The following is a 72,089-nucleotide window of genomic DNA, read 5'->3' as shown; positions in this document are numbered from 1 at the left end:
CTCACTGCTCGTAATATGTGCTAATGCTAATGCTAATGCTAGGACCTGTGTGTGTATTAGGATGGGTAAGATGCAAAGACAGAATTTCCCTACAAAGATTTTATTATTATTATTATTATTATTATTATTATTATTATTATTATTATTATTATTATTTTATTTTTATTTTTTTTTTACCTTTATTTAGCCAGATAAAATCCCATTGAGATTGAGATCTTTTTTACAAGGGCAACCAAGAGGTCAAGCAGCACACACCATACCATAATGAAAAACAGGTTCAAAGATCAGTGATAACAATAAATTAAACATTAAAAAAAAAGTTAAAAAAAAAAAAAAAGACAAAATGTAGCAGTAATACAAAATAATAACGGTTTGACAACATTTTTAAACTGCAACGTAGTTTAGGTCACAAAGCAATTTTTTTTAAAGTGCAAGATCTGGTTGAGGTCGGCAAACGACTTAAAAACCCAGGCTCTGGCCAAAGGATTCTCGTCTTTTCAGTCAAATAGAACAAAAAGCTCGTGGTAAGATGAGTTCTGGTATTTTCAGTTCCAAATGAAAAGTGTTCCTGGCAGAGGGAAGATGCAAAGATAATAATGCAAGTTCACCTTTAACCTTTAATTCATGTCTGATGGAATCCTAACAGCAGTTGGTAATTACAGCTGTCAATCACATATTTAAACCCCTCCTACCTGTCAGAAAACACTTAGGATTAATTCAAATCAGCATCATATGGTAGATTTACAGCCTGAACACACACACAGGGAGTTGAACCGAAGTCTCCTGTCCTCTCAGACTCCTTAAACTACAATATTCTTTAAGGTCATTATAGAATTTTTGCCCCGTATCACTAAAAAACTATGCAGCACTGCGGCTTTGACCTCTGACCCCTGTCAGTTTTCAATGCCTGAGGAGGTATTGACTTCTATAGGATGCATGTACATCAAAAATAACACTATAGGAGTAACGTCGGTGTTGGTAATGGGTGTTAGAGGCAACAGAATGTGATGTCAGGGATATATCAGGAAACATTCATCGGCTGCAAAATGGAGTTGCACGTACATGTCCCCAACACAACACAAGTCACTTTTCCATTGACCCTAAAATTGCACGAATATAACTTGCACATAAAAATTTACCTAATGGAAAAATGACAATTTTGCCAAAACTCTTGGTTTTCGGTGAAAAGTTGGTGGTGGTTTTTCGGGCGTAGCATAATATGTATGTCACGCACAATGGCAATGGACAGACCTTTTTCCACAAGTAGAGTCAGATGAATAAAAAAAAAAAAACAAAAAAAAAAAGATGTTGACAGACTTTACAACAAGCGAAGAAGAAGAGTTTTAAAAGGAACATGGGAAACCCGATCATTTTTTAAAATTCAGTACGAGATAGAGGGGTAATATATGATAATAATGACTAAATCTGTGAGTCAACACGCTATTTATGTTTGTCGTCATGTTTATGGAATGACTCCTCATGTCATTTCGCGATAATAAACAAATTATCGCATTTGTGATTTAATGGAAAAACTGACATTACGCACTTCTGTTTTTTGACATTTAGTAAATTTTGGTAATAAGTTTTGCGCATATGTCCAATCAGGGTGTGATTTGTCAAAAAAACAGAGGTGGGGGGGGGGGGGGGGGGGGGCAGTTATATACACATACCCATAACTAATGTCTGGGGTGCCACTCGCAATTTGTGGGCCCCATGAAAGCTAAACGTGTAGGCCCTTCATAAAATACAGTATCTTATCTTATGGGGGGGGCATAAATAATGTATAATAATGATAATGTTTAATAATGTACAATAATAATAATGGAACTAATGCTGGCGTGAAACGAAAGTGAAACTTTACATACTTTGAACATCTAACTCCCAGCTTCTATTCCTCTATTATACAACGAATCTTAAACTACATTTTCACAACTTCTATCCTGTATCCACTGGACCCCCTCCACTGTCCCCCCCACAAATGCTGGGCCCCATGAATTTTTCACGTTTACCCCCCCCCCCCCCCCCCCATTTACGGCAAATGGCAAATTCTGAGACTGCCGACAGTTTGGTTCAGGTGAACGTTAGTGCCAGTGATGTAGGATATAAGCGGAAGAAAACTGACACAACCTGCCTGTTGTTTACATTGGTTGGTTGCCCCCCCCGAAGGATGAAATTCATTGAGCAGAAGTAGGGATGTAAAAACCAGAGAGGGGGTTGATCCCCCCCCCCAACAAATTGCACCCTGTGTCCAATGGAAAAGCCACTACTGACTCCTACAAACTTCACATCCACATCATTCATACTTGAAGCGTGTTCTGATTCTCATCTGTTTACATTCCAGCTGTAACTCTGCTATACTCCACCTTCCCTGTACTCTCAAAAACAGAGGTACGAGATCAGAACATTTCTGTACCTATAAGTATATTTTTTCAGAACGTTCTCTCAAAAGTACAGTATTGGTCTGTAGGAGGCCAGAACTGCACCTTCAGACGATGAAAAAGGCTCCAGAGTTCTGTCCAGTCCAAATGTGTACTCTAAGGAACCCTGCAGCAGTAAAACCTGTGTGTAGACCATGAGAATAGGCTATAGACTAGAACTGAACAGTAGGACCAATTAGAGTTCAAACATTAGGCTGAGAACATTATTATATATCATACTGTAATTACTCTATATTATATTTAACCCTTTCGTGCATGAATTATGAGAACCTTAACCAAGATTTTTTTTCCTGAATGTTTTTATTCCTCTTTAGGCATGAAAAAAACAATGTGATTGAATTTTTTTTTTTTTTTTTTTTTTTTTTATGAACCTATTTTTCATGGAGTTACAAAAATGTCCACTCAGCTGGACACCATGTTTTTAATTTTTGAAGCAAAAAAACCTGCATTTACTGTCATACTGTGTGAAAACTATGAAATAAATGTGTTTTTTTTTAATGTTGCTAATCTGATGTTTTCTCACATTTTAACAGACTATAATAGAAGTTATTACTCACTCAAATAATATGCAAAAAACAACAAAACACAACAACTTTAAAAAAAAAAAAAAACCCCAAACTGTTAATTACAGTCTAATAACAACTAGCAATTGATTTACACTCAAATATGTTTCTGCGGATCAGGGTTATCAAGAACAGGAATGTTACAGTAACGTTATGAATTGCAGTGTATTATGGCATGGTGCATAAGTATCCACTGTGTTGGTTGATATGCAAGTAAAACAACAAAATCTATGAATATACGAGAGAACAGCTGGAGAAGAACTGTCCGCTGGAGTGACCACTGTGCATGAAAGGGTTAATAATAATGTGTGTTTTAATTTAATAGCCCAATTAGCTCAGTGATAATAGCCTAATCATTTATTTCTCTTATTAGAACCTCTGATTATTGACATAATCTGTGTTTGATCCAGTTTTCCTTCACACCTCCATCTTTTGATGTCGTAGTTTGCCTATGCCGTTTTTTTTTTTTTTTTCTCAATTAGTCCACCGGTTCAAACTTTAAACATCATGGCATTATCAACTATACGAGAGTTTTCTTTCTATGTAAAGTACTTAAGGTACAAAAATGGACCATTTCTAAAGGGTACAGAAATGTCTCTGAAAAAAGTACACCCCCAGAGACAAGCATTTGGACCCTTTTAAGTACAAGCTGGTACCTGTGTTTATGAGAGTGTAGCTGTGGTTCCATGCCAAGGTTCTAATAGTTTTGGATTTTTCATTCTAGTTTAGTTTTATTTAGTTTTGACTTTTATTTCTCTAATTCAGTTCGCTTTAATACGTTTTTAGAGCAGGTTTGCTAGGTTTTATTAGTTTTCATTTTCTTGTAAATTCTTAGTTTTAGTTTAGTTGTAGTTTAGTTTTAGTTTAGTCGTCTCTTTTCTCTTCTTCTCTGTCGTCGTATTCAAATCAATCCCAGACAGGACTCTGCTGCTTTAGTCTCCATGTTTCCAGGTAGAGTGGGGACCAGAAGACGACTGGAAACCACAAGTGTCGTATGGTGCCGCTAGCTAAAATTGCGAGAGCAAAATAAATCATTTTCGAATCAGTCTGACATTAACCCTTTCATGCACACTGGTCACTACGGTGGACAGCTATTCTACAGCTGTTCTCTTGCATATTCATGGATTTTTTTTTTTTTTTTTTTTTTACACATATCTTAAGGTTTTAAGACACTACATATCTCTTCTGACATGAGTTGGTAACATTGTGTAGATCTGTCCTGAGCATAAACCCCCAGAATCATAAGCCCTCCCCATAGTTTTCACACAATTTATCAGTAAATACATGTTTCTGTGCATCAAAAATTAAACACATGGTATCCAGTTGAGTGGACATTTTTGCAACTTCATGAAAAAATAGGTTCATAAGATTTTTTTTTTTTTTTTTCATTATTGTTTTTTATGTATTATTTTTTAATTTTTTAAAATTATTTTTATTTTATTTATTCATTTTTATTTATTTTTCAGAAGAAAATTGTCAATCCCATTGTTTTTTTCATGCCTAAAGAGGAATAAAAACACTCAGGATAAAAATTTTGATTAAGGTTCTCTTAATTCATGCATGAAAGGGTTAACAAAGACAAAAATGAAGGGAACTTTATTAATTTTTTTATACGTTTTGTAAACACACAATACAGTTTCAGTTAGTTACCGTTTTTTCTTTTAATTATAGTTTTTATTTATTTCAGTTCACGAAAATGTTTTTACAATTCTAGTTTTCGTCATTTCGTAATAACCTGGTTCCATGTGGTCGGTTCCACTTTGCCCCCCCCCCCCCCCCCCAGCTGATGAAGTGCAAACAAGAAGCCAAATAAAAGGCCTGTTCGCCGTCTGCAGACACACACATACATGCACAAACACATGCAGAAGCACACGAGATAACAACACGGCCTCCGCGGGGGCGTGGGTGAGGATGGTGGGGGGGTGGGGGGGGCTGAGGGAGTTGAGGATCGAGGAGGGGTGGGGGGGTGTGGGGGGGAGTATAGCACCGGCCCACACAAAGGCAGCCCTGAAATAGCCCCCGTGCACAATGAGACCTGCCACTCTGTCTATGAGATAATGTCTAATTGAAAACACTGCAGCCATTGTGCTCCTGTCACCGGCTCTATTGTCCAGATAGCCCTCTCCCCCCCACCTCTCTTTTTCCATTGACGCGGCGCGATTGTTCCTCGCCATTGTGGCAACCCTACTCTCTCTCTCTCTTTCTCTGTCTCTCTATCTCCCCCCTCTCTCTGTATTGTTATAATTTCATTACTTATTTGTTTTTTGTTCCGCTTCTCCTTTCACTCCCCTGCAGACCTTTTGTTCACCATATTTAGGCACTTCATTGGGATCTGCTGCCAGTGTGTGTGTGTGTGTGTGTGTGTGTGTATCTTACTGAATGTCTGTGTATGAGCAGGTGTCGGTTTCACGATGAGATAAAAACAGGAAGCCAGATAAAATAGTTCTCGGAGATGAAATGCAGCCTCTGCAGGCATCACAGAGGGCCAGATTGGTTTGATCCGCAGCAGCTCTTGATTCCTGTAATATGAAACACGGCCCTGGTGTTTTGTTGTCCTCAGAGACGAGCGGTTATGAGGACAACGGCCATTGTCCTGAGTGAATTACAGGCTGTGCAGAAACAGGCTTTTGTTGACATTGCTGCCGCCTTCTCCTGTCCAGAAGCTACGGACAACCTATCACCTAATGACACACATATTTGGTTCATATGGCGGCTTGTAAAATCTGCGGTCTGTCGAGGCCAGTCGACTTAAAGTGACGCCCAGTAATGCACCTAAGACCTACGGGAGCTGATGCATGACAGTGACAGACCTGTTGCTGTGTGTTGAATGACATCGTCAGTATGAAGGTTCTCAACTTCTGAAGGTTCACTATCTTTAAATATTCCCTTCAGGGCACCAAGGTTGTACAATACAGAGAGTTCTTAAATAAACTACCTGGACCAGACGAACCTGATCTAAAGCTTATGGAGGACCAAGAGGATCTGTTTGTTAGCGACATCATATACCTTTAATCCATAAAGACCCAAAACGTCCACCATCGACCAAAAGCATCTACTGACGTAAACTGTTTAACACCTGTTGATCCTTTAATCCTATCAATACATGTAAATAATTGGTGTGAAATGCAGTTTGTCGTCTTTTCATGGTCATCAGATCTGACCCATTTGGACGTTCAGAGGCTCCGTAGTTACCATGGAAACACCGTCATCTTCTACAACACAGGTGTCAAGCTCCGGTCCTCAAGGGCCGGTATCCTGCATGTTTTAGATGTTTCCCTCTTCCAGCACATGTGATGGTCGTTATCAGGCTTCTGCAGAGTTGGATGATAGGCTTATCATTTGAATCAGGTGTGTTGGAAGAGGGAAACATCTAAAACATGCAGGATACCGGCCCTTGAGGATCTGAGTTTGACACCCCTGTTCTGCAACATTGATTCAGCAGTAAAACCCATGGAGTTGGATCAGTGACAGTGGATGGACACACTAGTATTCACATTCAGTTGTTGATATCTTTGTTGAAAAAGGTCACTTTTTTTAAATTTTTTTTATCAGTTTTCTCTGTTTCTGATGTAATAACCCTCAGCTTTAACCTGAGCTTTTATAAACATCTACATGATCAGTGAATTAAATATAGGAAAATATCTGATTTGCACTGGAAATAAGCAAAATACTTTTCTGTTTTGATGCAATAACCTTTGAATTTACTCTTTCATGAACATCTAAATTAAGTATAGTAAATTAAATAGAGGAAACTACATGATTTACAGTGGAAAATGCAAAATACTGAGCATAATATTATAATAAATGGAGATAAATCACTTAAAAAAGGTTAAATATAGAGGAAAAATTCATTTGGGAAGTGTCACCAAAGTAGCTCTGGCTCTTTGTGGGTTATTAATCCTATATTTATGTAGATCAGATCCTATTAAAGGTTGATGGTTGCTTTGAAACCCACACCTCTGCTTGGTCTTTACTTATAGCTCATCAATAATTTATTCCCAACCACCTTTAACTCATAAAGACCAAAACCATCCACTGATCTAAAATGTTTAATAACTTTTGAACCACTGATTCTATTTATAATTCAGGTAAAATACAGTTCTTCATCTTTTCATGGTCATCAGATATGACCCATTTGGACGTTCAGAGGCTCCGTAGTTACCATGGAAACACCATCATCTTCTACAGCATTGATTCAATAACAAAACCCATGGAGTTGGATCAATGACAGTGGTTGTAGACGCTTGTTTTATGTTCAGTTAATGCTATATTTTGTTGTAAAAAGTCACTTTTTCTTCAGTTTTCTCTGTTATGATATAATAACCTCTGAATTTACTCTGAGCTTTAATGAACATCTACATGATCAGTGAATTAAATATAGGGGAAAAATATATATGATTTACACTGAAAAAATGCAAAATACAGAGGATAATATTATTGTAAATAGTGATAAATCACATAAGTTTGACACAAATGTAGAACTGGTCACAAGTACGGTCTTGGTAAGGACGGTCTCAGAGAACAGACTCCTGAAGAACACAAGTCTATCTGGATTTGGAATGGCGGCGTACCGGTGAACTTTCCTCCCTGTCTCTGCTGTATTTACACCATACTGGGGGGGGGGGCATGGCTCAGATGGTAGAGTGGGTCGTCCAATAACCGAAGGGTTGGCGGTTCGAATCCCGCTCTGTCCATGTGCTGTTGTGTCCTTGGGCAAGACACTCCACCCTCCTTGCCTCCAGTGCTGCTACTCACACTGGTGTATGAATCTTTGGTGGTGGTCGTAGGCACGAATTGTCAGTCTGCCCCCCCAGGACAGCTGTGGATACAGATGTAGTTTACCTCCACCAGAGGGAGAATGTGAGAGCGAATTAAATCTAATCCATTATCAATATTCACCTGCTCCAGAACGTATTTCCCTCAAATCACCACAGTGTCATTCGATTTGATTTCAGTACTTTTTGTATATGTTTCAAAACTGTCATACATGTCGTCGGTTCAGCCGGGCACAGCCGCCCGGCTCCCGACCGAGCCGGAAGTCCCAGGGCCAGCCGGTGGGCTCACCACTGCTCGGCTCCCGGTCGAGCCAGCGGGCTAACGACTGCCTGGATCCCACCACCAAGCCGAGCCGGCACGAACTGCATCCTGGGAGCAATTTCCCAGCCAAGTCTACAGGAGTCACCAACCAGTGCATCCTTGGTTTAAAGTCGTCCATACACTGTGTGATTTTAGACAGGATTTCTCACTGGTGCGACTATTTGTGGGCTGGGTCCAGATGTGCCTCTGATGGTGTGTGATGTTTGGTGCAGTGTACACTGGGTAAAGAGAAGACATGAACACCTCACCACCACCTCACCACCAGCAATCGTGTGTTCACAAGGAAAACGCAGCTGTTTGAAATCCTGCTCGCTCCTCGTGAGGGTATCGCACTGTCAAAGCACTGCCACGAGCCCATGGGCCTCAGATTCTCACACTGTGCATGTACCAATACAATAATAGCTACTGTAGGGTAATTCTAAGCTAACAGTAGCTGGCTGTTGTCCTAGTGCAGTTTCTTGTTCATCTTCCCTCTAGTTCCCTTTGCTGTAGGACTGACAGCCCATACTGTCCACGTCTGGACAAACAACTCCTGCACCAAACACGTGGTCGTCTTTTCTTCTTTTTTGATTCCTCACAGATAATGGCACATATTACCAAAGCAGCTCGTTGGTTTTTGTTTAGCACTACCATTTGGTGACTCACGCTAATACACAATCGTCTATTCACTTTCGGATTCCTTGGTATTTTAATGTTGTATTTCCGGATCCAACACTGGAACGCGTGGTGCATCCTCTGGTGTATGGTCCTACAGTGTGGTGCATCCTCTGGTGTATGGTCGTACAGTGTGGTGCATCCTCTGGTGTATGGTCCTACAGTGTGGTGCATCCTCTGGTGTATGGTCCTACAGTGTGGTGCGTCCTCTGGTGTATGGTCCTACAGTGTGGTGCGTCCTCTGGTGTATGGTCCTACAGTGTGAGCAGTCAGGTCGCATACGAGCATTGGTCCGTACAGTGTGAGAACATGACTCGTGAGCCTGACTTTACCATTGATTCGCACATTTTGAGATGGAGCTGCGTACAATGATCGAAATAATCACACAGTGTATGGATGCCTTAAGCTAGCAGACAAGAACAACGTCCGGGTATTCTATGCATTCTTGGTTTATGCAAACTTGCAATTGGAACAGTACTTGGGCTGCGATTGATGACGTTTCACAAGAATGCAAGAACAGAAGAACAGACAAGAACACGTACTGAGAAATGGCTAATACTTCCCAATTCTTTAGACAAACTTGTTAGACCTTACCCCAAAGATGTTCCGCAACAAATATCGAGTCATTCTGACTGACCGTTATGAAGAACATTCTTGAAAAATTGTTTTGAGATGACGGATGCCAACTGACACCAATAGTCCATCGGACCCGTCGGACTGTTGGACTAAAAACTCCACTGATGTTCAAACCTGGTCGTTCAGTATATTCAGGTTCATCTGACCTCAGTTTATAGACACATAAAACCTAGACCTGACCAACTGAACCAAGCCCAGATCATAACACTGCCCCCACAGGCTTGTACTGTAGGCACTAGGCATGATGGGTAATCACTTCATCTTCATCTTCATCAGACCACATGACCTTTAGTCATTGACACACAGTCCAATTTTTATGCTCTCTATAAACTGATGGTGGTTTTGGGTCCATGTTACAATGCATTTCATATTTCATTATTGTCCATATCAAATTATAAAATACCCTGTTTTCTTAGGTGAGGTTGAACTTTATCCACAAAATAAAAAATTATCTTCGGTCTCACACAAAGAAAAAGGACCTACTTGAAAGAGTCACGAATATAATTAATATATTATAATAATAAAGAGTTAAAACAGACAATAAAACTCAAGAATTTGGGTTCAGTAACAAGCAATTATTCCAATTCAGCCCTTTTGTACCATAATTGAATTTTTTGTGAATCTTGGGTGAATCTTTTTGGATTATATGACAAAGGAATCCACGTGATAGTATGTTAAAGTAAAACCACTCATTACCCTGATTTTAAAAGGCAAAGAAAACACAAACCATCTGCCATTTGACATAAAACCCACAGAACCTTGAGACTGAAAAACACATCACAACAATTAAAGCAATAACAATTAATTCCTACGTCATAAAACAAGGTCATCTACAGTAACAATGTCAGTAGAAATGATTGTTCCGGAAAAACATGTCACATTTGTCATTTACTATCACACAGATACACATTTACTAGCAGCATATTTTAGTACTTTATAAAAACACTTCCAAAATGTCAACAATGCACTTTTGCGCAGTGAAAAGCAACAGAGGTTTGATGGATGACGAAAGGTAAACAGGAGTCGGTCTTTTGTTGTTAGTGTCACGACAGAGCAATACTACGACAACACGCTGCCGAATGCGAATACACATAAAGAAATACACAGGAACAGTAAAAACTCTGGTGTTCCTCCTGAACAATCACTTCCCTCAATGTATCCTCATGCAGTCACCCCCAATAATGTGCACTAAGCCTGTATAATGTGAATTATGTGCAAAAATTATGCAATAATTATCTGTTCATGCAATAACAATGCAATATTTATTCAATATTTATCAAACAAATGCTCTATTCTTACGGACCCGTTCACATATATACTCTGTTAATATAGTTTATATAGAGTTAATATTACGTTCTATTCATATGTTATGTCTATTTTTTTTTTTTAATTTCTACTTTAGTTTTACTCTTATTTGAATTTTTGTAAAATTTTATAGTCTATTTTTTATTTTACTTTTTCCATTCATTCTATTTGCTCTATTCTTTTTTTATGATGTATTGTTTTTGTTTGTTTGTTTTGTTAATGCTGCTGCACTGAGTGGAGTACTCATAATTTAACTGCACATACGATGACAATGAAGTCTATGCTGTTCTGTTTTATTTTCTATTCTATTCTATTCTATTCTATTCTATTCTATTCTATTCTATTCTATTCTATTCTGTTTTGTTTTGTTCTGTTTTGTTCTATTCTATTCTATTCTATTCTATTCTATTCTATTCTAGTCTAGTCTATTCTAGTCTATTCTATTCAAATCCAATCTATCCTGTTTTGTTCTATTCTATTCTATTCTATTCTATTCTATTCTATTCTATTCTATTCTATTCTGTTTTGTTTTGTTCTGTTTTGTTCTATTCTATTCTATTCTATTCTATTCAAATCCAATCTATCCTGTTTTGTTCTATTCTATTCTATTCTATTCTATTCTATTCTATTCTATTCTATTCTATTCTATTCTATTCTATTCTAGTCTATTCTATTCTATTCTGTTTTGTTTTGTTCTGTTTTGTTCTATTCTATTCTATTCTATTCTATTCAAATATGTTCTGTTTTGTTCTATTCTATTCTATTCTATTCTATTCTTTTCTTTTCTTTTCTTTTCTTTTCTATTCAAATATGTTCTGTTTTGTTCTATTCTATTCTATTCTATTCAAATCCAATCTATTCTGTTTTGTTCTATTCTATAATGTTTTATTCTATTCTTTCTATTCTATTTTATTCTATTCTATTGTGTTTTGTTCTCTTCTCTTCTATTCAGTTCTAGTCTATCCAGTTATATTCTATTCTATCCAGTTCTATTCTATTCTATTCTATTCTATGCTGTTCTATTCTATCCAATTCTATCCTATGCAGTTCTATTCTATTCTATTCTATTCTATTCTATTCTATTCTATTCTATTATGTTCAGTTCTAATCTCTGCAGTTCTATTCTGTGCAGTTCTATTCTATGCAGTTCTATTCTATGCAGTTCTAATCTCTGCAGTTCTATTCTATGCAGTTCTAATCTCTGCAGTTCTATTCTGTGCAGTTCTAATCTCTGCAGTTCTATTATATGCAGTTCTAATCTCTGCAGTTCTATTCTGTGCAGTTCTAATCTCTGCAGTTCTATTTTGTGCAGTTCTAATCTCTGCAGTTCTATTCCGTGCAGTTCTACTCTATGCAGTTCTATTCTGTGCAGTTCTATTCTATGCAGTTCTATTCTATGCAGTTCTAATCTCTGCAGTTCTATTCTATGCAGTTCTAATCTCTGCAGTTCTATTCTGTGCAGTTCTAATCTCTGCAGTTCTACTCTATGCAGTCCTAATCTCTGCAGTTCTATTCTGTGCTGTTCTAATCTCTGCAGTTCTATTCTGTGCAGTTCTAATCTCTGCAGTTATATTCTCTGCAGTTCTATTCTATGCAGTTCTATTCTGTGCAGTTCTAATCTCTGCAGTTCTATTCTGTGCAGTTCTAATCTCTGCAGTTCTATTCTGTGCAGTTCTAATCTCTGCAGTTCTAATCTCTGCAGTTCTATTCTGTGCAGTTCTATTCTATGCAGTTCTATTCTGTGCAGTTCTAATCTCTGCAATTCTATTCTGTGCAGTTCTAATCTCTGCAGTTCTATTCTCTGCAGTTCTATTCTATGCAGTTCTTATCTCTGCAGTTCTATTCTGTGCAGTTCTACTCTATGCAGTTCTATTCTATGCAGTTCTAATCTCTGCAGTTCTATTCTGTGCAGTTCTAATCTCTGCAGTTCTATTCTATGCAGTTCTAATCTCTGCAGTTCTATTCTGTGCAGTTCTAATCTCTGCAGTTCTATTCTATGCAGTTCTATTCTGTGCAGTTCTAATCTCTGCAGTTCTATTCTGTGCAGTTCTAATCTCTGCAGTTCTATTCTATGCAGTTCTAATCTCTGCAGTTCTATTCTGTGCAGTTCTACTCTATGCAGTTCTATTCTATGCAGTTCTAATCTCTGCAGTTCTATTCTGTGCAGTTCTACTCTATGCAGTTCTATTCTATGCTGTTCTAATCTCTGCAGTTCTATTCTGTGCAGTTCTAATCTCTGCAGTTCTATTCTCTGCAGTTCTATTCTATGCAGTTCTAATCTCTCCAGTTCTATTCTGTGCAGTTCTACTCTATGCAGTTCTATTCTATGCAGTTCTAATCTCTGCAGTTCTATTCTGTGCAGTTCTAATCTCTGCAGTTCTATTCTGTGCAGTTCTATTCTATGCAGTTCTATTCTGTGCAGTTCTAATCTCTGCAGTTCTATTCTGTGCAGTTCTATTCTATGCAGTTCTCTTCTATGCAGTTCTATTCTGTGCAGTTCTACTCTATGCAGTTCTATTCTATGCAGTTCTAATGTCTGCAGTTCTATTCTGTGCAGTTCTATTCTATTCAGTTCTATTCTGTGCAGTTCTATTCTGTGCAGTTCTATGCTCTGCAGTTCTATTCTATGCAGTTCTAATCTCTGCAGTTCTATTCTGTGCAGTTCTAATCTCTGCAGTTCTATTCTGTGCAGTTCTATTCTATTCAGTTCTATTCTGTGCAGTTCTATTCTGTGCAGTTCTATTCTATGCAGTTCTATTCTGTGCAGTTCTATTCTATTCAGTTCTATTCTGTGCAGTTCTATTCTGTGCAGTTCTATTCTCTGCAGTTCTATTCTATGCAGTTCTAATCTCTGCAGTTCTATTCTGTGCAGTTCTATTCTATGCAGTTCTATTCTGTGCAGTTCTAATCTCTGCAGTTCTATTCTATGCAGTTCTAATCTCTGCAGTTCTATTCTGTGCAGTTCTAATCTCTGCAGTTCTATTCTATGCAGTTCTATTCTATGCAGTTCTAATCTCTGCAGTTCTATTCTGTGCAGTTCTAATCTCTGCAGTTCTATTCTGTGCAGTTCTAATCTCTGCAGTTCTATTCTGTGCAGTTCTACTCTATGCAGTTCTATTCAATGCACTTCTATTCTATGCAGTTCTAATCTCTGCAGTTCTATTCTGTCCAGTTCTAATCTCTGCAGTTCTATTCTGTGCAGTTCTATTCTATGCAGTTCTATTCTGTGCAGTTCTAATCTATGCAGTTCTATTCTATGCAGTTCTAATCTCTGCAGTTCTATTCTGTGCAGTTCTAATCTCTGCAGTTCTATTCTGTGCAGTTCTATTCTATGCAGTTCTATTCTGTGCAGTTCTAATCTCTGCAGTTCTATTCTGTGCAGTTCTAATCTCTGCAGTTCTATTCTATGCAGTTCTAATCTCTGCAGTTCTATTCTGTGCAGTTCTACTCTATGCAGTTCTATTCTATGCAGTTCTAATCTCTGCAGTTCTATTCTGTGCAGTTCTACTCTATGCAGTTCTATTCTATGCTGTTCTAATCTCTGCAGTTCTATTCTGTGCAGTTCTAATCTCTGCAGTTCTATTCTATGCAGTTCTAATCTATGCAGTTCTATTCTATGCAGTTCTAATCTCTGCAGTTCTATTCTGTGCAGTTCTAATCTCTGCAGTTCTATTCTGTGCAGTTCTATTCTATGCAGTTCTATTCTGTGCAGTTCTAATCTCTGCAGTTCTATTCTGTGCAGTTCTAATCTCTGCAGTTCTATTCTCTGCAGTTCTATTCTATGCAGTTCTAATATCTGCAGTTCTATTCTGTGCAGTTCTACTCTATGCAGTTCTATTCTATGCAGTTCTAATCTCTGCAGTTCTATTCTGTGCAGTTCTAATCTCTGCAGTTCTATTCTGTGCAGTTCTATTCTATGCAGTTCTATTCTGTGCAGTTCTAATCTCTGCAGTTCTATTCTATGCAGTTCTAATCTCTGCAGTTCTATTCTGTGCAGTTCTAATCTCTGCAGTTCTATTCTGTGCAGTTCTATTCTATGCAGTTCTCTTCTATGCAGTTCTATTCTGTGCAGTTCTACTCTATGCAGTTCTATTCTATGCAGTTCTAATTTCTGCAGTTCATTCTGTGCAGTTCTATTCTATTCAGTTCTATTCTGTGCAGTTCTATTCTGTGCTTCTATGCTCTGCAGTTCTATTCTAAGCAGTTCTAATCTCTGCAGTTCTATTCTGTGCAGTTCTAATCTCTGCAGTTCTATTCTGTGCAGTTATATTCTATGCAGTTCTCTTCTATGCAGTTCTATTCTGTGCAGTTCTATTCTATTCAGTTCTATTCTGTGCAGTTCTATTCTATGCAGTTCTATTCTGTGCAGTTCTATTCTATTCAGTTCTATTCTGTGCAGTTCTATTCTATGCAGTTCTAATCTCTGCAGTTCTATTCTGTGCAGTTCTAATCTCTGCAGTTCTATTCTGTGCAGTTCTATTCTGTGCAGTTCTATTCTATGCAGTTCTCTTCTATGCAGTTCTATTCTATGCAGTTCTCTTCTATGCAGTTCTATTCTGTGCAGTTCTATTCTATGCAGTTCTCTTCTGTGCAGTTCTCTTCTATGCAGTTCTATTCTGTGCAGTTCTCTTCTGTGCAGTTCTCTTCTGTGCAGTTCTATTCTGTGCAGTTCTAATCTCTGCAGTTCTATTCTATGCAGTTCTAATCTCTGCAGTTCTAATCTCTGCAGTTCTATTCTGTGCAGTTCTAATCTCTGCAGTTCTATTCTGTGCAGTTCTAATCTCTGCAGTTCTATTCTATGCAGTTCTATTCTATGCAGTTCTCTTCTGTGCAGTTCTCTTCTGTGCAGTTCTCTTCTATGCAGTTCTCTTCTGTGCAGTTCTCTTCTATGCAGTTCTCTTCTGTGCAGTTCTCTTCTGTGCAGTTCTATTCTGTGCAGTTCTATTCTGTGCAGTTCTCTTCTCCTGCTGTCTGTGAACAGGTTCCTCCTTTCCTTCATTCTTCTCAGTCCTGTCATCCCTGTCTAAAGTCCTTCTGTCTTCCTCAGACGTGTGTGTGTTCTTCTGCCACAGTCATCTGAACAAACACCAACAGCGAACACACACACACACACACACACACACACACACACACACACACACACACGAGCGTTTGTTCTTCTGCTTCTTTTCCACGTGGAACGCTGACTTATGTACTTCCTGTTGTTCTCTAACCAGTCGGGCCACAAATGTCATATTGATTAAAAGAACAGCTTTGAACAAAGATAATTATCACCTCTCTGTTAAACTTTTCTCCTGCCAGCGAATCGTCCAGTCCACTTCAGAGTCCCCGCAGACGTGTGCGTGTTCCCCCTGTGCAGTGATGAGAAGACACTGGACCCTCACCACCACCCAGTCTGAACAAACACCACCCATACAGCTGAAAAAGAGAATTTAGTGGAGACATGACAGCACTTATCACAGCTCTGGGTTTCTGTTTTTGGCTAAAACTGTGTTTTTTTAATGATTTAACAGTGGTTCTTAAATACAAGAATACATTCTGATATTTGAATCCAGCGAGTGAGCTTTGTTTTCACACAAGTGTTTTGTAGTTTGATGTGGAAGTGAGGAATAATACAGTTTAGAATGGCATAAAATATACTCTAGATAGATAGATAGATAGATAGATAGATAGATAGATAGATAGATAGATAGATAGATAGATAGATAGATAGATAGATAGATAGATAGATAGATAGATTAAAACTGATTAAAAACAGTTTACAAAAGAGAGAATAAAGTTGCCAAAAAAGGACAAACAAGATAAAAAAAAAAAAAAAAAAAAAAGCAGCAACGTTAATGAAAAATGAACAAAATGAGACAAAAACTGAACAAAATAGGCAACAAAACAGAGAAAAATGAACCCAAATCAGTAGCACAATGAACAAACTGGTAAAATTAACATTTTGTTGCTATAGATAGATAGATAATGGGGGAAAAAATGCTAGAATAATTAATAAAAGTTAACAAAATAAGAAAATAATGTGACTGAAATAAACAAACGTAATCATCAAAATGTGTAAAGACAACAAATAAACAGCAAAATGAGTGAAACATTAACAAAATAAGACAAAATTAATTTAAAAATGAACAAAAAAGGCAAGAAAATGGACAAAAAAGAGATAGATAGATAGATAGATAGATAGATAGATAGATAGATAGATAGATAGATAGATAGATAGATAGATAGATAGATAGATAGATAGATAGATAGATAGATAGATAGATAGATAGATAGATAGATAGATAGATAGATAGATTAAAAAAGTTCACAAAATAAAGAATAAAGTTGCCAAAAATGGACAAACGCAAGCATCAAAATGAGTAAAGACACAAAAATAAGCAGCAAAGTTAGTGAAAAATGAACAAAATGAGACAAAACTGAAGAAAATAGGAAAGAAAATGGAGAAAAATGAACCCAAATCAGTAGCACAATGAACAAACTGGTAAAATTAACATTTTGTTGCTATAGATAGATAGATAATGGGGGGAAAAAATGCTAGAATAATTAATACAAGTTAACAAAATAAGAAAAAAATGTGACTGAAATAAACAAATGTAATCATCAAAATTAGTAAATTCAACAAATAAGCAGCAAAATGAGTGAAAAAATAACAAAATGAGACAAAATTGATTGAAAAATGAACAAAATAGGCAAGAAAATGGACAAAAAGACATAGATAGATAGATAGATAGATAGATAGATAGATAGATAGATAGATAGATAGATAGATAGATAGATAGATAGATAGATAGATTAAAACTGATTAAAAACAGTTTACAAAAGAGAGAATAAAGTTGCCAAAAAAGGACAAACAAGATAAAAAAAAAAAAAAAAGCAGCAACGTTAATGAAAAATGAACAAAATGAGACAAAAACTGAACAAAATAGGCAAGAAAACAGAGAAAAATGAACACAAATCAGTAGCACAATGAACAAACTGGTAAAATTAACATTTTGTTGCTATAGATAGATAGATAATGGGGGGAAAATGCTAGAATAATTAATAAAAGTTAACAAAATAAGAAAACAATGTGACTGAAATAAACAAACGTAATCATCAAAATGTGTAAAGACAACAAATAAACAGCAAAATGAGTGAAAGATGAACAAAATAAGACAAAATTAATTTAAAAATGAACAAAAAAGGCAAGAAAATGGACAAAAAAGAGATAGATAGATAGATAGATAGATAGATAGATAGATAGATAGATAGATAGATAGATAGATAGATAGATAGATAGATAGATAGATAGATAGATAGATAGATAGATAGATAGATAGATAGATAGATAGATAGATAGATAGATAGATAGATTAAAAAAGTTCACAAAATAAAGAATAAAGTTGCCAAAAATGGACAAACGTAAGCATCAAAATGAGTAAAGACACAAAAATAAGCAGCAAAGTTAGTGAAAAATGAACAAAATGAGACAAAACTGAAGAAAATAGGAAAGAAAATGGAGAAAAATGAACCCAAATCAGTAGCACAATGAACAAACTGGTAAAATTAACATTTTGTTGCTATAGATAGATAGATAATGAGTGAAAAAATGCTAGAATAATTAATAAAAGTTAACAAAATAAGAAAACAATGTGACCGAAATAAACAAATGTAATCATCAAAATGTGTGAAGACAACAAATAAGCAACAAAATTTGTGAAAAATTTTAAAAATGAGACAAAATTAATTTAAAAATGAACAAATAATCAAGAAAATGGACAAAAAAATAGATAGATAGATAGATAGATAGATAGATAGATAGATAGATAGATAGATAGATAGATAGATAGATAGATAGATAGATAGATAGATAGATAGATAGATAGATATCTGAAAAAAAAATCCCAAAAATTAAAAAATATCCATAACTTTTTATTTGTCATGTATATTTGCTAAAAAAAAAAAAAATGTCACTTTTTCCTCAGTTTTCTGTGTTTTTTATGTAAAAACCATCAACTTTTATGAACTAATCGTATTAATTAGTAAATTAAATGTAGGACAATACCTGACTGTCGCTGAAGAAACACAAAATACAGAAGATAATATTATAATAAATGGTGATAAGTTACTAAAAGAACGTTAAATATAGAGAAAAATTCATTTGGGAACTGCCACCAAAGCACCACTGGGTCCTTATGGGTTAATTGTGTTTTGTTTTAAGGCAGGATATTGTTTAGTTTACCTGCTGAAAGTGGATATTTAAAGGTTGGAAATCCAATCCAATAAGTAAAAAAAAACAACTCTGTATAACTGACAAAAATCATTTTTTGTGCTTCTATACGCTTGTATGTGTAAAAATATGGATTAGTGCAGCTTTAATAAACGTCCATAATTCTACTTTGCTGAAACTGTCATTAATTATTAAATTACTACATGAAATATCAGTGTTTGTTTCACATAGTTTGTACAATGCATTAACCCTTTCATGCACACTGGTCACTACAGTGGACAGCTCTTCTACAGCTGTTCTCTTGTATATTCATGGATTTTTTTGTTTTTTTTACACATATCTTTATTAAAGTTTTAAGACACTACATATCTTTTCTGACATGAGTTGGTAACATTGTGTAGATCTGTCCTGAGGATAAACCCCCAGAATCATAAGCCCTCCCCATAGTTTTCACACAATTTATCAGTAAATACATGTTTCTGCGTCAAAAATTAAACACATGGTATCCAGCTGAGTGGATATTTTTGCAACTTCATGAAAAATAGGTTCATAAGAATTTTTTTTTTTTTTCATTATTGTTTTTTATGTATTTTTTTTATTATCATTTTTATTTATTTACAGGGTGGGGAAGCAAAATGTACAGTGTTTTGAGGCAGGGATTGAAAGACAGTGTATGACCAATTAGTTTACTGAAAGTCATGAGAATTTATTTGCCACAAGAAAATGTCCATAATAGAAAATGTTTTTATTCTATGTGTCCTCCTTCTTTCTCAATAACTGCCTTCACACGCTTCCTGAAACTTGCACAAGTGTTCCTCAAATATTGGGGTGACAACTTCTCCCATTCTTCTTTAATAGTATCTTCCAGACTTTCTGGTAATAGTTTTGCTCATAGTCATTCTCTTCTTTCCATTATAAACAGTCTTTATGGACACTCCAACTATTTTGGAAATCTCCTTTGGTGTGACAAGTGCATTCAGCAAATCACACACTCTTTGACGTTTGCTTTCCTGATTACTCATATGGGCAAAAGTTTGTGAAAAGGTATGGATAATAGTGTTAGGTATGATTATGACATCAGTATATGTTTGGGTTCAAAACAACTGACGTAGTGTCTGCTGAGAAATAACAACTAAATGTTCAGTGTACATTTTGCTTCCCCACCCTGCATGTATTTATGTTTTGGTTTTTTTGGTTTTTTTCAGAAGAGAATTTTCAATCGCATTGTTGTTTTCATGCCAAAAGACGAATAAAAACACTCAGGAAAAAAATGTGATTAAAGTTCTCATAATTCGTACATGAAAGGGTTAAATATTTACACAAAGGTAAGTTCATTGTGGCATAAAGCTGTTGTGTTGTGGAGCATATGCTGTGGTCAGTCAGATTATATTCTGTTGTTTATTAGCTCTGTCATGTTTCCAGAACGTGGCTGAAAACAGCCTCATGTCTGCAGTGACGCCGGACTTCTTCCTCTCTTGCACTGAACTGTTCATCCAAACTTTATTTATCTCAGAATATGTTGAGGTAGAGGCCTCATTTCCAATAAAGCAGCACAATACAAACTGATGGAGATAAAAACAATAAAAAGGCAATTCAGTAAACAATAAAAGCTCCAGAATAATTTAACAAATCGCAAACAAGAAACAGGGATGAAACAATGGAGCTAAAGAAACAATGCCAGGCAATTCAGCCAAACAATAAAACCATAAGGAATAATTGAAGCAATTAAAATATGGACAAGTGGAACAGCTGGAACGAGAAAACAAGCAAAAGTAAAATACGATGAAATTAAACATTTAAATTGTCCTGGAGATAAAAAAAAAAAAACTACAACTGGTAAACAGTTGGACACCAGGGTTTGGAAGAAAGGATAGATTCATGTGGAGGAGCAGGAAGAGGGACACTGGAGGAGACACTACTGAGGCCTTCTGCCTCCTCCTACTCCTCTTCCTCCTCCTCCTCCTCCTCTCCCTCCTCTCCTCCTCCTCCTCCTCTCCCTCCTCTCCTCCTCCTCCTCCTCCTCTCCTCTTCCTCCTCCTCCTCTTCCTCCTCTCCCTCCTCCTCCTCCTCCTCCTCCTCCCTCTCTCCTCCCTCTCCCTCCTCCTCCTCCTCCTCTTCCTCCTCTCCCTCCTCTACCTCCTCCTCCTCCTCCTCTCTTCCTCCTCTTCCTCTTCCTCTTCCTCTTCCTCCTCCTCTTCTCCTCCTCCTCCTCTTCCTCCTCCTCTCCCTCCTCTCCCTCCTCCTCCTCCTCCTCTCTTCCTCCTCTTCCTCTTCCTCTTCCTCCTCTCTTCTCCTCCTCCTCCTCTCCTCCTCTCCTCCTCCTCTTCCTCTCCCTCCTCTCCCTCTCTCCTCCTCCTCCTCCTCCTCCTCCTCCCTCTCCTCTCCTCCTCCTCCTCTCCCTCCTCTCCCTCCTCCTCCCTCCTTCTTCCTCCTCTTCCTCTCCTCCTCCTCCTCCTCCCTCCCCTCCTCCTCTCTTCCTCCTCCTCCTCCTCCTCTCCCCCCTCCTCCTCCTCCCCTCCTCTCCTCTCCCTCTCCTCTCCCTCCTCCTCCTCCTCCTCTTCCTCCTCCCCTCCCTCCCTCCTCCTCCTCCTCCTCTTCCCCTCCCTTCCTCTTCCTCTTCCTCCTCCCTCCCCTCCTCCCTCCTTGCCTCCTCCTCTCCCTCCTCTTCTCCCTCCTCTCCTCTTCCGCGCCTCTCCTCCTCCTCTCTCCCCTCCCCTCCTCCTCCTCTCCCCCTCCCTCCTCCTCCTCCTCCTCCTCCTCCCTCCTCTTCCTCTCCTCCTCCTCTTCCTCCTCCTCCTCCTCCTTCCTCCTCTCCTCCTCCTCTTCCTCTCCCTCCTCCCCCCTCCTCCTCCTCCTCTCTCCTCCTCCCCTCCGCCCTCCCCTCCTCCCTCTCTCCCTCCCTCCCTCCTCCTCCTCCTTCCTCCTCTTCCTCTCCTCCTCCCCTCCCTCCCCCTCTCCCCTCCTCCTCCCCCTCCTCCTCCCCTCCCTCCCTCCTCTCCTCCTCTTCCTCCTCCTCCTCTCCTCCTCCTCCTCTCCTCCTCCGCTCCTCTTCCCTCCCTCCTCTCCTCCTCCTCCTCCTCCTCCCTCCTCCCCTCCTCCCTCCCCTCCTCTCCTCCTCCTCCTCCTCCTCCCCTCTCCCCCCCCCTCCCCTCCCTCCCCTCCTCCTCCTCCCTCCCTCCTCCTCTCCCCCTCGCTCCTCTCCTCTCCTCTCCCCCGCCTCTTCCTCTCCCTCCTCTCCTCTCCTCCTCCTCTTCTCCTCTCCCTCCTCCTCTTCCTCTCCCCCTCCCTCCCTCCTCCTCTTCTCCTCCTCTTCTCCTCCTCCCCTCCTCCTCCTCTCCTCCCCTCCTCTCCTCCTCCTCCTCCTCGCCTCCTCTCCCCTCCTCCCTCCCTCCCCTCCTCCTCTCCTCCTCCTCCTCCTCCTCCTCCTCTCCCTCCTCCTCTTCCTCTCCCTCCTCTCCTCTCCTCCTCCTCTTCTCCTCCTCTTCTCCTCCTCCTCCTCCTCCTCCTCTCCCTCCCCTCCCTCCTCCCTCCTCCTCCTCTCCTCCTTCTCCTCTCCTCTCCTCCTCCCCCTCCTCCTCCTCCTCTCCTCTCCCCCTCCTCCTCCTCCTCCTCCTCCTCCTCCTCCTCTCCCTCCTCCTCCCTCTCCCTCCTCTCCTCCCTCCTCCTCTCCTCCTCTCCTCCTCCCCTTCCTCTCCCTCCTCTCCTCCCTCCTCCGCTTCTCCTCCCTCCTCCTCTCCCTCCTCCCCTCCTCCTCCCTCCTCCTCCTCTTCCTCCCCCCTTTCCCTCCCTCCTCTCCGCTTCCTCCTCCTCCCTCCTCCTCCTCTCCTCCTCCTCCTCCTCCGCCCTCCCTCCTCCTCCTCCCCCCGCTCCTCTCCCCTCCTCTTCTCCTCCCCTCCTCCTCCTCCTCCCCCCCTCTCCTCCCCCCTCTCCTCCCCTCCCCCTCTCTCCCCCTCCCCCCTCCCCTCCTCTCCGCTCCCCTCCTCTCCCCTCCTCCTCCTCCTCTTCCTCCTCCCCTCCTCCTCCTCCTCCTCTTCCTCCTCCCTCCTCTCCTCCTCCTCCTCCTCCTCCTCCTCCTCCTCCTCCTCCTCCTCTCCTCCTCCTCCTCCTCCTCCTCCTCCTCCTCCTCCTCCTCTCCTCCTCCTCCTCTCCTCTCCCTCCTCTCCTCCTCCTCCTCCTCCTCCTCCTCCTCCTCCTCCTCCTCTCCTCCTCCCCCCCCCCAGTGCCTGTGCTGGCTGACCTCTTCCACTCCTGGAGCAGCTTTGGTCCACATGTTCATCAGATCCCCAGTGTTACAGCCAAACAACCTCACAATGAAAAATGCCTCCACATTTCCTCGTTTTCACAAACACCGTTTGAAACAAAAAGCCCTTATCGGACCTGCGTATTATTCACCGTGTTAATTGGAGGGAAAATAAATGTATTGTGCATCTCGACGGTGCTGTTAAAACAAGATAAGAACCACATGAGCAAGTCCGAGGCAGTGGCTATTGAATGAATTGTTTAATAGAGAAAGTGTGAACAAGTTGGAAACTGTTTTTGTCCTCCTCTCTGCTGTGCACAGGCCTGGGGTGGCCCATGTGACCCACCTGGTAATCCCCATGTCACAGATATGCATTACTGAATAAACAAACCCCAAAACGAAACTAAACATGTCTGAAAAACCGACAAGTGGAGACATGGATGTAAGGCAGTTATCCCAAAGCCCCAGAAATTTGGCCTAAAATAATGTAACTGCATAAGTGGTGTTAAAGTGGACTAGGTCACATAGTCTGACCAACAGTTCAGTTCAAAATTAGCAAATAGACCAAATGTTGGTCTGTTGAGCTGGATCAGTTTGAGGGATGAAACCCACTGAGCTAATGTCAGTTTTGGGACATTTTTGGCTGGATTGTGGGGCTTTTCTGGGGCAATTATGGCTATATTTTGGAAGTCCACAATTAGTTTTGGGTGAATTTTGGCCTCTCTTTGGGTCAGTTTTGGCTACTTTTTGGCTAAATTGTGGGGATTTGGGGTCAAGTATGGCTATAGTTTGGAGGTCCACAGTTTTGGGTGAATTTTGGCCTCCTTTTTGGTTTGATTTTGGCTCACCTAATAAGGGCCATTTAGGGCCCATACATCCACCCAGAGCCTTGCCAAAATGCCATGCCAGTTTTGGGCCAGATTTAAGCCATAATGATTTTGCTACCTGGGTTACTGAAAACACTGACCACCCAAACAGCAGTAAAGTGTTTCAGCTACTTGATAAATTTCAACACAAACATGTAAATCTGCATTTTGGACCTCTGTTGACCCCTGATGACCCCTTCTGGGTGGTGGCCCCTGAACACAACTACTCTTTCAGACCAATGAGGTGTAAAACTGGACCAGCAAGGAGATGCCTTGGATTTTAACACCTATGTTTCAGGCAATTTAAAACATTTAAGTCATTCATGTATTAAAAAGTGATAATGAAAAGAGCCATTTCTAATCTTTTACAGAGTTATAGGTGTCCTTTAAGACAGTTTTTGTTACTGTGTTCATGATGAAATGCTATATTTTCTGCATTATGTCGGTATCATGATCCCATTTACACTTATAATATGCCTTAGTATCGATAGACATTATCTAGCAGCTAAATGCTAACAGCCTAATCATGTTTAATTGAAACCCATAATCATCAATTTATTTTAAACTGATTTCTAATAATTTTTGAATTCTATTATGCACAAGACCATAAATGACATATAGGTAAATTAAAGATAAGATAAGATAAGATAAGATTATCTTTTATTATTCCCATGAAGGGCAAATTTGCAGTGTTATGGCTGAATAGGAGAGTAAGAAATATAAAAAGCATGAAAAATACAAAACTATATAAAGGAATACATAAAGTACCATTCAGTGGATATACAATAGTATTTTAGCCTTGGAGACATTATTGTGTTTCAAATAGTAAAATGAACACTACTGCAGATACAGGATGGCAAACTGGTCAGAGGAACGTGAAAAGGTTGTATTTCTTTCCTTTATAAAGAAAATGTGTTTAATTCTCTGAATGTATTAAACCTTGGGCCACAAAGGACCTCACGTCTTTGTTCACTGTTGTTCCTGACAAGTTCAGACACCTTGTATTATTAATAAAGTGAAAGCTTTGATAGAGTTAACAAAAACTTTGTCTAAAAAAAAAAAAAAAAAATCCTTTTTTACACTTTGATTTCATAACAGTTTTTGAGTTATTGTACAAATTTCCATAACTCATGCAAAAGTAACACATAGAAATCCACAGAGTTGTTCTCACAAGGTTATCAGATCAGATCGTGTTAAAGAAGTGTGCTAAGTGTAAACTGAGCAAATGCATGCAAATATGGGTGTGTGCTGTGAGCTGTTACAGCCTACAGCCACAAACCATAACCTGGTTTCACAGCGATGCGAATGGAAAACAGTCCGTATAAATTAAAGCACAAACAAGATTACACATGATTCTATAATTGACTTCATAGATTATAGGCTGAAGTAATAGTAACAGGTCACTCCACCCTGTACAGAACAAGCTTTGTTTGCTCTCAATAGAGCAATAAACATGTCAGTAATCTTTGTTGAAGGTGTCGCTGACTGCTATCACCTCCTGGAGCGATAGCATCGGCCCGACCAAGCAGCAGCAGAAATACTGAGAGGATGAATAGGTGGTCGGAGGTCACACACAGGCTGACCTCATGTTTTAGCGCACAAGCATTTGAAGGCTCACACCTGTAGTTTTGTATTTTATCTGCCCGTACATACAGACAAGTGACAAATGTATTAGTTTTCTGAATCCTCTAGACCACAGGTGTCAAACATAAGGCCCAGGGGCCAAATCCGGCCCGCCAAAGGGTCCAATCTGGCCCGTAGGATGAAATACACTGAAAATATTAACAATCATTTTAATTCAGGTTCCACATACAGAACAATTAGATCTCAGTTGGGTCAGACCAGTAATATATTATCATAGTAACCTATAAATAAGGAAAACAGCAGATTTTATCTTTGTTTTAGTATAAAAAAAAGTTAAATTACATGAAAATGTTTATATTAAGAAATTATCCTTTTACAAAAATGTGAATAACCTGAACAAATGTGAAAAACCTGAAACGTCTTAAGAGAAGCGCATGCAATTTTACCAATATTCTGCCTGTTACTAAATGTTTTGTGTATTTGTAATGATAATGTAAGTTGTAATGCACTTGTGTAAATGAAAAACTGATAAACTGAGGCAGAATATTGGTAAAATTGCACTTGTTTTTCTTAAGACATTTCAGGTTGTTCATGTAATTCAGATTTTTAAGGAAACGTTGTAGATGTAAACATTATCCTAATGTAATTTTACTTTTTTCACTGTTATTATTTTACTGGTGCGGCCCACTGGAGATCATATTGGGCTGAATGTGGAACTGAACTAAAATGAGGTCGACACCCCTGCTCTACTGTAGACAGTTGCGGTGCCTTTCCCAGGACATGAAACACCTTATTCTGTTTTCTTATCATTCCAGACTCTACCTGCTCACGACAGCAAAAAAACAAGTCACTTTAGTTTTGTTTTGGAAGAAACAATGATAGTTTATTTCTTGCCACTCATACTTGAACAGTGTTGGGAATAACACATTACAAAAGTAATGCATTACTGTAACAGATTACTTTTTGCTGTAACACAGTAGTGTACAGCATTACTAATCAATTTTCAGTAATACTCTACTCAATAGCGCTTGCGTTACAACACATTTTTTGCTCATAATTTATGTTTGTCACATTGCACTTTGGATGTGGGCTGATGTCTGTGGTAAGCTGCAGATGAATTGCCCGTATGTGAAAAATAAAGTTTTCTGAATCTGTATCTGAATAATTTAATTGCTCAAATGACAAAAAAAAAAACATACAGTGAGACTGTGAGACCATAAGGCACAGGTGTCAAACATGCAGCCCGGGGGCCAAAACCGGCCCACCAAAGGTTCCAGTCCGGCCCATGGGGTAAATTTGCAAAGTGCAAATTAGGACATCAAACTAAAAAATAATATCAATAATATATAAATAATGACAGCACCATTTTTTTCTCTTTGACTTAGTGCAAAAAACATTAAATTATGAAAATGTTTATATTAACAAACTATCCTTTAACAATAAAATGGGAATAACCTAAAATGTCTTAAGTAAATTAAGTGCAATTTTAACAATATTCTGCCTGTTACTGAATGCTTTATGCCTTTGTAAAATCAGATCTGTAATGCATATTGTACTTATATTTCTTGACAAATTTGATTTTTTTCAGGTTATTCACATCCTTTTTGTTTGGATAGTTTGTAAATGTAATTAGAAAAGCACTCGGAGCCCAGACCTCCACCAAGGTAGATCAGTGAAAATTCAAGTAAATTTGAAATGAATCTGACCAGTGCCTGGTGGACCGCTCTCGCTAAAAGTTCAAAGGTCCTTCATGTAGTTAACGACGGTCCAACCCAAACAAACACCAGTTGTGTTTCAGTGTTTGTGCACTGGTGCATTGTAACATTCATACTACTAGGGCTGCTCAATTATAGGAAAAAAAAAAAAAAAAAAATCACGATTATTTTAGCAATAATTGAAATCACGATTGAGGACGACACGGTGGTGCAGTGGTTAGCACTCGTGCCTCACAGCAAGAAGGTCCTGGGTTCGATTCCAACACCAGTTGACTGGGGGTGGGACCTTTCTGTGTGGAGTTTGCATGTTCTCCCCGTGTCTGCGTGGGTTCTCTCCGGGTACTCCGGCTTCCTCCCACCATCCAAAGACATGCACTGATAGGTTAATTGGTTAATCTAAATTGCCCACAGGTGTGAATGTGAGAGTGATTGTTTGTCTCTATATGTCAGCCCTGCGATGAACTGGCAACTTGTCCAGGGCGTACCCCGCCTTCACCCCTATGTAGCTGGGATAGGCTCCAAGCGACCCCCGTGACCCTGGTGAGGATAAAGCGGGTTCAGAAAATGAATGAATGAAATCACGATTATTAAAAATGATTATTTGTTAACCTTAAAGTTGTTTATTTTTTTCTTGCAAAACAATGTAAGATATACTCTTTAAACATAAATAAAGCTTTTAACCATTAAAACAAAGAATGTTCACTTTTGTACGAAACAAAAAAATCTTTGAATGCAAATCAGTGTACTGTAAATTCAAGTATGTTTCCTTTTGTAAACAAATAGTGCACTGGAATTAAACTGCTATAGACTTGCCATAGAACTGGAGCAATTAAAAAAAAAAAAACTCATGTAAAGTGCAAATTATAAATTCAAGTATGTTCAGTGTAGTATGAAACATAGTAAATTCAGTGGCGTGCCGTGAGGTTTCAGTTCATGCCTTCTGTATACATCAGCCATCTATAGAATACAGTATGTTAGGGTTATACGGGTTAGGGTTAGGTTAATACGGGAGATGCAGCGTAAAGAGATTCGGAGACTGAAGACTGCATTGCAGATGAAGTTGTAGACGGAGTTGTTTTAATGTGTTTTAGTTTTTCATAAGATTATGATAACGGTGGCGGTGGTTCAACTTTAGATGGTTTAAAGGTTTGTTGTGTTAGCGGTCGGTGCAGACACAACTATGAAACACTTTTTGCACCTGATGTGTTTTTGCTCTTCGTCTTCTTCATCAAACCCAAAGTGATTCCATACAATTGAATTGGACTTGCCTTTTTTGTTTACCAAGCACTTCTGCTGTGATTCTCCTGCCGTTTTTCCAGACTGCTGGTACAACTGTCCTCGTGGGCTGGACCTGCCGGCTAGCTGACAGCAGTAGCTTAGAGGGGGGCGGGGCCGAGCAGCTCATGGTAGCTTGCGTGCACGTGAATTAAAACAACTCAAAATTAATAATCGTTTTTTCTCGATTATATAATTTTTGTAATTGTTGCGTGTAATAATCGAAACCGTAATTGAATTTCGATTAATTGCACAGCCCTACATACTACTGTCCTTTTTTTTAACCATTCGAAAACAGACGCCTAAACAACCACCACGTCCTGCATTGACATTTGTGCTGTTCCATCCTTGTTAGTTTCTGAAATGCCACCTGGTCATCATGACATCTACCTCCTACTCCGTACCCCCATGGTTCCTCCACATCCTCACATTTTGCTTTTTCCTGGGTCTTTGTGGACTGATTGTCTGGATGCCTGTTTTTTTTTTTTTTCCATTAAGAGACCCTACCAGGAGAATTTAAGTCTTAACAACATGGTCCAGAATGTTACCAAACTTCAAAGCCCTGTCCATACGAAGACAGCTTCGGTCATTTTGGGCGGTTTTCATTTATTTATAAGGCTTTTATTGTTTTGTTTTTTTTTTTTATAGACATACATTACATTGTGTCTCTGTCTTTAAATGTAGACCCCACACAGAATATGCTCAGTATACTGCAGATGTTTTCCTGATCTTGGAAAACCCACTTTTATTCACGTGCCCCTGAAACCAGGAACACCATGTTGAAAAACCTGAAACCTGCTTCATTTTCATCCCTAGAGCAATTAAATATTTTAATGTTGTCATATTTTACTGTTTTAACTGATTCATTTGTCTTTAATTGCTTCAGTTATTCCAAATGGTTTAATTTTATTTTTATTGTTTTACTAAATTGCCTTCTATTGTTTTTATCACCATTGTTTCATGCAACTTTCCTGTTGTGATTCTTTCAATTATTCGTCAGGTTTTATTGTTTACTGAATTGCCTTTTTATTGTTTTTATCAGATTTGTTTGTGCAAGTATTGCTCCGCTCTATAGCAAGTGAGGCCTCTGTCTGAATATATTCAGGCATAAAATTTCTATCGTGCACTTCAGTGTAATATAGAAAGAACTATGAATTATAAAAGAACTTCTTCATTGCAGACATTAGGCAACGTTTTTCTGCAAGTCTTTGGATAGTGCTCTATATAATATGATACTAATATCTTGTAATACTCATTTAACATAAATACCACCTTGGCATATTTGGAGATAAAATAAAGGTTGAATGAATGAATGACCCTCCTAGGATTCTCTGTAAGGACGACATTGTCATTACTAGACTGAAAGCAAGGCTGTGTCTTAATGTAAAATGAAGTGCATTTATATAACGCTTTTCAAACATTCATATACCCAAAGCACTTCCCACTGTGCCTCATTCACACACATACACTCCTGCAACAGAATGAGGCCTGACCTTTTTGCCCGTAAACCTTAGAATAGATTCACATATTAAAAGTTAGATGGTTCCAACAGGCAGCTTTACAACATTAAAGTGATTAACTGGAGCTTTTTTTTTCCATTCAGGAGTAGAGGTCGGTCGACACAAGGACCTCAAAACCTTCATTTGTTTCACTTCTACACTTATTGATCGTTTTTCTCTGTATAAAGGTAGTTTTTTTTTGTTGTTTTTTTTCCCTGATGTCATTACGGGCACCCTAGTTATTGTTAGATTTTATGTCAGATTAAGATTTTAAGGTCGTGCTTGATGTGCCTTAATTTGTGATGTACCTTGAGATAAATGTGCATTATGAATGGCACTATTTGAATTGAACTGAAGTGAATTGAAGTAATTGAATTGAATTGAATGAGGAACTCATAATGCTGTCAGGAGCTCATATAATATTCTATATTTTAAAAAGAGAGGATGGACCAGACAATCACATAAAAGAGGCTGTGGCTCGATGGGTGTTTGGTCATCTAATGAGTTTCAGAATAAGCTACAAAACAGCCCAAGGTAAGATAAAGCTTTATGTCGAGGGTGGTTTCAGTTTAATGCAAGAGCAAATGATGAACAGACTCTAAACAAAAACTCCAGAGACCAGAAGTAGAGCATCTTCTTTCAGTGGTTCCAACTTTTCAAATGATCCTGAACTGAAGTGGTTCAAGGACCAGAGCTCGTTTTCACCAGCAGATGAAGTGTGCTCATAGTGGACACTTTCAGTACTTTTGTGCATGTGATTATTCCTGACATTCTAGTTTTATGTGTTATTTAAAAAGTCATTAGTAATTTACAGTATTTGTCAGTTTTAACCAAAGATTAGGGCTGTGTATCGGCAAGAATCTGATGGTACGATTCAAATCACAATACTAGGATCACAATACGATCATGATATATCATGATACTGTAAAAAAGGCGATTTTTTTGTTTGTTTGTTTTTAATGATTATTTCCTTGAAGAATTGAATTACACCAGAAATCTGCACAAATACTAAACACATTTTTATTTGATTAGAACAGGATATATGGGCGACACGGTGGTGCAGTGGTTAGCACACGTGCCTCACAGCAAGAAGGTCCTGGGTTCGATTCCAACACCAGTCGACGGGGGGTGGGACCTTTCTGTGTGGAGTTTGCATGTTCTCCCCGTGTCTGCGTGGGTTCTCTCCGGGTACTCCGGCTTCCTCCCACAGTCCAAAAACATGCACTAATAGGTTAATTGGTTAATCTAAATTGCCCATAGGTGTGAATGTGAGAGTGATTGTTTGTCTCTATATGTTCAGCCCTGCGATGAACTGGCGACTTGTCCAGGGTGTACCCCGCCTTCGCCCCTATGTAGCTGGGATAGGCTCCAAGCGACCCCCGTGACCCTAGTGAGGATAAAGCGGGTTCAGAAAATGAATGAATGAATGAATGAATAGAACAGGATATAATGTTCTATCACAAAATGTTCCTGTGTTCAAACTGAAATTCTGTTTTACAGACATTCCAGTTTCAGATCCTGTTCAAATGTTCAGATTCTATTAGTTCACAACTAACATCAGAACAGGATTTCAGTTCAATCCCAACAAAGGAACGAACATTATTTAATTAAAGAGTGTTAAATAAGAATAAATAAAAGAAAAACAAAAAACCGAAAATGAACCTGCATAAGATCTGCATTTGAATAAATACCTAAAAATATCGATACAGTACTTTTTAATATCCATACAGTATTGTGAAGTGAAATATTGCAATATATTGCAGAACCAATATTTTCTTACACCCTTACCAAAGATAAGATAATTCAAGCAAATTCAAATGTCACGGCAGCATTTACAGTGAAGTGAGAATGCAGAAAAGATAGTAATAAAACATGAGAAATATAAATAAAAGATATTAAATATTAATCCTTGGTAGTTTTTCAAAGTTCAACAGGGCTGGTTTTGTTCTTGAAAGCGTTTCGTCTCTCATCCAAGAGACTTCATCTATTAAAATAAATTCAAGTCTATTAAATTACATAGAACTGATGAGAGATGAAACATTTTCGAGAACAAAACCAGTCCAGCTGAACTTTGAAAAACTACTGAGGATGAACAATGACCTGGGCCGATGAGAACTTACACGACATAAACTATTAATATAAAATATCAATAAAAAATGGACATATTTACAGAGCAGATACAGATATGTTCAGACCAGTGAAAGAAAATGTACAGTGATAACAACTGCACATGAAATGGTGGAACTATTGTGAAATGTTGTATTAATTTTTTGGGGTATTTCTGAGTGGATATTGTTTCACTGAATCATTTTTTTAGCTTACCGGCCGATAGGCCGTAAACTATTGTCGTCATGCAGCGTCCAGCGGTGTCGTCGTCATCATCATCATCTGTCATCATCGTCTGTTGTCGTCTATTGTCATCGTTGTCTGTCGTCGTTGTCTGTCGTCGTTGTCTGTCGTCGTCTGTTGTCGTCTATCATCGTCGTTGTCTGTCGTCGTTGTCTGTCGTCGTTGTCTGTCGTCGTCTGTCGTCGTCTGTCGTCGTCTGTCGTCGTCTATCATCGTCGTTGTCTGTCGTCGTCTGTCGTCGTCTGTCGTCGTCTGTCGTCGTCTGTCGTCGTCTGTCATCGTCGTCTGTTGTCATCTGTCGTCATCGTCGTCTGTCGTCGTTGTCTGTCGTCGTTGTCTGTTGTCATCTGTCGTTGTCTGTCGTTGTCTGTCGTCATTGTCGTCGTCGTCTGTCGTCGTCTGTCATCGTCGTCTGTCGTCATCGTCGTCTGTCGTCGTCTGTCGTCGTCTGTCGTCGTTGTCTGTCGTCGTTGTCTGTTGTCATCTGTCGTTGTCTGTCGTCGTTGTCTGTCGTCGTTGTCTGTTGTCATCTGTCGTCATCGTCTGTCGTCGTTGTCTGTCGTTTGTTACAAAACTTTCAATCATCTTCTTCTCTGAAACTCCAGTTCTGATTGACTTCAAACTTGGTATACAGCTTCTTTATGATGATGTCAACAAAAGTTAGTGAAATTATTTCCTTCCAGATCTGATTCTGGATTTGGTGCCACTTTGAAAAATTTTCCCATTCTAACAGATAGGAAGTGGATTGATGCAATAAATCAGTATCAATGATATCAAGCGTGAATTAGAATTTTTGACAGATCTGATTGGAATATGACCAAAACATGGACTATTTCTGTAATAGAATAAATACACAGAACTGGTGATAATAAATGACATCTGGATACATTTCCCAAAGCTTTGAATTTGGCCGGTAAGATACAGGGCCATTGGTCCGATTTTTCGAACGGGTCTGGCTAAAATCATGCTTTATTGGCTAAATTTTCTACAAAATGATGAACAGGGGTTTTTCTCTTATTCTCTTATTAACGTAAACATAACTAACTTCATCACCTACTTCAGAATTACAGATTGGCTTCATGTATTGTTTGTCAAAGCAGTGCATGTAGATCACATATGACGGTCTTTAACTGGATGGCAACTCATCAGTATTAACCCTTTCTTGCATAGTGGTCACTCCAGTGGACAGCTATTCTACAGCTGTTCTCTTGTATATTCATGGTTTTTTTTGTTCTTTTCGTTGTTTTTTTGTTTTTGTTTATTTTTTTATACATATCTTTATTAAAATTTTAAGACACTACATATCTTTTCTGACATGAATTGGTAACATTATGTAGATCTCTCCTGAGGATAAACCCTCAGAATCACAAGCCTTCCTCACAGTTTTCACACAATTTATCAGTAAATACATGTTTCTGTGCGTCAAAAATTAAACGTGTGGTGTCCAGCTGAGTGGATATTTTTGCACCTTCATGAAAAATAGGTTTATAAGAATTTTTTGTCATTATTACTTTTTTTTTCAATGTATTTTTAGTTTTAAATTTTTTTTTTTTAATTATTTTTATTTTATTTATTTATTTTTATATTTATTTTTCAGAAGAAAATTTTCAATCGCATTGTTTTTTAGATGCCTAAAGAGGAATAAAAACACTCAGGAAAAAAATTTGATTAAGGTTCTCATAATTCGTGTATGAAAGGGTTAAAGGTTAAAAGGTCAAAGGTTAACTCATTTTGGTTTCCCTAGCATTAGCATTAGCATTAGCGCATAGTGCACATAGGAGCAGCTTCCATTGAAGGAACTTCACAGAGAAATAACCAATATGTACCTGTTTTTAAGCTGACATTTTGTACAGATACAGGTAAACTTTATTCATACCCCAGGGGGTGACAAAAAAAGAAAAATTAAAATTAAAACAAGTGAAAATCAGTGACTTGTTTAAAACTATAAGAAAGTATGATGTTGCAGAAACGGTGTCATTGTCCGATGGTGTAAATCTTAAAATTACACCCTCTGGGCTTTTGTTCTTATACTTAATCAGTCAGTTGTGTAACCAAACTGTACCAGGCCAAGTGTTGTAGAAAAAAAGAGGATGCTGTCAGCTCAGAGCAGCAGTCTGTGTTCCAAAGCACACTATGAATATCCTGTCAGTCAGCGAGGCAGGAAACAGACAGCCAGCGGGTCGTCTGGCCCAGTGTGCCAGGCCGTCAGGGGTCAGGCCTGTCAGGTGGGGGTCAGGCAGGTGAGGCAGCCGGGGGAACAAAGAACACCCCCCACCCCCACCCCCCGGACCTGCTTTATACCCCATCCCGTCTGCTTTCCCTTCCCCTCCGAACAATCAGCACCAACAGGAACAGGAAGTGATGTAGAGAGGACGTTGGCCGGGTCAGACGAGGAAAAAAAGAAGGTAGGAAAGACAAGCGTGGAAATGAGAAAAGATAGAATACACACACAGAGGGAGGGCTTCCTGTTTGGGTGTGGAACTCCACTATTTATAGAATATCCTAGTGGACATTTACAGTGTATGATTGAAGCACAGTGTTGTTTTCTGTTGCTTTTATTCAACACATACTAAATGTTTAGTTTTTTTTTTTTAATATCTTTTTATTTCACAAAAGAAAATCATCCAGATGCAGGACAAACTTGTACATTTTGCAGGTCTCCTTTGTGCACTCCTCCTAAACGAATAAACCAGCTTAACAGACCAAAAACATAAAAGTCTAAATAATAATAATAATAATAATAATAATAATAATAATAATAATAATAATAATAAATGATTGAAGTACAGTGCTATTTTCTGTTGCTTTTATTCAACACATACTAAATGTTTTTTGTTTTTAAATATCTTTTTATTTCACAAAAGAAAATCATCCAGATGCAGTACAAACTTAGTGATAATGGGTCTTACATTTTGCAATTCTGATTTGAGCACTCTTCCAGAAAGAATATACCAGCTTAACAGACCAACAACATAAGTCATAACATAAGTCAACATAAATATAAAAAAAATAAATACATACATACATTAATAATAATAATAATAATAATAATAATAATAATAATAATAATAATAATAATAATAATAATAATAATAGTGAGTGTGTAAGTGTTATTTTCTGTTGCTTTTATTCAACACATACTGGAAACTATTTTAGCTGTTAGCATTTACACTATAGCACTGTACATAAGTACTATGTATGTATGTTTGTATGTATGTATGTATGTTTGTATGTATGTTTGTATGTGTGTGTGTGTGTGTGTGTGTGTGTAGGTGTGTGTGTGTGTGTGTGTGCATGTATATATTTATGTATGTATGTTTGTATAGTTTCGTCATTCATTGCTACTGTTTTTGTTGCTTATTAATATGAGCTCATGTCTTTTTAGCTGTTAGCCTCTTCACTCTTGTATTGAAAAGTGTTGTAACTCAAATGAGCATGACCACATGTGTGTGACTTACGTTAGTTTGGACTCAGTGCCCGAGTAGTTATACTGATGTATGTGACAGTTTTTTGGCATCAGGTACCTTTCACCATGTTGTATCTCCAATTATCTCCGATTATCTAAGAGGAAACAACACTTCTGTTTTCAGCCGCATGTGACAAGAATTTACGTTTGTGTTGAAGCTCTGTGATCACTTTTCAGATTAGATCAGACGTGACTGCTGTTCCGCTCTGTGGTTCAACTCATAAGCTGAAAAGTGGCTTTAACGTTCCAGAACAATCATCATCTGTATTTATGTTCAGTCTTCTGATCTGGACAGACGACAGCTGCAGCCATGTAGAGGTAGAAAAAAGTCTGTGCTCACCCCATGCATTTATGGGACATTACATTAAAAATCACCTTTAAGTCATTGAACTCTGCCATTCTCCAAACCCACATGCTCCTTCTGCACATGCTCAGTTCCATCCAGGACAAAACTGGATGATTCAGCAGATAATGAAACACATCCAGGACGTAACATGTTGAAACTGTTAAAAAAAAAAAAAAAAGATACTTTATTGTCATTATACAGAATGTACAATGAAATTCAGGTGCACTATCAGGATACGGACTCATTAAAAAAGTGATAGTAATAAATAGTATTAATAACTATAAAATATAAATATATAATGAAAACAAAATATAAAAATAAATATGCATCGCTCACATATCAACATCCATACATTCATTCCCTCACACATCCACCTCCTTCTTTATCACACAGCAGTACGTCACACACACATCCCATCAGTGCCAGTGTATGCAGTGCAATGTACAAAATAGTGCCATTAAAAAATGTCTGTACTTTAGTGGTTAAGTTCATTGTTTAGTGTGGTTATGGCTGTGGGGTAAAAACTGCTCCAGAATCGTGTGGTGCGTGTTTTTATGGATCTGTATCTCTTTCCAGATGGTAAGAGTGCAAAGAGGTGGTGGGCAGGGTTGGAAGGGTCTTTGAGGATGTTACGGGACTTCTGCAGGCAGCGAGAAGAGAAGATGTCATTCAGGGCAGAGAGTTGGGAGTTGGTGATGTTCTGTGCAGCTTTTCTGATCCTCTGCAGGGCGTTCTTGTCTGCTGCAGAGCTACTCCCATACCACGTCAGGATCCCGTAGGTCAGGACGCTCTCAATGGTGCAGCGGTAGTAGGACACAAGTTTTGTTTTGCAGGTGTTTTTGTTGACAGTTAACAAAAAAAAAAGCTTTTGTTTGCATTTGTCTGTGTAGTGGCTTTACCTTTAGCTACTACTACACTATATTACCAACAGTATTCCCTCTCCTGCCTTGACTCATATGAATGTCAGGTCCATCCCATTCCTAGTCTATGGGTTCAGTATGACGTGGGTCCACCCTTTGCAGCTCTAACAGCTTCAACTCTTCTGGGAAGGCTGTCCACAAGGTTTAGGAGTGTGTTCATGGGAATTTTGGACCATTCTTCCAGAAGTGCATTTGTGAGGTCCCACACTGATGTTGGACAGAAGGCCTGGCTCTCAGTCTGCGCTCTAATTCATCCAAAGGTGTTCTATGGGGTTGAGGTCAGGACTGTGTGCAGGCCAGTCCAGTTCATCCACACCAGACTCTGTCCTCCATGTCCAAATGGACCTTGCTTTGTGCACTGGTGCACAGTCATGTTGGAAGAGGAAGGGGCCGGCTCCAAACTGTTCCCACAAAGTTGGGAGCATGGAATTGTCCCAAATGTCTTGTTCTGCTGAAGCATTCCCAGTTCCTTTCACTGGAACTAAGGGGCCCAGCCCAGCTCCTGAAAAACAACCCCACACCATAACCCCCCCTCCACCAAACTTTACACTCGGCACAATACGCTCCCACAAGTATCGTTCTCCTGGTGACCGCCAAACCCAGACCCGTCTGTCAGATCGCCAGATGGAGAAGCATGATTGGTCAGTCCAGAGAAGGCTCCTCCCCTGCTCTACAGTCCAGTGGCGGCGTGCTTTACACCACTGCATCCACCGCTGTGCATTGCACTTGGTGATGTACAGGGTGGGGAAGCAAAATTTACAATGAACATTTAGTTGTTTTTTCTCAGCAGGCACTACGTCAATTGTTTTGAAACCAAACATATATTGATGTCATAATCATACCTAACACTATTATCCATACCTTTTCAGAAACTTTTGCCCATATGAGTAATCAGGAAAGCAAACGTCAAAGAGTGTGTGATTTGCTGAATGCACTCGTCACACCAAAGGAGATTTCCAAAATAGTTGGAGTGTCCATAAAGACTGTTTATAATGGAAAGAAGAGAATGACTATGAGCAAAACTATTACCAGAAAGTCTGGAAGATACTATTAAAGAAGAATGGGAGAAGTTGTCACCCCAATATTTGAGGAACACTTGTGCAAGTTTCAGGAAGCGTGTGAAGGCAGTTATTGAGAAAGAAGGAGGACACATAGAATAAAAACATTTTCTATTATGGACATTTTCTTGTGGCAATTAAATTCCCATGTCTTTCAGTAAACTAATTGGTCATACACTGTCTTTCAATCCCTGCCTCAAAATACTGTACATTTTGCTTCCCCACCCTGTATGGCTTGAATGCAGCTGCTCGGCCACAGAAACCCATTCCATGAAGCTCTGTGCGCACTGTTCTGGAGCTAATCTGAAGGACACATGAAGTTTGGAGGTCTGTACCATTGACTCTGCAGACAGTCGTCCACCTCTTCGCACTCTGCGCCTCAGCATCCGCTGACCCCGCTCCGTCAGTTTCCGTGGCCTACCACTTCGTGGCTGAGTCGCCGTCGTTCCCAAACACTTCCACTTTCTTATAATCCAGCTGACAGCTGACTGTGGAATATTTAGGAGCCAGGAAAGTTCACCACTGGATTTGTGTCACAGGTGGCATCCTATCACAGTTCCACGCTGGAATTCACTGAGCTCCTGAGAGAGACCCATTCTGTCCCAAATGTTTGTAAAAGCAGTCTGCATGCCTAGGGCTGGATTTAATCCACCTGTGGACATGGAAGGGACTGGAACAGCTGAGTCTGATTATTTGGATGGGGGAGACAAGACTTTGGGCAATATAGTGTATTATATTGTGGAAGGGTTCAACCTGTTGTATTTTTTGACATGTGCATGAATGTATGTCCGGATGGTTTTCTTTGTCCTTGGATATGCCAATCCATTTATTGACAAATATCAAGTCCAAGCGTTCATTATAGGTCACAAATGTTGTTCTAAATACTCTCTATACATAAACAAAATATGATGAAATTCTTTCTTCAGTCCTCACATAATCCAACTAGTGTCCACACTCCAAACATTCCCCACAGGTTAGTGAGTGAACAGGCCCAGGCAGAAGCAGAACGCTTCTATTAATGCCTGTCCTACAGAACAAATTAAGCTACCCTGCATTCAATATAGGAAAACGAAAAAACAACAATGCATACAAACAAACAAACAAACAAAAACATAAAAAAGTGAAACTAAACCAGAAAAATAGAAATCTTTACCAACCAAATTAATGGTAATTTAATATAAAGTTGAAAATAAATTATTTACTTATTACTTATTAGATCTTAACAATTGTATCCTTCAAAAATTGCCTTATGTACCATTTTTTTTAAATATCCAAAATGAGCTCCACATTCTTAAATCCATGCTGGACTCATTTCATAGTTGAACTCCAACACATATACATCTGCTTTTAGTCTTTTTTTTTTAGCTTTTTGTACAACACTTTTACAAACATCTGGTAAATCTTATTTAGACTCATGGGTTGAGAAGAACCTTTGTACACACACAAGGAGTCCCTTTAATTTGGCTTTATACATTATTTGCATTATTTTATAGTAAACCAGTTCATTAAATTTCATAATATGGGATTTCGTAAACAATTCATTAGTATGTTCATAGTAACCGGCCTTATTAATAATACGTATGGCTGTTTTTTGTAGGAGGACTCCAGAATTTAAATAGGCTTAACATAAAAAAAACACTTAAAATGCAGACCAAGTTCATTTACGCTGTGGCTCACGGTCAGAAATTTGATTGGGGTTGTCCTTACACACATCGCCCACATTACACAGCAGGTATTTTTAACCTCACGACACCCAAACCAACACCCATGATAAACTGCACGTGTGGTCATCATCACAGCCACACCCACTAAACAATTACTAAATTAAGGTCAAAACAAAAAAGAGGAATAAACGAACAAAAATGTACTTTGGCTCCAACACTCTGATGCAGCCACATGTTTAGAAACACAAAAAATACTTTCCATGATGATATTTGAGATTGTGTAAAAATTTTAACCCATAAAGACCCAAACAACCACCGCTGACACAAACCATCTACAGATATAAACTGTGTATAACCTGCTGATCCGCTAACACATGTAAATAATTGGTGTAAAATACAGTTCTTCATCTTTTCATGGTCATCAGATATGACCTATTTAGATATTCAGAGGCTCCGTAGTTGCCATGGAAACACTGTCATCTTCTACAACATTGATTCACCAGTAAAACCCATGGAGTTGGACCAATGACAGTGGATGGACACACACGTTTTTACAGTCAGTCAGCGGTATCTTTGCTGAAAAATTCACTTTTTCTTCATTTTCCTCAGTTTTGACATAGTTAACGTTGAATTTACTCTGAGTTTTCATGAACATCTACATGATCTGTGAATTAAATATAGGTCAGAAATATCACTACACTCCCTCTTTTCAAATCCAAACTCAAAACCCATCTTTGTAGGACCGCTTCCTCTTTGTGAACACAATTGCATTGTCCAATTTTTTAACCTGCCTTTTATTTTTTACTCTGTTTTATTGCTTGTTTTATATTCTCCTGTTTTACTGTTTTACTGTACGGTGTCCTTGAATGCCAAGAAAGGCAGCTATAAATAAATTTTATTATTATTATTATTATTATTATTATTATTATTATTATTATAAATACATGATTTACACCAACAAATGCAAAATACAGAGGATAAGATTTTTAAAAATTGGTGATAAATCAGTAAAGAAAGGTAGAAATAGAGTAGTGATGTCCCCATCTGGATTTTTTTTTGCTTCCGATACGATTTTTTTTAGGATTAGCTTTGCTAATACCAATCTGATACTGACTTTTTACAAAAAAATTTAGATTTAAATTTGGAGTCATTGTTTATAGGTTATGCTATTACTTTACTTCAGATCCCAGTTGGGCTGAATGTGGAACCTGAACTAAAACAACTATGACACCTTTGACTCTGAATAACTTATGTATAAATTTTGTACTTTCCAAATTCAAACGGTGGGAAAATTTAGAACCGTTGGTGAGCCAGTTTTGGCCTGCGGGCCGTATGTTTGCTAATGCTGTAGTGCGTCTCTGGACAGGTCCGTCCAGGTATTATATGGGGGTGCATTCTGTGCCGTACGTTAGTGATGCGCACCTCAGTGGGTTACTCTGGGGTCGGGTTGGGACAGGTCAAAAGAATGTTTATTTACAGGGAGGGTTGGGTCGGGTCAAATAATTCCACAAAAGCCCTGCGGGTTGAAAAAACCTGACTCACACATCACGTTAAAGTGAAAGTGAAACCTGTAGACGATTTAATAATATTTCTAAGCCTCCCGCTGTTGTGCAGCTAATTTTCCTTTCCCCTACCTTCGGAAACTTTAATTTGAGGGAGCAGGACGTGTGTTTACCCCCACCCCAAAACTGGGTACGGATCGGCCTGATTTTGATACTAATGCTGCATTTCCACTACGTGGACCCAGCTCGACTTGGCTGGGCTCGGCTCGGTATCCCTGGAGACCGTTTTCCATGACAAGATACTACTGAATTTACAGTACCTGGTCGTCATAGCGATGCGGCACGTTATTTCTGTCGTCTGTTCAGAGTTACTGAAAACTCGCTCGTTGCGTGTTGTCACATCTGAATTTTTACGTCGGCCACCAAAGACTGAATCTCCTCGACCGACCATGGTGTAGTTTTGGGCTGTTTTCATGTGGATTAATGTACCGCTATATTTACTGTCCACTTCTGCATCTGTTTTTTGTAAAACGGCGGGTCACAGAGAAAACTGTCTGACCAATCAGTGGTCTGCAGTGTTTATACGTCACGGTTTAGTATCGCTTGGAACCTCGGTGGAGGTGATACAAAAAACTAGTACTGAGTACCAGATTCCAGGTCCTTTTTCGTAATGGAGATGCAAAAAGGCTGAGTCGAGTCGAGCCGGTACCACGCAGTGGAAACGCAGCATAAATGTCCTCTAAATTTAACGTTTATTTGCAACATAGTATAGCATACTATTACATGATCAAACACTAATTAATTTTAGCAAAAGAAAAAATATCTTTGCTTTGAATGTCTGGGGTCGCCAGAAGTTTGTGATTTTAAAATGGGGTCACGAGCCAAAAAAGGCTGGGAACCACTGCGTTAAACTAATATTTCAGTGAGGGGAACATCCGTAGAGCTGGTGCAACAGGCCACACAATCATAAATCACAAATGTGTCTGGAGGGGTTCCACAGTCTGTACAGTAGGACATGTCAACCCTGGCCTTGTCATTGTTGTTTTACTGTCGGGCCTCAGCGGCTGCCAGCCGGAGTTCCACCGTCTGCACCGGCTCTCCCTTCTTCGCTCGCTCTTCCTTGAGAATGCGCGCGGCCTGTGCGGCATTGAGGGTCGGCAGCCCATACCTCGTCTCATAGCACAAAGACAAGCATGTGGCACTTGACAACCATGTCCGATGTGGGACGCACGCTACCGCAGTCTGCAGCAGCCCTGCCTTTTAAGATGTGGCCGAGGGGACCCTGCCCTGAAAGGCGACACCTCGGCCTGCGCCATCCAGGCTCCTTGCGTCTTTTCTTTCCCCCCACTTGCGGACTCTTGTCTGTCCTCGGCTGCTAATTTCCGTCACACTTTCTGGTCTGAGCAGGGGGACGAGCCTGTGTTGTATGTTATTAATACTATTGTTAACTGCACACTCAAGGCTGGCCTCCCTGACTCAGCTCATCATGTTACAGATATATTGTGCACAACAGAGAAATAGCCAATCCTTCTTTATATAATACCATCTATAAATATCAGAGGGAATACCTTGGCCAATTATGGTGAGGTGCAGGCTGATTGTCATGATGTATCTGGCAGCAGACTTAAGGGCTTTCTTCTTGGCCTGAAAGCCGGAGGTATATTTTGACTGTGGTGTTTTCTAAGAGGAACGATCAGAGAGATTTCTTTTTTCATTATCATTGTCTAAATTACAAATGTATCCTCTAACAAGGTGATAATATTTTAAAGGCGAACGCTAAATTAAGAAGTCCTACTGATCTGCAGCTTTCGTGCTATTGTCCACGTAGAGGGAGAACTGCTGTTAACTTCACCTGACAACAGACCTGTCAAACTTCAGCTGCTGCGCTGCATGAGCTGAAGTTTGATATGACACAGCTCCCTCTAGAGGTTCAGATCTGTAAACCCATCAGATCAAGTCCACCTAATACAACAGGGGTGTCAAACTCATTTTAGTTCAGGGGCCACGTTCAGCCTAATATGATCTAAAGTGGGCCGGACCAGTAAAATAATAGAAATAAAAGGATAAGAACTTTTGAGTGAAAAAAGTAAAATTCTCTAATGAAAATGTTTACATCTACGAATTGTACTTGAACAAATATGAACAACCTGTAAATTCTTAAGAAAATTAAGTGCAATGTTAACAATATAGAGGGTATGCACGTGACGTCACTGCGGTTCCGTCCACTGAGTGGCAGAAAGAGGGAGATGAGTAGCAGCTTTGTCTTGAATACTGCGAAAACTTTAGAACAATCTAAAAATTGGGGCAGAGCTGTTGTGCCAGTGATCGCACAAATAGGTTTAAAAAGCACTGGGAGCTCTCGTTTTAGCGGCGACCTAAAGCCAAAGACAGAAGAAGCAGATGGATCGCTGCAATTCAGAGAAAGAACTGGAATCCAGGCAACGAAACCTGGATTTGTGGTTGACATTTCGGGTCAGGTAACGTTAATTTCTGCTGTATTCTTGTGTAAAATCATCCCTTAAATTCCATCTAGTTTTGGCTAACGTTCCTTCTTAGTAAAGCTCTTAATGTTAGCATCTGTCATTTAGTTCTAGATTTCAGAACTGAAACGTTTGTCTTCAGTTGTGTGATTGTGAACCTTGTGCTCTACATGATTTGTAAACTAGCTTAAACTGAGGCTAACCTAGTTTTCCAAATCAGGGGCTACTGTAGCACACAGCTGTTGGATCTGTGTTGGATCCAGTATTTGATGGGAACTCTCCTTAAATCTCCACAGTACCAGTAGATCATCCACTCACTTGGGTCAATACTAAGGGTTCAACTCCAGTAAATCAGTAGTGAACTGTGAGCACTACTGCTGGGCCTTTACCGCCCAAATCACCGCCAACAAAATACGTCTGCACTGACACAAAACCTCCAAAACAATAGTATGTTGAATTAACTCTTTCATGCACACTGGTCACTACAGTGGACAGCTGTTCAAAAGTGTTCTCTTGTATATTCATGGATTTTTGTGGTTTTAGTTCCATATCAGCCAACACAGTGGATGCTAATGCATCATCCCATACACTGCAATTCATACCATTACTGTAACTTTGCTGTTCTAGATAAACCTGATCTGCACTAACATGTCTGAGAGTAAAAAAAACTGCTTATTGTTATTAGACTGTAATTAACAGTTGTTGTTTTTTTTTGCATATTATCTCCATGCAGGTATGTTAAAATGTGAGAAAACATCAGATTAGCAGCATTAAAAATGTTTGTATTTCATAGTATTCACACAGTATATCAGCAAATACAAGTTTCTTTGGTTCTAAAACTATACTATACTACTAATATTTATATGCACTTTAAATATTTATTCCAAATACAATGATCAATAAATGTGATAATATCTTCTTATCCTGATAATTAATTAATTAAAATAATATCTTATTTTATGCATATTTCTGTGTTATAACTACATGTTCACTCATTCAGATATTGTACTATATTTTGTTATTATAGTGAATTTATACATCATTTTAAATGCGCAAACTGAAAAAGACATTTTTAAGTTTTGCTCCAGATTATTCCACACATGTACCCCTCTGACAGAGATACACTGGCTTTTTATGTTTGTTCTACACTTCATTTTCTTGTAGATTTCAGTTCCCCTTAAATTATAATTACTTTGCCTGGGCTCAAACATCTCCTGTCGACTGTAGGGGAACATATTGATGGCCAGAATACAAAACCTCCTATCTGAAAAAATCATTTTTTTCAGGAAACAAAAAAAAAAAAAAAAGTTTAGTTTTATTATAGTATGGTCTAGGAGGTTTTTGTCAGGTGACCTTCGTGTCATAAGAAAGGGTGGGATTATCTGGCTCCCTGTCTCTCAGAGAATAGACTTTAAAATTCTCTTGCTAGCATATAAAGCACTGAATGGTTTAGGCCCAAAATACATCAGAGACCTTCTAGTCCAGTGTGAACCATCCAGACCACTCAGGTCATCTGGTGCAGGTCTGCTCTGGGTTCCAAAAGTCAGAACTAAACCTGGAGAATCTGGAACAAACTACCAGAAAATATCAGGTCTGCTGAGAGTCTGAGTTCTTTTAAGTCAAGGTCAAAGACTCACCTGTTCACTGCTGCCTTTGACTAAAAGGCTTTTGACTTTTTAAATTTTATATTCTCTTTTGAAACTCTGCACTGCAACTCTTAATTTAATGTGTGTGTTTTTGTTTGTTTGTTTGTTTTTGGATTTTATGTGTTGTTTTCTTACTTGCTGTTTTTAATCACCTTTTACATGTTTCTTTTATAGTGTTTTAAATGTGTTTCTTTTTATTTCAGTGTCCTGTGTGAAGCACCTTGAATTGCCTTGTTGCTGAAATGTGCGATACAAATAAACTTACCTTGCCTTATCTTGCAGATAGACTGAAAATGTGGAGTCATCCTTGTTCTCAGCATTTAATGTGAAAACTCAAAATCTAAAAATTTGCAGATAGCAGGTTTTGTTTTTTGGCCATATGGTCATATTGTAGCAGGTAACCAGGATTAAGGTTGTTTTTCCTTTAATTTGTCACAGGTTTCATCAGGTGGGTGCAGTACTGACCTCCTACCGACAGGGGCGCTGTTTATCATCAGGAGACTTTTTTTAACCAGTGGGACTGCACGCGGAAGGAAACCCGCCATTGGAGGCAAATCACAACGTGATAGCGTCGTATAAGTGCACTGTATTAAACGTGCAATTTTTAGTCATTTTATACCTATTGCTGGTATTTTGTCGGAGTGATGGCGTACAGAGGACAAGGACAGAAGGTCCAGAAGGTTATGGTGCAGCCCATTGTATCCTTTTCACTGCAACGTAGCACAGAAAGCTACAGAAACTTAGCATCAAGGCTAACGTGATGCTAGTCATTCATTTTCTTTGAGTGGAAGCGATGACAAATGGTTGTTTTACTACATCTTAGAACTATTCAAAGCTTTAAGATACTTTTCCAAACCATGCCGTCTACCATATTGATAAAAAATGACTTGAGATGATTGTTGTGTCGTCTTGTTGTACGATAGCAGCTAAAGCTAACGCGTCTTAATGTATTCAATTTTACGCCGAATCGCACTAAACAATGTCAGTATTTAATTATTTGTAACATATAGTATAGACAGGGGAGCTTTATTTCATTCTTAAAAAATAAAAATCACCACGTCAAAATTACTTAGCCGTCAGTTCTTGTGGAATTTTGTAGTAGTAATTGACACCTCATTCCAATTTTATTAATGTTCTAGATCAGTGGTGTTAAACTCATTTTAGTTCAGGGGCCACATACAGCCCAGTATGATCTAAAGTGGGCCAGACCAGTAAAATAATATAAATAATAGGATAAGAACTTATAATGTCAACTCCAAAGTTTTTTTTCTCTGTTTTTGAGTTTAAAAAAATCAAATTCCGTAATGAAAATGTTTACATCTACGAGCCGCACTTGAACATAACATGAACAAATATGAAGCTGAAAATACTTAAGAAAAATAAATGCAATTTGAACAATATTATGCCTTAGTTTATCATTTATAGATATGCATCACAACTTGTAGATCACAGTGGAGCTACAAATACACAAAACATTTAGTAACAGGCAGAATATTGGTACAATTCCACATACTTCTTTTAAGAAATTTCAGTTTACTCACATTTTTTGTAAAAGGCTAGTCTGTAAATGTAAACATTTTTGTGTAATTTTGCTTTTTTTTACAGTAAAACAAAGAGAAAAAATGTATAGTTTTCTTTATTTATAGGTTATTATCATAGTATTTTACTGGTCCGATCCACTTTAGATTGAATTGACCTAAAATTATTTTTAACATCCTTGATTGTTAATATTGTCAGTGTAATTTCTGCATTTCACAAATTCATCCCAGGGGCCGGATTGGACCCTTTGGTGGGCTGGTTTTGGTCCCCGGGCCGCATGTTTGATACTGTTCTAGATGGACGTTACAATTCTTCTTGTGAAACCACTTAAGGATTCTCTACTGTACATTTATTTAAGAATGTCTTGTATTTCTTGTGATCCATTAAGAAACACACCTTGATATTATTGTTTGCCTTTTATTGTTGAATTTCCTTGACTCCTTCTATCAGAACCTTATTTTCAGGTATCTGCAAAATGTAAGTATTTTATCGAATCAATATTTGTGGTTGGTTGTCATTTTGTAGAATTGCTGTCTGTGTCAATATGACAAGAATCTCATTTTCTGTTCTTGTCTACCCCAGCGCTCACGGATCCAGGTCTGGTTGTATGAACAGGTGAACATGCGGATAGAGGGCTGCATCATTGTAAGTAACCGTTACACTCTAGAAGCTTTATTGGACCAAATATACGTATAACTTAAGTTTTTCAATTGAGAAGGAATTGGGAAATGTGAGGTTGGTTTGACTGAACTGACTGCTTAATGTGACAGTGTTAGGTTTCCTTTGGAAGGGTCCTGTGGTCTCATTTATAACTATTGTTTGTACAAAAATGAAAAAGCTATGTTCCAGCTCCCTCACTCTAGTTGGGATGAGTAAAAAAAACAAACCTGATATCAAAAGAAAAAATTAAACCTGAATGGGAAATTGGACCAAACCTGTTGTGACTATTGAGATGTGAATCTGGTGATGCAAATGATGAGATGGTGAATTTAAGTCAAGATTTTTAATATTAAGTTTATGAGGAATCCATAAACGAATACTGATGCCTCTAACATTTAATTTAGCATAATATAACTCGCCTATATTTTAAAGGGGAAACGGATTCTGTTTGTATGTGTGTCTCAGGCCTCACACAAAATCCAGAAAGTGCTGACTGCTGCAGTTTGGCATGCTTATGTATTTTTGATCAAGGAAGAGACTAGAGAAAATGGTAGGTTGATAGGACCAATATTTTTGGGAGATATTAGTAATTTTGGAATACAATAGCCTTACAGTCACATTGATATGTCCAGAATCATAGATTTGAAGTGGGTTGCCTAGCAACAGATAAACAATAGGGCCACATTGCCATGGTGTCAAAATTTCATGTGCAGAAACAGACATGCCAGCTGAGAGGTTATTCAACTGAAAATGTCAGTACTTATGGAATATAGATTAACATCTTTTTCCAAAAGTCAGCTCTCCTCAGCATAGAAACTACCACATTTAGAACCTTTAGTTCCCCACGGGTCAACGCGCTACTTGCATATAGATTGATGTCATCATTAACATTCAGATCATTCCTTTTCCTTGGAAAGAGCCCTCAAGGATTAATTAACATAAAGCTGCGTCATCAGATTTTGCAAGACTGTTCCATTGATAAGTGTATTGATCAGTAAGAAGGCCTCTTGTTTGGTCTACCAAGGAAGGACCCTTGGCTTAGAGGAACACCCAGACTCAGTGTTTTTACCTGTTTTCATCATTATTGGCTGTGCCATTTAAAAAAAAAAAAAAAAATCACAAATAAGTGAAGATCAGCTCTGCAGAAGTTGTCATTGATATCTTCATTTTCTGCACGATCATACTCTGCACCAACTATGACTTTTGGTGATAGTTTTGGCTTTTGCATGTAACATACAGTCATTTCAGTGGTGACCTCTGAGTGGCTGACATGGTACAGTAGAACACCAGTGCATATTCACTACTTGCACAAACTAACTGTAATGTTCATTCATTCATTCATTCATTCTGCACTGCGTAAAAACAAACAGTACACATGGTAGTGATCTGTTTAATGAGATTTCAGACATTTGAGACTGGTTACCAAATTTTAGAACTTGTATGGCATCAACAAATGTGTATTGAGAAATGTCTGGTTTATGCTTGATGGGAAATTTCAAAACTTAAGAGGAAAATTAATTCCATGATGTTTGTACATTTTTATCAATTTTATAAAGACAATTTCAGTTTGTTTAAATTGGTTCATGTTCAGATTCTAAGACTGGACTTGATCTGAAGGATAAAGCTAAAAACATGTATTCTAATGTGTAATTTTGAATTTTTTTTTTTTTTTTAATTCTTCCCACCTAAATGGGCAATAGATGTTTGAAAATTACACTCATAAACACTCGGACTTAATTCAGGCTTAAATACTGTAAATAAAATTTCATCAAGGAGTAACACTAGGGGAGTATGAAGATGAGGAATCTCTTTCAGAATTTCAAAATTGTTTGCCAAGTTTTATGGTGGAATTTTGCAGAGGTGTCATTAGTACCAAAGGGTACCAAAGTATTACTACTGCGATTACTGCTGTTACCTGGCTCAAATACTTTACTGCTAATATAATAGGAATTGAAGAGTATGGTGGGACGATTAATGATTTAACTAATTAACAAAACATATTAAAGAACCGTGATCTGTGCTGGAGTGCTAGCGTTCATGTGGAAGTTGGATACACATGTTGTCGTTTTTTATGACTGGTACCCCTTTAATAACAGACTATGTTTTAACTTCTCTTTGTGTTAGGGTTTTGATGAATACATGAACCTGGTTCTGGATGATGCTGAGGAAGTCCACATGAAGACTAAAAACAGAAAACCACTGGGTAAGAGTTCAGTCCATGTACTTTGTATTCAGCTGTAAATAGTTCTTGTACATCAGCCTTAATTTTTATTCACATCCATTAGACGGAGACTATATGAGTTATATCTGTCAGTTTAGCAATGTTATAGTTTGTGAACTTGTGATAATGTACAGTCGCAGAAAAAATTATTAGACTACCCCTTGTTTTCTTTAATTTCTTGTTCATTTTAATGCCTGGTACAACTAAAGGTCCATTTGTTTGGACAAATATAATGATACCAACAAAAATAGCTCATAGTAGTTTAATTTCAGAACTGATATCTATCCATTTTACATGTTTTCTTGATAAAAAACAAAACCACTTAAGTTCTTACACGATTGATTGATTGATTTTGATTGATTGATGTATTTATTTTGAATATGGATGTCAAAACAGAAGAAAATAAATAAACAAAACACTTAAAAATAAGACATATAATACATATTTGAAAAGGAGTGAGAAGAAGCATAACTTATAAACTCCCACCCCTTCTCCTTAAATAATTAATAACAGTAATAATCTTTCTAGTCTAAGCATATCTATACTATGTAATATGTCTGACACCATTAAATAATTTGGTTTCTGGCTTTGTTATTTTGAACAAAAACATTCATAGCTATGTCATTGTACTGACAAAAACAGTGCTTTTAGACATTCCATGTTTTCTTTTCTATCCGCTTTAGTCACATGATACACACAGGAGTTAGTACTTGATTGCATAACCATTGTTTTTGATGACTTTTGGTGGTCTAATAATTTTTTCCTTGACTGTATATGTGTTGACTGCTGAGACATCCATAAGTGAACTGGCACCAGACCTTTCATGTTTGTCCTGATCTACATTAACTTTGATTTCTGCCTATTTTCTCCTCTGTCATGTCCCACAGGGAGAATCATGTTGAAAGGAGACAACATCACCTTGCTGCAGAGTGTGTCGAACTAGGACATGGGCGGCAATTTCTACAACTCTTATCTTCCCTAGAAAGAATAGTTTTTCTTCCTTTCATTTTTATTTCTCCAGATGGTGTTGGATATGATTGTTTATATAACATGAGTATGTAATTGTTTTTTTTGGCCACGTTCTTATGTTTTGAGAATAAAATTGTTTTCTTACAATTGTTATCAATGTTTGCATTTATTCTTCTATATTGCAACCCTGTGTGCAGTCGAGTATGTAGGTCATTTTCCTGCACTGCCATCTAGTGGTACAACTATACTACTGCAACATTCTTATGTAGGTCAAACTCCCAGTTCTTCATACAACATGACAAACTCAACACTTGTATTGACGATTAGTTTATTTGTGTTTCATGTAGGAACCTTTTCATATATTGTGGTATTTACAGTTGTGTTTAACAAGTATAGAGAAGAGTTGGGACTGATCGTTGGGTATATTGTACATGGTGTGAATCCAATCAGATAGTTGAATATTGAACATTTTTCAGTTAAATCAAGTGCAGAACTTGTTTTCACATATTGAATGGTTCATTATTGATCACATGCATGAAAAAAAAAACAATGGGATTCATTTTTATAGTATGGAAACTTAATTTGTTCTATGCAGTGTATGTTGAAGTTTTGTTTAGAAAATGAGAAACTGTTTATCTAAGTCTGCAGGTCAGGCTGTGAAGCACCTGATTCAGCAGGTTTGTGTAGAAGGACCTGCTGTAAACATTATTGTACTCAAGTATTTACGTTTATATATAATGCAGTGTCTTTATCAGTACAGAGGTAGAGCAGAAATAACCATTTGTAAGAGTGTTTTTAGATATCTTGACTGCCAAAAACTCAAAAGTTGAACACTAAATTACTTGAATGAAGTGAGCTCCGTTACAGAGGAACTGATTAACGTAATTACGTCGTACTCTGCTCGACGCGACGTGTCCCTGTTGTGTGGACTGGGAAGCCCCTAGCGCGGAGCTGCCAACGCCCGGCGCAGAGACACAAATAGAGGATACGGTACGGAAAAAATCTCTTTTATTTACATTTATTGCCTTGTATTTGTGTTTAGTTTTAGCTCGGTCATTGTCACCATCACTTGTTCTTTATATCTGTGGTACATGCTTTGTAGTTGTGAATTTTGACTTCTAATTCAGTAGCAGCATCCGCTCCGGGTAGTTCAACTGGTTTAGCTAGCAAGCTAATTGGGTAGGACATTAGCTAACGTTAGCAAAGCAGCCAGACAGACTGTCTAACAGTAGTGTGCCCTGTAAATAAACCTGCTGGGGTTGTGTATCCATCCCATTTCATTGTTAAGTTGTTATTGATTTTATCGTTTTTGATATCTGATATGTCCCAGTCTTGGGTCAAACCAGCAAGGAGCATAAGATTAAACTACTTACTAGCTAGCGGTTAGCTAGTTAAGAAGACGATTAAAAGGTGTAATGAAAGCCAACGAATAATTATTTATTTCTGTAAGTATCGTTCAGGTATATGATTGTATTATTTGAACGTTAACATAGATGTTGAATGTAGTCACTTGGTGGTGAGAACGGTCGGTACTGTGTTTATTGTTGGCTTAAACTGCCGGCAGGAAATTAGGCCAGACTGAGGCCGGAGAATTGAACCAAATAGATCAGCTAGGGCTAATGCATTGAAGCTAACCGCAGATTGAAAACATCTACCATCTAATACCAGAGTAGAACATACGTTTTTAGGAAATATAGCTAGTTATACGTAATTTCAATTTATTTTCATTACACCAGCAGTGATGACACATTTAAACATTGTACCAAGTTGTTGGTTTGTCTTTGACAGGTTGCGAATATCAAGGAATGTTTCAGTTTGTGATTTCTTTGACTTTAGGTCTTGGTATTTTTCTTCTTTTTTTAATGTCCAGACGTCAGGGACTCAATGTCCCTGTCATTCTCAACCCTTAGTACATTACTCATAGAGTTGATCTTGAAGGAAAGGTGTTGCTAAACTTGTGACTAATTGGGGAAGTGTTGCTAATGTTTTCTAAGCAATGCCGATGATTAGGCGTTTAGTTGTGGGCGTACATTGATGATAAAGAGGTTATTAGGGTTGTTAAAATTTTGCATTTTATAGCTACATATAGCCAAGACCTAGAGGACATGCTGTAAAGTTTCTTATTAGATATACTTATACTGATAATAGATCATAATTTGATATTATCTCACGCTATAAAGCTCAGATAATCCTTTATTAGTCCCACAACAGGGAACATCAGCAGCACGAGGGGTAGAATATTGGGCAAATTGTCAGCGTCGAACAGAATCTCTGCTGTTTTCATTCCTGCCCTCTAAGCTGGTCTGCCCTGGGAGTGCTTGCTGTCCTACAAACACAAATGCGTGGATTATGTCTGGCAGCATTACTGCAGCTGCATCCACCCTCTGTGGCCCATGGCTGTGAAGTTGCTGCAGTGTTTAGCTTCTGCAGCTTGACTTATGATTGTCCCCAATCACGTCTTTGATGAAAAGACACAACCCCTGTACACTTCCTACACTTTTTTTGTATTATTTTAAAAGTAAATGCTAAAAGTTTACAACTGCATACCTCTATCTTACAGCAGGTCTAGTCTTTTCTGTAGTTTTCTTATTTTGTAAGGATGACAGGCATGTGGCAACTGTTTAATCAAACTGTAGAAAGGTCCAAATGATTATGTTACCACAGTTAAGATGATGGGAACAGTTAACAAAAATGGGAGATGTGTAAACAGAAAAACAGCATTGTACACATTATGTAGAGCCACGACTGTGCAGTAGCACTGGACACCATTTTCCTACTTAGCACAACAATCTTAATTACAGCACACAACCACGCATGACATTCCACAACCAGGAACAAGATCCAGAGTCTCGCTGGACTCTTTTAAAGGGATTTATTTATTATCATGGTTGTGGTTGTTAAGATTGCTTTGGACTGATGTGTGAACTTTTTTCTTACGCATCATGCCTTTACATGAAGCATTCAGACATTTTACTAATTAAATGGAACTCCAGCTAGCCATCAGCTACTCTTAGATCAGCTTGTTTCAGTTTGGTAAGGAATGCAAAGTTAGATTGTTTATGTACTCCCAAGTCATAGGTCATCATAATAATAAACATTATCATACATTGTATATTTTTACCATATGTAACATTCCTACATGAATTTTAAAAACAAACTTAAATGATTAAAAAAGAGTCTTGATTTAAATCCAGTGATGATCCCTTTCACAATGTTGCTTCTCATGGTTGTCATTCCCATATGAAAACAAAATAGGACAGTTTGTTTGTAGGAGGCATTTGTATTCGCTAATCTGTGGCATAGATTATTGGTTTTGTCAAGTAGCAAGGTATTAACATTTCACATCCGATTTTTAAGCCTGGCTGACTTTTTTCTCCAGTTTTTCTAAGAACAGGTGTTAAAGGGGTCATATTTTGCTAAATCCACCTTTCTTAGTCTTTGGTTCATTTATTTGTGAATTTGGACCCTAATAGTTCAAAAAGTTTGAATGTGAACCCTCCAGGTGCTGCAAAGCTATCTTTATATTCATTTAGGCAAAAATCCAGTGGATTTCTACAACCTGTTTGAATTCCTTCTTAATTTGTTACGTTTTATAACTAGTTACATCACAACATTTGCACATATAAGGTCAAGACTTCTGACGAACATTTCTCCGAGTACGACATCGTTTGTCAGTAGCAACGGTTGTAGTAAAAACTAAAAATATGTCCAAACTTCGAGCAAGTTACCTCAAATGTTCAGTTGTTGGTTTTCTAAACAAACTCAAGTGGCTAAACAGGACAAACAGCACAGTCAACAACCTGAAGGGGGTGGGGTCATGTGCATTTAAAGGGCCAGCACTCAAAATGACCTTTCTTGTGTCATTACTCAGAAATATGGCTGAAGATGGGCATGTGGAGTTGAATTAATGAAGAATTCAGACCCAAGCAGAGCATTTACAGTTTATGTAGAGCACAGGGAAATGTTTTAAAATGCATAAGTCCATTTAAAAAAAGCAAAGTATCACTCTTTTATGTCATGGTTGTAGGATATTTAACCTGTGCCTCAATCTGAGCTACATGTGCACATTTGATATAGTTATGTATACTTATTTCCATTCTGATATAATAGTAATAAGAAGAATATGAATATGAAAGAGAATAGATTCCTCAACACCAAGAAACAAAGAAAAATGGACAAATACTGTTACTGTTTTATTAGTCTGGAAGATTATTCCAACCTGTTTTCACCTGCTTGCTCAAGTCATCTCTCAAATTGTTTGGATTTTGTGAAGAAAAAAAAAGTCTTCATAAAAGATTGAGGCGTTGCCACAAATCACTGTAACATGATGTTTACACTAAGTCAGAGCAGTACCTTGTTTTGGTTGTCAGAGGCTGTAAAAGCCACCACACAGGTGAGAGAGGTAATGTATATCTGTTGAGGTGACGTGGCTCCTGTTGTGTAATAGGGGGACCATTGGCGTCTTTTGTTTCATGCCTTATACAGTGACAACCCCAACACACACACAGTCAGCATCAGCTTAAAAATTGCTTTTCATTTGACCTTACACATAAATTAATTAAATACCATTGTCCTCATGCTACAAGGAGAGCGTTCTTTCTTCCACAGATTCCAAGACTATATTTAGTCAAATTCCAAACAGTATAAACTATTCAAGCTTAATACTGTGTCCACTCAACGCACACCCATTCTTTTGTATCACAGCCATAGAATCCAGTCCCTCAATGTAAAGGACATACTGTACCTACAGTGTCATTTATCCCCCAGCAGGTCTTCAGCAGCAGGTTTACTCAGTTTCTCATGGAGGTCATACTCAGTCACTGGTGATGCAGAAAGTGACACCTGAACAGCGTCTGGGTCACATCTATTTCCAGATTTAGATCAGTGCTGTTTTACAGTAATGGTTCAGAGGGTTTCACTGGTTGTTTTTTTTTGTAAATAATCATATACAGGCGAGAAGGAAATTTGTTTTTGGGCTTCATTACTAAAATTGAACTGTTATGCCTGCACCTTTTTCATATTGACAAAACTAATCTGTGTTTAATCTCAGGCTGTACTGCCGTTGCAAAATGTTAAATGCAATAGGGCAAGTTACTCATGCTGTAAGCGGTTTTATGTATTGATGAAGATACTTTGAATGACACACAGGTGTTTTCAGTGTTGTATCACTTTTTTTTCATCTGCGTATTTAGTTTTATTTGTCCGTGGTTCATTTATTTGTGTATTTGGACCCTAATAGTTCATAAAGTTTGAATTTAAATCCTCCAGATGCTGCAAAGCTATCTTTATATTCACTTTGGCAAAAATCGAGTGGATTTCTACAGCCCGTTTTAATTCCTGCTTAATTTGTTACGTCTATAACTACTATAATTACGTCACAACATTCGCACATGTAAGGTCAAGACTTATGACGAAACATTTCATAATTGTTTGTCAGCAGCAGCGGTTGTAGTCCAGACTGAAAATATGTCCAAACTTGGAGCGATTACCTAAAATGTTCAGTTGTTGGTTGAACGGGACAGAGCAGCACAGCCAACAACATGGAGTGGCGGGGCTTGAAGTGTCTCATTTGCATTTAAAGGGCCAGCGCTCCAAACCACCTTTCTGGTGTCATTACTCAGAAATAGGGTTGAGGATGGACCTGTGGAGTTGAATGAATGAAGAATTCAGACCCAAACAGAGCATTTACAGTTTATGGAGACCACAGGGAAATGTTTGAAAATGCATAATTCCATTTAAAAAAGCAAGATATCACTCCTTTAAAAACTATGATTGCATTTTTAATATCTTTTAATTAAAAAAAACTTTATGTTGTTCTCTACTATTATGTAACACTTGAGTCTTTACTGTTTGTTATAGGACATATTTGTTTTTCTCTTTTTGCTGTTGTACTGAAACCACACCAAGCCATGATTCAAAAACTGAGGTGCATACTCAACCATGAGCGTTCCACAGGCACTCGGACCTTTTCTTAATAGTGTCTCCAGCTCAAACAAGCAGTACACTAACAGAAATTCTAAAGTATATACACTTTTTGCTTTTCTGTTTCAGATCTTGAATGAGTAGCAAAGACTGTAAAACACAGCTATGCAGACCATCAAGTGTGTTGTTGTCGGGGACGGTGCTGTGGGTAAAACCTGCCTGCTCATCTCTTACACCACAAACAAGTTCCCCTCTGAATATGTACCAACGGTAAGCATATTAATATGGCCAAGTTTGAAAAGTCTAAAAGTCAAAATGTGTTTTTATATATATTCTTAGTGGCGGGTTATGTGTGAGATTTGTTGTAGAGTGTATTATTAAATCACTTACAGGTTTACATAAAATGGATTCATTTCTCTTTCATGTGTTCTTTTAAATTATTTTCATGTATTCATTGAGCAGGATCGTGTCCCGAAGTTTATATTTTAATGTTTAAAATTATTTGATAGTGAAGTATTATATCCATGGTCATCTAAATGTATAAATGATATACAAATGTGTATATCAGAGGTGTATAATTAATCAAACTGAAATTTCATGAAAAACTTGTTGCAATTATAATTCATTGTTTAGTTGTTATTGTTAAAAATTGTACTTATAAATATATGCTTGATTGATTTGACAAATTTGAGTGGCCAATCTGCACATTTTTAATAACCAACAAGTAGATTCAAACTGCAGTATGTATTTTTTCACCACACTGTGCACCCGAATGTTGAGGATTTGTCAGATACAAACAGCATTTATAATGGGATGAGTAAATATCTCATTGTTGTTGTTTGTCTGTGTGTTCTAGGTGTTTGATAACTATGCTGTAACTGTAATGATTGGAGGCGAGCCCTACACCCTGGGCTTGTTTGATACAGCAGGTATGCTTTTCTGATTCTTACTTAAACATGTAATTCCTTTCATTGAGACTGTCCAGGTCGTCTTATTTTTAGTGTCGGTGGGAATATCAGCTATTACCTTTAAAGTCCTTCTTACTTTACTGTTGGAACCACCTTATTTGCTGCATCCAATACATACATTGCATCATCATTTTTTGTAGAATGTAATAACTGTAATTGCAAATTTTTTATTTTTTTTTGGTACAGTGTTTTTAATGTTTTGATTATCACACACTGTGCATTAAACATATTATTGGTTTTTGTTTTGCCCAGGTCAGGAAGATTACGACAGGTTACGACCTCTGAGTTATCCTCAGACAGATGTGTTCCTCGTCTGTTTCTCTGTTGTGTCCCCCTCCTCCTTTGAAAACGTCAAAGAAAAGGTACAGTTGGCTTTGTTGCCAAGATGTGTAGTCATCCTCTCCTATAGAATTTAATAGACAACTGTCAGTGATGTTACGTGGCACAGTTTTTCATTTTAATGTAATATATTTGACTTCTACTTGAAAAGGAAGTTGATGGCAGGAGTTTAACAGGAATTGCACGTTTCTCCACACAACTTTAACTGTAGCATGAGTTTATTTAATATGCATTTAGATTGTTTTATTTTTCATAAATGAAGATTGTCAGGACTAGCTTTCTTATTATATTTTTATTTTTCCCCCCATTTCTGTCCAAAACTTGAGTCAGTGCCAGTGACATGAGCGTCCCTCGGAGCTTTAGCTGCTGAGTGCTAGTCATTGTTTTTTCTTCATTAAATTAAAGATTTCATAATTGATCTTACAGTTAACCACTCTGTACCCATTTAATATCTGTTTATGTGCATAACTCCACAAACATACAGATTTGTAGCAGTTGTAAATGAAGAAAACGTAAAGTTGGACACTTGTGATGATCAGTTTTTCCCTGTCAGTGGGTTCCAGAGATCACCCATCACTGTCCAAAGACGCCCTTCCTGCTAGTTGGGACTCAGATTGACTTACGGGATGATCCATCCACTATAGAGAAGCTCGCCAAGAACAAGCAGAAGCCTATCACTCCGGAGACAGCCGAGAAGCTGGCAAGAGACCTCAAGGCTGTGAAATATGTGGAGTGCTCAGCCCTTACACAGGTAACACAATGGAAATGCATAAGTATGTTACACTATGAGGGATTCGTGACTTTTATTGCAAGAACTAAGAAAGTGGAGGAAAGAGGAACATGTTTGCATTTGACCTGAGCCTGTGCATGGTTAATGTGCTTTGTTTGGCATGCCGTTTGGTGTCTGTGACCGTCTGCTCCTCGTTGCAACCATCGGATGGTTTTCACGGGGCTGAAATCCTGCTGAGTTTTGAGGCTGTACAATATAGTAGCTACTGTAACTGGAGTTGTGTCTTCTGAGGACGTTTGCTTTCACTCACATGGCTTAACCTCTCGTGACTAGATAATACCACATCAAGAAAACAGAAGTGAAGCATGCAGGTCAATCAGCTCAGAGCTCTTTAATTCGTCAGCCTCTTAGGTGTAGCTGTTAAATAGTTATGTGGAGTCAGGAGTAGGGCTGCACGATTAATCGTTAAAAGATCGTGATCTTGATTCACATGTACGCAATCTCATTTCTAAACACGGATGATTCTTAAGCGTTTTATTACACGGGCTGCGTTACAAACAAATGCCCACAAACGCAGAACCGCCGCTGCCTCCTCCCTCAACCAATGGTAAAGTGTCTTTACAAGACATGAGCCTGCTGCTGTGAGGAAGGAGTGAATTACAGCAGAGGAACGTCTGCGGTAAAGAGAGTGAAATGGATGAAAACCCCAGTGGTAGTGGCAAGTGTCACCCACCCAAACTTTTGCCCAATAAAGGTTCGCATTCATTCATGTCGTATTCGTGTTAATCTCATGTCGGTCTTCTTTTCTGTCGTCCAGATCCAAGTGTCTTTTCACTTTCACTTCTCTGACTTCTGCGCTATTTTTCTTCTCCTTTTCTTTTCTTTGCCAGTGAGGATAACTCGGCCTTTAACCAAGAATCGAAAGTCTCACCCTCTCCAAAAATTTTAGATTAAAATAATTCCATTGTGCCAGCTGGTCAGTTTCTTTGCGCTGCAAACTTCCACAGATCAGCTGATGTCGCTTAACAACCAAGACCATAAGTGACCGGACTACTTGTGGAGTGATATGAAAGATGTGAATCAGTGGTAAAAGAACGCATTTTCCTTGACAGTGGTGCAATAAACATTTTGTGAAAAAAATTGTGCCAGAGAATCATGATCTCAATTCTAAGCAAAAAAAAATTGTGATTCACATTTTTGCCAGAATCGTGCAGCCCTAGTCAGAAGGCAACAAAAGTTAAATAGACTGTGTCACTGCTCACTATTTGAGATAAATATGTAATAATCTCTTTATTTTGTGCCATGAGTGTATATATAAGGCTAGTGCTATGTTTTTACAGATAATTACTAGTAGTGTGTCCTGCAGAATAAGTAAAAGTATCTGCAGATGAATTGGAGTTCCACCCATATAATGTTCCACAGCAGTTGAACAGAAACTACAGCTGTTCATTCATGCAGTATTTCATTCATAAATGGCAGCAGTGGAAATAAACAAAGTCTGCTGTTTGATGGAGAATGTTTTCACTTCCTCTAACTATCATTAGAAACCTGTTAAAAGAAAGACAACTCTTGAAACACTCGCATTTTGAGAAGGTGCAAGCCGTGGCTTGTCCTGCAATGTAACTTTAAAGCATTTGCACGTAGCAGCTGAGGAATTTTTTGTTTGAACCAACTTTTAGCCTGTTCACTTTAATGTCCAGTCCTTGTTTCCGTTTTACTATTCTGGGCCAATTTTTGCCATTTTTAGACAATGATACAGGGGAAATGGCAGGAAACAGGAGACACAGAGAATAACATCCAGTAAAACGTTGCTGAGGTTGAGATATAAATGTTGTGATCATATGCAGTCATCATTTTTCTTCAGTTGTAACGTTCAGCGTTTATTTGAGCCAATAAATGATATGATTAGATTACTAGATTTCCTTGAATGAAGATTGAAAACTTGGGATTTGTGGCAGATTGGAAATGGATTTACTGATCAAATGTTGGATTGTGCTACTGGTAATTGAATTACTCCTCTAATAAGTCACTTACTCTTCTGATTAAGTGCTCAGAAGTTGTGGTAGAAACTTAGTGAGGAAGATGAAAAGCAGAAGGAACACGAGTGGAACATGAACAGATGTTTTGGGCCTCACTCGCTGAGAGAACAATAGTGTTGATGGAGCTAAGGTGCAACCCCCCCTTCCCTCCCCGCTCTGCTTCTTCCTTCCTGCTCCCCCATTTCTCCCTGGCAGGGCTGTTGCATAGCTGCTGATGTCATTTCCTGTTTCCTGCTGGGATCTCGGTCCACACCCCACATTTCTCCAGCTGCTTTCTGTCTTTGCGGTCGAACACGTTTCTTTATCACCACCGTTCGTTGCACCTTGTCTTTTCTGAATTTCCCACAAGTCTGTCCTCCCCGTTCTGCATACCCCTCTGCCTCCTCTGTCTCTTTCTGTGTTTTTGCTAATTGTGCTGTATTTCTCTTCCCTCTCTTGTCATTTGTAGCGAGGGCTGAAGAATGTATTTGATGAAGCTATCCTAGCTGCCCTAGAGCCTCCTGAGACGCAAAGACAGAGGAAATGCTGTATATTTTAAAGACTGACCTCATGTCTTCTCTTGTGATTACTAACATTCTCTGCATTTGTTTGCTTCACCAAAATCCACTTCCTTCAACTCTTTACATGTGCTGTGACTGAAATCCAGACTGATCTCAACTTAAGTCATCAAAATTGTAACAATAACATCAGCGAGCTGCTAGTTAAACCTCTGCTTTGTATGGAGAGGACATGATAAAAACCGCACTGTAATGATCTTTACTTTTAATATTCGGTTTGTTGGTTATGTATGCTTCTTCTGGAGTTACTTACCTCAGCGTGGTGTCAACTTCAGCATTATTCCTGGTTTTCATACCTGTTGGCCAGTGGCCAGCAGTAGAACAGCAGTCCACAGAGGATGTAGGATGTAATTTGGGATGTTGCCATTGTTTTCTGCAGTTACTTCACGCAGTCCTTCCCATCTGTCCTTCTGTAGTTGTTCCAGTGGGGATGGTTTGGACTAAAACTAAGGCGGTGGCTCCCCTGAGATTCCTTGTACAACTGAACAGTTGAATTTCCAATGCTCTGCTCATGTACTTCGGTGTGCTACTGCTAACGTGTGGTTACATATAGGACTGTTAAGTTATATACAGAGTGTTTGGCCATTTCCTAACATTCATACAAGATGACTGTTTACTTGTTTGATACCACAGAGGGATGGGCATTTCAAGATGAATGTCGTTCAACAATTATTAGGTAGTAGTTGACTATTTTTCCAGTATTTTGTCAGATGAGATTGCAGTTATACAGTATAGATTTTGTGGCTGCTGGCTAACATGCTGTTTTAGAGCAGGTAGACTATGTGGACACTGGGCATCGACCGTCTGCAGCTTGTGTGACAGTGAAAATACGAAACTAGGGTTATAACGATGTCATGGTGTTACGATTAATCGGGATTTTAAACGTCACGGTTAATTAATCATCAGCGCTGCCAAAAACCATCACAAAGTACAGTAGATTAATAGCAGAACCAAAGACACACCAATATGCGCTTCTTGCATGGAACGAAAGCAACGCTACAGAAGCACTACATTCAACATTCCACCAGTGAAAATGACAGAGACGGAACAAGCTTCTCGTTCAGAAATTCAAACAATTCAGAAAAATGTGTTTCAGAATTGTCTAAACTGTAAATATATTTTTGATGCGGGCTCACTTTTGTTTCCATAGAGTTTGCATTCGCAAACGTCATGTATGCATCTTCCATTTAGGCTACCACTGTGCAACCCCATTCACACCCTTTTGGCTGCGTAGCTTTCGTACAGTAAGGCCGTTCTTCTCCAGCTCAGACTGTCATACAAGCTTCAGGAGGGTGAACTGGTGAATTGATGCAGTAAACATGCTCTGTTTGATCACAAGGCAAATGATATAAAATAATCTGATGCTTCACAACAGCGGGAGATGTAGAGGAATTAGTAACGCACGTTAAGTTTCAGTAGTAGTCTTGAAACTGAGATTAATTCTCTGATGATAATCGTAGAACAAAAATCTCTAATTGTTACATCCCTACACAAAACAAGACTAAACTTCACCTGTGAGATTCAAAGGTTCATCTTCTGCTTTACATTTGCTGGAAGCATTTCTGTCTCTCTCTTAAAAAAACAAGCTCAAAACCAGTATAAATTGCTGCACACTACTTTTGCATTAAGGTAGACCGTTAAAGAGCATTAACTAAGTTGGTTGCGACTGGCCAGTGAACCCAGTCGTGGATCATGTATGCAGCATGTTGTCATGTATACCCTGAATGACAGACACAGGACCACCAGGACCTGTCCCAGTGAGTCTGACAACCCCTTTTAACAAGCACTGCTGCTTCCCCTGAGCAAAGGAAATGTGTTATTCAGTGTGATAAGCGAATAAACTAGTCTTTTTTTTTTTTTTCTTTTTTTTTCTTTTTTTTCCCCTTTAACGATCATTCCAATATTTGTAACTTGTGGCCCATCCCTAGTACCATGGTACTGTCTTCTGTCCACAGTCTACTTTGTTGTGGGAGTATACTTCTGTTTTTTCCATTTGTAATTCTTTGACCAAAATCCTTTTGTGGGCCAGGTTTTTTTTTTTTTTTTTTTTTCCTCTCTACATGACACTAATGTGCCATTTACCGTGGTGCAAATCCTGCTTATACAAAAAAAAATTAACACTGTGTTAAATGACGTGTGAAATGAATAAAGAAATGGATTTAACCCCTGTTTACTGGCTCTCTTCCTTGTCCTGTGGTTTCTCACACAAGTATTTAGTACAGTAGCTTACAGCCTTGAGCAATGCTGATGGGCTTAAGCAGTTTAGTGCACAGAGCAGCCCTGTGCGTCTGCAGCTCCGGTTACTTCACATGACTGGGCTCATGGTGTAAGCAGCTCTGCTCTGGGGCAAAAACACCCACATCTGAGGCCGAGCGAAGGCGCAATCTGTGGAGATTAGGGTGTTGTCAAATATGTCATCAACATGCTGTCTGTGTGTTCTACTTATTTAAAGGTAAAAGGATTATGAGAAATGTGCGGAAATGTGTGGCTCGTTTTTTTTTTTTGTTTTGTTTTGTTTTTCTTTTGTTGTGCACAGAGTTCTGATGTTATGCTCTCCTGTTCCTCCACTTTCTGGATTTGAATTTTTTATGATTTGAACTGTTATGTCTTGGCTGCACTTTGCACTTCGTTGTTGACACCTTTTTTTTTGTCCCCCAACAGCACACTAACACTTCACTGTTTCTTAGGACGGCCCTAAGAAACTAAAAACCCTCAAAGCTTCAACACGTATGATTCGCACAGGCGCGTGTGTTTCGTGAACTTTGCGTTGGAGTCTGGTTGGTGTCCGGAGCTGGTTGTTTCTTTCAGCTGACTCAGTTTCTAAGGCCCAGTTTACACAACAATGCTCTGAAAACAGCAAAATCTTTTATCAGATGTGCCTTTTGTTTAGACGTCAACAGCGTTTTTGGGGGTTGAAAAGGCAAAAAAAGTGAAACCGCCCTCCAGAGTGGAAATCTTAAAAATGCTCCACTCTCGCGTTAGTATCTAAAGCAGGGGTGTCAAACTTGTATCCTGCATGTTTTAGATAGTTCCCTCTTCCATCACACCTGTAAGCCATTGCATCATTATCAGGCTTTTGCAGAGCATGATAATGAGCTGATCATCAATTGAACCATGTGTGCTGGAAGAGGGAGATATCTAAAACATGCAAGATACTGACCCTCGAGGACCGGAGTTTGACACCCCAGGTCTAAAGGGCTGAAAACGCAAAACTGCATTTTCTCGTCACGTAGAATTTACATGCACCGGTACAGGAAAACATGTCGGATTATTTCTTTCAAGTTGCCCTAGCCCCTCTAATTTACATCCAAGAGTCGTTTCAGCAATTGTCACAGATCTTTATATAGTAGTAGAGAGCAGAGAAGGACGATGTTCTGTTTCCTGTTTTGTGATTGTATTTTGCACTAGGAGAGAACAGGAAGAGAAGTAGAACCGTTTTATGCAGGTGCTTAATTTTGGTGGTGCCACCTAGCATGCGTACTACATTGATAAATAGGAAATTTCAGTTTTCCGTGTCTGTCGGCATGCAGATTTTCCCCCCAAAACACACATCTAAACGCGGAATTAAAAGTGAGAATGCAACACCACTTATGCGTTTTCCGGTTCAGGTCATTGCCGTCTAAACGTAGCTTTAGATCACAGTTTGTGTTGTACACTGTTGCTGCTGTTGAGGAGCACAAGACATGCTTTGAAGTACGGAGGTGGCATGAAGCTGTATGGTTGACATGATACGTTGTCAGTTATAATCTGCATGTCAGTCGAGCCAGTTGTAGGATCATAAACTCCTGCTTAGTTTCACGTTAGACTACACGTTATTTTCTCTCCAAGTTCACATCATACGTGACTTAATTACAAAGTACATGCAAAATATCTCCTCTTTTAAACCGTATGTAAATGAACAATGTTGTGAGTGAAGCTTTTATAGATAAACGTTAGAATTGAAGTCAGTTCAGATGAGCTGTGATTGCTTAAACTCTAAACCATGCCATCTCAGTTCAGACTACAGTTTCCGTTTTAAATGTTTGTATTTATAAAGGGTTCTGAACAGTGTCTATACTTACCATTAGACTCATAGCATAATTGCCCAAGTCATATTTTTGGGCAAAATTGTGATATCTGCATAACTTTGCAACTTAATTTTGTACAGATATCACAATTTAGCCAAAAATATGACTTTGGCAACTATATTATGAGGCTAACATTAAGTATAGACACTGTTCAGAACCTTTTATAAAATACAAACATGCAAAATGCTGTGTAAAACTAGTGTTTGAGACACTAAAGGTCAACTAATAGTGGAGTTTTACGTTCTAATATTATAATAGTGCCTACTAGAAGTTTACCAACCTGCTTACCAAGCTGCTGAAATAAACACTGGAAACATTCAACTCTTTATTTTTATCACGAAATAAGAAAAATGTTGACCTGAACATCGACATGACAGTAAGAAATACCTACATTATTAAATCAATGCTGTAAATAAATCTGGAACCAGGTGATCATATGTGGGTTTTTTTTTAATAGTTTCAAAGTCTGAAATCAGCCACTGGATCTGTGAGAATTTATCCGCCAATCCGATCAGTTGTCAGGCATTATCTTGGAGATTGCGACGTCTAACATTAACCAGCAACTGGCTCTGAGCACGAAACAGACTCCGACACAAACTTCACGCGAGCATGTGTGAATGATACGTACTGAACCTTTAAAATCCTTGTCATTCGTTCTTTTCATATTCGATTGAGAATCCACAATTGGAAAACGAAAAAATGACTCATTATTTCATTATTCATGTACAAATCAAAAAATGAGTTTTTTTATTCTTTCGATTGTACACACAAATTAAAAATTGCAAAAAAGAAAACAGACCAAATGTGGTGTTTCATGTTGATGTTTTGATATCTGATTTGATCTGACCAGAAGTTACTGACTTCTTCATGTGTTACGTGAAGTGTCTTCTCCTTAGATCTACCATGGACGCTCTGTATCAGACAAAACAACAATACCTGGAAGATCCTGACCATTTTTTCAGTTGTCATGTCGTCCTCCTTCAGAGTAACGTATTTGCTGCCTCTGAATAACATGAAATTCTCCATTAGCGCAGAATGCATTAGACAGAGTACCAGCAAACCCACGATTTTCCAGAACAACACACGAATAGGGCTGTGTATCGGCAAGAATCTGGTGACATGATACAAATCGCAGTACTAGGATCACAATATGATATATCGTGATACTGTTAAAAAGGCAATTTTTTGTTTGTTTCTTTTGGTTTTTTTAATGATTATTTCCTGGAAGAATTGAATTACACCAGAAATCTGCACAAATACTAAACATATTTTTATTTGATCAGAACAGGATCTAATGTTCATAAAATGTTCCTGTGTTCAAACTGAAATTCTGTTTTACAGACATCACAGTTTCAGATCCTGTTCAAATGTTCATATTCTATTAGTTCACAGCTAACATCAGAACAGTATTTGAGTTCAATCCCAACAAAGGAACTCCCATCTGCCTCTCAGACAGAAAAAAGTGCTTTTAGGATGATTCAAATAAACATCATTTAATAAAAGTGTTAAATTCTAACAAATAAGATATAAACAATAAAGAAAAACAAAAAATGAACCTCTGCCATATCTGCATTTGAATAAATACCTAAAAATAGCCATACAGTACTTTTTAATATCGATACAGTATTGTGAAATGAAATATCGCGATATATTGCAGAACTGATATTTTCTAACAGCCCTACACATGTACAAGTCAGGAACCTCCAGGTCAAACCAAATCAGATCTCAGAAATGTCGACATGAAACCCCACATTTGGTCCATTTGCTTATTTCCAATTTTTAATTTGTGCCTACAATAGAAAGAATGAAAAACAACTTGTGTTTTGATTTGTACATGAATAATAAAATGAGTCATTTTTTAGTTTTCCGATCGTGGATTCTAAATCGAATATGAAAAGAACGAAGGACACACGGGTTCTTCAATAATCCTCACTGTCTTCTCGTTTCTCCGCCCAGGCTGCAGTTGTGTTGCCCCCTCTGCGTCATTATTTTTGGACCTTTTTCTACCTTTGTGTTTTCCCCTTGCATTGAGCCTGTGTGTTTGTGTGTTTGTGTCCACAGAAAGGCCTAAAGAATGTGTTTGATGAGGCGATATTGGCTGCATTGGAGCCCCCAGAGCCCAAGAAGAAACGCAAGTGTGTGCTGCTATGAGAGGCTCCCACCTTTTTAAAGTGCACACATGTACACACACGCATAACACACACACCCATCTTAAACACACACACATACGCTCCCTTCCCTGACCCCCGTCCCCGTCTCGCTCCCCCCCCCCCCCCCAGCAAACCCCCTCTTCCCTCGCTCTGCTAAGGCTGGTTGACAACTAAGTCCTCGACAGCCGACTGAGTTTTAGATTAATTCTCTGCAATAATACGAAGCTTCATCCCTGATTTCCTAATTCTGAGTTTGGGACAGAACCTGAACCGGACGACAGGCTGCTGGAGGGGGGGTCCGGGCGGGGGTCCCGCAAACCCAGCTTTACACACACACACAAGTAGAAGTACAAAACAACACGTCGAGCTTTCGGATCAGTCCAGTTAGTGTTGTGGCCTTTAGACGCCCGGCCGTTCAGTCGTTCTCAGCCAATCACGGAGACAAGCCCCGCCTCAGCCACTCCCAGCTGCCTGATTGACAGCTGCTCACGCTGCTGGTCCTGACCCCCCTGCTCCCCCCCCCGCCCCCCTCCGTTGACGAGCACACTCAATCCCTACATTCTTTTCTCAGCGCTAGCAGAAGACATGCTAACAGAGTAGTGTTTTGTTTTTGTTTGCCAACACCCCCTCCCCGTTTATTCCCTCAAACACACAAGTCTGAGATATTTATCCCACGCTCCAGGTAGACAGAACCACTAAAGAGACCGCAAGAAGGACCGTAAAAGGTAGTTCAGGTTGAAGTCCAGCCATGGCGGCGGTGTCGACCGTTCAGAGCGGACTTGGAGCGTGGTCGTCACTTGAAGAGCTAAAGGCATCCAGTAATAATAGGTCTGCTAGTGGACCGCAGGAATTGGCCTTTTTAGATGCAGGGAAACTTAAAACAGTGTTAGCAGAACAAGCGGTGTGTTGTTCACGCTTCGCCAGGGGACCAAGGGAGGGTAAAAAAAAGGCAGGAAATACCGTTAGAGCGAACAGCGTCGTCACCTTTACGGCTGGAACGGGTACAGCAGAGACACCGAACACGCGCCGGCAAACGCAGGCAGCCATGTTTTAGAGTTTCGAGATTCGAAGCATGAATTTCCACCAGAATTCTGTGCCAGGTCAGAATTTGGTGCCTTCCTTTTTCGTATGGCTGTGCGTCAAAGGGCTGTCTGATCCGTCGTACCCGTCGAGCCGGTACGGTGCCGAGCGACGCCGAGCCCTGGCCTCTGTTCTAAAGGATAGGTCTAACAGATGTAATTATAATGTAAGCTGACACACAATGTCGACGTAGGCTCCAAGTGTTTTTACCAAAATCTTTTTTTCTTCATTTTTTTGTTTGTGCTGTTTTTTTTTTTTATTTTATACATATAAATATATATATATAAATATATTAAAAAAAAAAAGGTTTCTTTCACTCCTTTTACATTTAGGGGTCGGAACTCATCTGAACTCTTACCTGCCAGTTTATACCAAGATAACCTCTGATTGGTTTAGGCAAATAAAAAACCTCCAATGGCAGAGAGACTGTTTGGTTAAGATTATTTGTGATCAGTTGGTTCTTGTTTTTCTTTACTGGTGGCTTTGAGTTGGGTTGACATCCAGCCCAAGTCAATATAATTATTATAACCTGTTGTTGTTTTTGGTGCAAAACCAAATGCTTTGTCTAAGGTCTTTGTTCTTTGTATATGCATTCTTTTCAAAAATATTAAACTTATACCTTAATTGCCTTTACTACCTTTCCTTGCCCGTTCTTTTTAGATCATCTGTGGATCAAACGCACACCGAAGAAATGTTTGGGACGTCTGTTGCGCCTCATTATGTAATAACAGTGCAGTATGTAATGTAATTTTTCATCACATTTGTAATAAAATTCTTGAACGCATTTTGTTATAACTTCTTACATATTGCAGTGATTATTACAAAATGCAGGTGTAGTACTTTTTTTTTTTTTTAAAGAAAATGTAATATTTTGGTGCATTATGTAAAAAAAACGTCGAAAAGCCATTGAAATTAATGCCTTAATTGGAAAAACCATGAAAACCGGCAGAACAACATTAAGTATTCCAGCTTAATTAGAATTAATAATAAAAAAAAATGGGAGGATGTTTCATTGTTAAACTTAAGTCAAATGTAACTTTTCATTATAATAGAGAATGTGTTGGAAAGCATAGAGACTAAAGCTGCATTAAGGATTAGTGACAAGAACATTTCCAGTGCAGTGAAATTTTGGAAGTTATTACAAAATGCGTCAAAGTTTATTGCAAAATGTGTTCAAGTATTTTATTACAAAATGTGGTATGTGTTTGCAAAATGCGGCGTTATTACATAATGACGTGGAAAAACTATTACATATTGCACTGTTATTACATAATGCGGCGCCGCAGACGTAAAGTTGCTGAAAAAAAGTATTAGACCGTCAAAAGTCGTCCATAACAATGGTTCTGCAACCCAGTCCTAACTCCTGTGTGTGTCATGTGACTAAAACAGACAGAAAAGAAAACATGGAATGAATAAAAGCACTGTTTCTGTCAGTACAGTGACACAGATACTGATGGAAGAACTGGAGTGATTTTGGTTTTTATTAAGAAAACATGTTAAATGGATAGATATCAGCTCTGAAATTCAACTATGAGCTGTTTTTGTTCTCATATTTGTTCAAACAGATGGACCTTTAATTGGACCAGGCATTAAAAAGAACAAGGAACTGAAGAAAACAAGAGGTGGTCTAAGAATTTTTTTCCGCGACTGTATCTATTTTAACTTCTAAAATGTGCATTTGAGTCGACTGGGATGTTGAGTAACAGAGCATATTTTTAGGTGATGAACATGTAATGGTGCATTTGACCAGCAGGAGGTGCTCTGTGTCCAAATATGAGCTGAGTCGTTCATCATCATGGAGCTGATATTTTTATAACAAATGGAGCCTCAGCAGTAAACTGGAGTAACTGTGTTCAAACGCATACATGACATGTTTACACTGCAGTTACAGGATCTGAACTAGATCTAAATATGTGAAAGTGTAGAGAGAAAAATGAAAGCTAATGTTGTACCACATCCATATGCAACATTAATATATATCCGTTTATGGGCATTTGATGTGAGTTAACATGAATATTAGAAATGGGAAAAGAAAATCAAGAACAGGAAATAATAATCAGTAGATACGTGAAAAGCTGAGGATGTACCACCTGAAAACACATGACAGTGAGAGGAAAAGCAAAAATAATGTAGTTACTGTGTTCAGTGGTTAATGTGTCAAACTTTCATCTTCTGAGACTTTTGGGAAGGTTTTTGAGGTACATGCACTTTAAAAAAAAAAAAAAAAAAAGTGTTTCCTTGTTGACTCCTAAATGCATCTGGCTGTAAAAATGGTTAACATCGTATATTTTAAACAATGTGGCTAAAAAAAAAAAAAAAAAAGTTGCTGTTTATTGAACCTCCTGTACGTCTTATCGTCACTTTCCTAAAATAATTGCCTTAGTATTTTTTTCAGGAAACACAAAAAACTTCAACAGAAACTGGGTATTTGATGATTCAGGCAAAAAAAGTCATTTTGTGACAAAATGACAGGCAATTATTCTAGGAAGGTGACGATATATGAAAACAGATAAATGATCATGGATTTAAATGTATTCCTCATAGATGATGCTTATTGGGAAGTAGGTAAAAAAAAAAAAATGGTGTCTCAGAAAAACTAAAATACCAAAGTATAAAAATGTACATTCACTAAAGTAAAAAAAAAATTACTAAGTAAAAATTTTTTTTAGAAAGTTATCAGTTTGGGTTTTTTATGTCAAATATTGAGATAAAATAGAAGCAGTAAAATCCAGTAAAATGAGGCGTGTCTAATGTTGAGTTACTTGAGTCACAGGAAATGGAAGAATTTTAGAGAAAAAAAAAATGCAGATTTTTTTTTTCCTGTGAAAATCTAAAATGTGTCATTATTGTATTCAGAGACAGTACACACACACACACACAAACATTTTAAATAATGTGGATTAAAAAAAGGTTGCTGTTGATTGAGCATGCTGTATATCTTATCACTTTCCTTAAATAATTGCCATAGTCTTTTTTTTTTTTTTTTCAGGAAACACAAATAACTTAAACAGAAGTTGAGTATTTGATGATTCAGGCAAAAAAAAAAAAGTCAATTTGTCCAAAAATGAGGAAGGTGACGATAAGTGAAAACAGACAAACAATCATAGATTTAAATGTATTCCTCATAGATGATGTTTCGTGGGAAGTAGGTAAAAAAAAAAAAAAAAGGTGTCTCAGAAAAACCAAAATACTAAAGTATAAAAGTGTACATTCACTAAAGTAAAAAAAAATTACTAAGTAAAAAAAATTTTTTTAGAAAGTTATCAGTTTGGGTTTTTTATGTCAAATATTGAGATAAAATAGAAGCAGTAAAATCCAGTAAAATGAGGCGTG

At 38.4% G+C, this 72,089-nt stretch overlaps 2 protein-coding genes across 3 annotated transcripts; both read left to right on the top strand.

The window, feature by feature from the left end:
- The first annotated feature begins 46,033 nt into the window (after positions 1 to 46,033).
- On the top strand, positions 46,034 to 51,055 carry snrpe (small nuclear ribonucleoprotein polypeptide E). The gene is made up of 5 exons (XM_030135505.1): positions 46,034 to 46,213; positions 47,505 to 47,531; positions 47,637 to 47,699; positions 49,839 to 49,917; positions 50,823 to 51,055. Exons 1-5 carry the CDS (start codon positions 46,160 to 46,162, stop codon positions 50,876 to 50,878), a joined length of 279 nt encoding a protein of 92 aa, XP_029991365.1. The 5' UTR covers positions 46,034 to 46,159; the 3' UTR covers positions 50,879 to 51,055.
- Positions 51,056 to 51,785: 730 nt separating this feature from the next.
- cdc42 (cell division cycle 42) lies at positions 51,786 to 69,389 on the top strand. Of its 2 annotated transcripts, none has more exons than XM_030134245.1 (6): positions 51,786 to 51,894; positions 56,956 to 57,096; positions 57,683 to 57,755; positions 58,047 to 58,156; positions 58,687 to 58,884; positions 67,588 to 69,389. In XM_030134245.1, exons 2-6 carry the CDS (start codon positions 56,992 to 56,994, stop codon positions 67,675 to 67,677), a joined length of 576 nt encoding a protein of 191 aa, XP_029990105.1. In that variant the 5' UTR covers positions 51,786 to 51,894; positions 56,956 to 56,991; the 3' UTR covers positions 67,678 to 69,389. The 2 variants fall into 2 exon arrangements, with proteins under 2 accessions (XP_029990105.1, XP_029990106.1); XM_030134246.1 differs by lacking the exon at positions 67,588 to 69,389 and adding an exon at positions 61,351 to 62,111.
- Positions 69,390 to 72,089: the final 2,700 nt, after the last annotated feature.

Source organism: Sphaeramia orbicularis, chromosome 5, assembly GCF_902148855.1.
Source record: "Sphaeramia orbicularis chromosome 5, fSphaOr1.1, whole genome shotgun sequence".
Taxonomy (NCBI): Eukaryota; Metazoa; Chordata; class Actinopteri; order Kurtiformes; family Apogonidae; genus Sphaeramia; species Sphaeramia orbicularis.
The sequence above is the reverse complement of the archived record's forward strand: the minus strand, read 5'-3'. Positions and strand labels throughout refer to the sequence as shown.

Excerpts from the sequence above, each read along its gene's own strand:
- snrpe (XM_030135505.1), top strand. The coding sequence starts at position 46,160 with ATGGCGTACAGAGGACAAGGACAGAAGGTCCAGAAGGTTATGGTGCAG. Across the intron at positions 47,700-49,838 it reads GGATAGAGGGCTGCATCATT|GGTTTTGATGAATACATGAA; the intron begins GTAAGTAACCGT and ends TCTTTGTGTTAG. Across the intron at positions 49,918-50,822 it reads TAAAAACAGAAAACCACTGG|GGAGAATCATGTTGAAAGGA; the intron begins GTAAGAGTTCAG and ends CATGTCCCACAG.
- cdc42 (XM_030134245.1), top strand. The coding sequence starts at position 56,992 with ATGCAGACCATCAAGTGTGTTGTTGTCGGGGACGGTGCTGTGGGTAAA. Across the intron at positions 57,097-57,682 it reads CCTCTGAATATGTACCAACG|GTGTTTGATAACTATGCTGT; the intron begins GTAAGCATATTA and ends TGTGTGTTCTAG. Across the intron at positions 57,756-58,046 it reads GGGCTTGTTTGATACAGCAG|GTCAGGAAGATTACGACAGG; the intron begins GTATGCTTTTCT and ends TGTTTTGCCCAG.